Below are 72,089 nucleotides of genomic sequence, written 5' to 3' on the forward strand. Positions count from 1 at the left end.
CTGTTTGCATGGTAGCATCAGCATCTGCTATTTCAGTAGCTAATCTAATTGCCTCTCTTTCATCATCACTCTCTGCCATTTTACAGACAGGATGGTATTATGTTTGTTTGCAGATCAGGTTTCTTATGGAAACAGAGATTAGATGCACAATATTCTGGAACTGTTTTATCCTTCAATGTTGACTAGACCAAGAACCATACATAGGAGTTCCCTCCTGCGAGGTTTTGGAGGATATAATAACCTTTCACCCACTCCAGACGTCTTTGGAGTATTTGGGAAAAGGGGTCTGAGTGAGAAAGCACGACTGAGTTACTCTAAATGTCTTACGTTAGTTTTATCGCCCTTTCCAAACGCGTTGGGCGCCATGTAGTGTAGCTCCTATTTTCCCAATAGGCTCTGCGCATTGGAATAGTACCTACAGCAGTAAAGACCTAGACCAGACGTTAACTAGGTCTACTACTGTCGATACTAGACTTAATTTTTGGGTTTGCCAGCTAAGCTCAGAGTTCGCTAGAAACTTTCTCGAATGTTCAAGGAAGGATTAACTCCCCTGATTAGACAAGAAGGGATTTAGTTTCTGACAACCATAGAACATGACAACTTTGCTCTCCCCTAATCAAGAGTCAATCTCAAGAGTCGTGTGAGCACAAGGCAATTATTTTACTCAGTCAGTACGTGCATTCTTAGTCTCATCAGAATGTAGAGAAAAGGAAGAGACGGGCGTGTTCAATAAAAAGGTGTTATTTATTGATCAGTCTCTTTTCTCGTACAAGAGAAATGGATCGATATTATTGCAATACTTATAGTTAAGTAAAGTGCATACATTAAAAGCAATAGTATAAAATAATACTGTAAAAACATTGATATGGTTTCTGAGCCATATGATGTTTTAAAATGATTAAAATATATTTACATACACATATACATTTGACTAAACGTACTCAACTGGTGTTTCTAAATACGCCTACCCCGTGTACCTGACCTAAGTCTAATGCGTGGGCGGGAATAGAAAGTTACAGTTTAAGTTAAGTTTGTTTTTGCCAAGTGAATAACTAAAGAATTCTCTGTGAGGGGTTATTCAGTTCTGTACCTGGAATTTAGGATGGATGAGGAATGGTATCTCTTTCTCTGCTCTCGATATTCCAGGCTGCCTGCGAGGGCTGCCCAGAAGCGCCGGTGCTGGGTCTCTCGGCTTGAGATAGCAGCGCGTCTCTCAGCGCGTCAGGAAGGCGGGGCTGCTGCCAGCGGGGTCTGCTTCTGCTCTCGACTTCGGCAAGTATGGCTGCTCCGTCTTGTCACCACGCGTGTGTTTGCATAGGGCAAGGTCGGCAATATTTATACCTTAAAGGTGCCGAGATTGACGTAAGGATGGACATAGGTACGTCAATAAAGATGTCATACGACTTGCTCGTTAGCACATTCTTTACTAAAGTTCTCAGTGAAATCAAAACAATGGCCGCACGGATTTTCCAGGTTGTCATAGGTTTGATTTGTTATGAGAACGTCGTATGCCTTATCAGGGGCTGGAGGAATGTCGCTTGTCTAATTAGATCTCAAGCGTTATGACCTAATCAGATAACACGTTCCTGTGCCGTAGTGTGACTGCGTCAGATAACGGTATCTGCATCATGGGGGATTTCTTGCCTCATGGGCTGACTGTTAGTTAACTAGCTAGTAAGTTTAACCAGAATAGGGTCAGGAATAGGGGGATCGATTCAGAACCTATAGAAATACACGACAACGTGATTCCTCTGCCTTTATTCTTTACATCATGAATTTTTGATTTTCCAATATATGCTGAACTCACCCAGCTAGTGGTCAATATGGATAAGGGAGGGGGCTACCAGATCCAGTCACTTACCTTGATCAGTGAGGACGAGTCATTATTGGAAAACAGTTTTGAGACTGAACCCCTCCTGCTGTGAGTCTCTGTGCCCTCCACGTTAAGCTTTGACGGACCAACAATGTTACGTCGGGCCCCTCACACCTCCCTGATGAAGAAGACCCTAGACATACATTTCAAGCCCCCTCTGTCCATAAATAAGAAAATCACTGGAGTTTACAGAATGTGTGTGAAGGATTCAATCAACTTTTATTTTAGAATTAATGCATATTCCATTAAATCAATACAACAATATTATAGAACAGCGTTTCCCAAACTGGGTCACGACCCAATGGTGGGCCGTCAGCCAATTTATGGTGGGTCGCGAAAGAGTAATAAATAAGGGTGCCTTTACATTTTGTAATAATCTTGTCAGATTTGCCGTGCTTAAAACGCAGATGTCAAATATTAGGATGTACCTTTTGACAAATCCTGCTCATTCTGTTAAACTGGGGATTGGTGTCTACTTTTCTTGCTCTGACTCCAAAGCGAGAGGAGTTTTTAAGGTGAACTATGCGACAATCACACTGATGTACATGCAGTGTGAAAGGAAAGGCTGTAGGGTGTCATATTTTGTAACACACAACAACATATAAATACCTGCACCTTTAACTGCTGATATACTTCAGAATATATCCGCAGTTTGGAAAGCAAAATTAAATCCATTATTTTACAATTCTGAAGTGTGATGGGAACAAAGATTTTAAAAGGATCAAAACAAGATAGTTTTACAAAGGATATTCACTGAAACCCGACTTCCATACACTATCATGTGTGTTCCAGACACCTTTATCAGTAAAGCTGTCTGCAAATCTAGTGGTCAGAAAATGTGCTGCCTGTACACGACGGACGTTACTGTTTGATGCTTTATTATTATATCAGCGACTCACGCCACGCCATGCACAGTTCTGTTGTCAATGATTTCATTTGAAACGCTGCAGTCATGACATTAATGATGTTACAGAACATGTCACGAGTGATGTAGTATGTGGGGTAATTAGCTGTGCATGGGGAGGGTATGACTTATAGTTACTATAGGGAACGTTTTATTGTTATTAGAGATAACAATAACTGTGGAATTTCAGTGTTTTTTCAGTTTAAAACATTACATTGACACAGAACTTTTCACCTAACTATAACAACACTTTAACCTTAGTTTTTTTCTGTGAATTTCTACAGTTGTTTTTTAATGTAATACAAGACATAATTACAACTCATAACTATAGCACCACTTTATCCCTTACTTTTTCCAGAGAATTTAAAGGCTTTTTTATAGGCTTTTTTTAACATAAAGAGTTATATTTTATTTCCATATGGAAAGCCTACCCCGCCACACGTGTCCTTTGACTGTGCGCGGCATGAGGTTAGCCGCAGGGCCTCGCCTGCTGCCAGTCCCGGCCTCCAAACTAATGATTTTGTTAACGAGTCTCAACACCAAATATAACAATAACTATTGGCTTCATCAAGGGATGAACATATCAATATACAGAAAGAATATATATATATATATGTATATCATGTCTATAAAAATCACCAGTGCTTTTATGAAATGTATATTTCAGTAATACACACATTGCAATGTTTATTAATAGTGACAATTATAAAAATGTTTAATAAAGTTTTAGTATGAAAAAATCATGTTTGCAAGTCTTTTGTTTAACGTAATATTTATTATCAAAGCAGTTTGTGGTCTGTAAAATGTTAAAAGATACACTCAAAGACATATTTTTTTTAATAACACATACATGTCTCTGAGTCTTTTAACATTTTGTCAGCTCACAAAAGGGAATCAGAAAAAAAGCACAAGAGAGCCCTGGCCTCCCGCTGAAGACCATAGAGCTCCAACTAGGAGTGTTTTTGAAAAATATGGTAAATTCTCCATGGATTCAATGACCCCGGGGACTTTTTACTGTTTTAAAAACTGTTGTTTGAAGGCTGCTGCACTCATTGCAACTCCCCCCACAACATTACTAAAATGTGTGTTGCCTCCCCCCTTGCTTTCTAGGCGAATCATTAAGTTGTAAAAATATGCTTTAAAATCCCTTGCAGGGCATTACGGGGCACTCTTTCAAGGAGCAGTAAATAATACATGTGTGGCTCCTGCCTCTGATTTATTCTTTTTTTGTTCTTTTTATTTAGGGTGTTCTGTGCAGCTCCACTCTCCAAGCCTATACAGTCCACAGGGACCCCATACCCAGGGCCACACTCATTTATTTAGAGAAGGGGCAACGCATCTCTGCGGGACCCCAACGCCAGGCAGTTTTCTATTAGGGAGGGGGTTTGTGTACCCCCTCCCCGAACTTCTGAAGATTCACTAAAACTACTTCCACATTCATTGCAATGGTATCAGTGTATATTCGCTGATATGTTTGGAGGTTTGATAAGTGACTTGAGCTCTTTACACATTCATTGCACTTGAATGGCTTTTCTCCTGTGTGTGTTTGTTGTTGTCTTTGTAGGGCTGATAATTGAATAAATCTATTTAAGCATTCACTGCAACGGAATCCTGTGTGAGTTTGCTAGTGAATCCTTAATTCCCAAGAGACAGTTAAACTACTGTAATATCCAGTGCAATGATATGGTTGTTTGCCTGTGTGTCTTCGCTGATGAATCCTGAGCTTTGAGGAATCTCTAAAACTCTTCCCATATTCATTGCAAAGGTATGGTTTTCCCCAGTGTGTGTTTGTTTGTGTTTTTGTAGCAGTCACTACAATTGTATATTTTTTCCCTAGTGTGTGTTCGCAGATGTGTTTAGAGGTTTGATAACTGAACTTAGCTCTTCACACATTCAGTGCCCTTGAATGTTTGTCCCCCAGTGTGTGTTCACCGATGATTCCTTAATGCTGAAGATTGTTTAAAACTATTGCCACATTCACTGCAATGGTATGTTTATTTTTACCCTGTCTGTGATCCCTGATAACTTTTTAGCTATATTTTTGTGACTAAAGTTCTTCACACATCCACTGCAACTAAATGGCTTTTCCACAGTGTGCGTTCGCTGATGAATCTTTAATGCTGAAGAGTCACTAAAATCACTGACACATTCATTGCAATGGTATGGTTAGTCCCCATTATGTGTTTTCTGATGTCTTTTTGTAACTGTGATAACCAACTCAAGCATTTTGCACATTCTTTGCACTGGTATGGTTTTTACCCTGTGTGCAGTCGCTGATGTTTTAGGAGATATGAAGACAAACTAAAGCTCTTCACACATTCACCACACTTAAATGGCTTTTCCCCTGTGTGTGTTTGTTGATGTCTTTGTAAGTTTCCTAACTGACTAAAGCTCTTCGCACATTCTGTGCATTTGAATGGTTTTTCCCCTGTGTGTGTTCGCCGATGAATTCTGAGAGTTGAGGAATCACTAAAACACCTTCCACATTCATTGCAATCATATGGTTTTTCTCCAGTGTGTGTTTGTTGATGTCTTTGTAGGATTGATAATCGACTAAAGCTCTTCCCACATTCACTGCACTTGAATGGTTTTTCCCCTGTGTGTGTTCGCTGATGAATTCTAAGCTTTGAGAAATCACTAAAGCTCCTTCCACATTCATTGCAGTGGTATGGTTTTTCGCCAGAGTGGATTCGTTGGTGTTTTTGTAGTTCAGACAATTGACAAAAGCTCTTCACACATTCACTACACTTGTATGGTTTTTCCCCTGTGTGTGTTCGAAGATGTGTTTTAAGGTGTGTTAACCGACTAAAGCTCTTCACACATTCACTGCACTTGAAGGGTTTTTCCCCTGTGTGTGTTCGTAGGTGTGTTTTAAGGTGTGTTAACAGTCTAAAGCTCTTCACACATTCACTACACTTGTATGGTTTTTCCCCTGTGTGTGTTCGAAGGTGTGTTTTAAGGTGTGTTAACCGTCTAAAGCTCTTCACACATTCACTACACTTGAAGGGTTTTTCCCCTGTGTGTGTTCGCTGATGAATTTTTAGAGATACTTTCTGACTAAAGCTCTTCACACATTCACTGCACTTGAAGGGTTTTTCCCCTGTGTGTGTTCGAAGGTGTGTTTTAAGGTGTGTTAACAGTCTAAAGCTCTTCACACATTCACTACACTTGTATGGTTTTTCCCCTGTGTGTGTTCGCTGATGAATTTTTAGAGATACTTTCTGACTAAAGCTCTTCTCACATTCACTGCACTTAAATGGTTTTTCCCCTGTGTGTGTTCGCTGATGACTCCATAATGTTGTGTTTAAACTAAAACTAGTCCCACATTCATTGCAATCATATGGTTTTTCCCCTGTGTGTGTTCGATGATGTTTCTGTAGGTTCTGTAATCGACTAAAGCTCTTCGCGCATTCACTGCACCTAAATGGTTTTTCTCCTGTGTGTGTTCGTTGATGCTCTTTTAGGTGTGCTGACTGACTAAAGCTCTTCCCACATTCACTGCACTTGAATGTTTTTTCTCCTTCGTGTCTTCGTTGATGGCACTTTAATAGAGACGAGAAATTAGAGCTCTCACCAAATGTGCATGATTCTTCTTTCTTGGTTAGTGTCTGTGGGTCTGGTATATATTCGTCTGCATCCCAAGCCTGTGCTTCCTGATGGGCCAACATGGCTGAAAAAGCACTTCTGTTATTCTAACATATCCTGTATGTGCGAGGTTTTTTGCACGTTTGATTTCTGATTTAATAATAATGTGCAATAGCCATTAAATCCTTTCCACACTCATAATATGTATAACGATTCTTTGTAGGTGATTGTGCCTTTAGATTGGATTATGGTTATGCACGTTTGTGGGTAAAGATTCACCTTCCTTCTGGCCGGTGCAATCTGGGATGGTCCGTTGTACGGTAGATAGCAGAATCCGTCTTTTCTTTACCCTTCAGTTTTCAGGCTCCACTCCGTTGTGCTTTCATTGGTTGCTGCGGTTTGGCCAGAAAGAGTTTACAAGACACCGAGAGCACTGAATGATGGTCTGTTGTTACTTTAGAAAACAAAGCACTGCTGTAACCACATCATACCGATCCCATGATGAAAGCTGGTACTGACACCTGTTTACACAGGAGGTGGCTTGTCTATGTTTTTCTAGAGATCATTTCTTAGTCTTGTGGCGTGGAGGTGCACAGCTCAGGTTCTTACGTCAACGGAACTCCCCTTGACTGCTTCTGCCAGGATCTGTCAGTTTATGCTCAGGTTCCGCTGTTGCAGACTGCGCTGATGTTTTCCTGAACACCGGAGATCATTTTTGGTGACAGGTTTTTGCAGATTTTGAGTTTTAGTTTCATTATTCATAATAATTTCATGAATTCGAGCCATTTTTCTGCTGGATGAAAAGAGATATAAAATTACTAAATGGAAACAGTGGAATGGGAATTCACAATATTTAACTGGCTGTAGAAAAACATTTCTTCTTTACCATTTTTAAAATTTGGCAAAGAATATTTCATCATACATGGATATTTAACTAAACGTTCTGTTGATCATATAACATCTTGTTAACTTCTGAAAAGGAGGCGATTTACCAGTGTACACAGAGTAACTTAGAAAAGAAAGGGCGGTCGCAGAGCACCTACATGATAGAGGTGCAGTTTAAAGTAGATACACAATGACATGTTTTCATTTAAACAAGAACAGATTGTGGAAATAGAGAGGGGTCAGGCTGGGCTGCTGTTATTTCAGTAACTCTTCAGGAAGTATATAACAAAGGTAACTCTTCAGGAAGTATATAACAAGGGTAACTCTTCAGGAAGTATATAACAAAAGTAACTCTTCAGGAAGTGTATAACAAAGGTAACTCTTCAGGAAGTATATAACAAAGGTAACTCTTCAGGAAGTATATAACAAGGGTAACTCTTCAGGAAGTATATAACAAAGGTAACTCTTCAGGAAGTATATAACAAAGGTAACTCTTCAGGAAGTATATAACAAAGGTAACTCTTCAGGAAGTATATACCAAGGGTAACTCTTCAGGAAGTATATAACAAAGGTAACTCTTCAGGAAGTATATAACAAAGGTAACTCTTCAGGAAGTATATAACAAGGGTAACTCTTCAGGAAGTATATAACAAAGGTAACTCTTCAGGAAGTATATAACAAGGGTAACTCTTCAGGAAGTATATAACAAAGGTAACTCTTCGGGAAGTATATAACAAGGGTAACTCTTCAGGAAGTATATAACAAAGGTAAATCTTCAGGAAGTATATAACAAAGACAAGGCTAACTCTTCAGGAAGTATATAACAAAGGTAAATCTTCAGGAAGTATATAACAAGGGTAACTCTTCAGGAAGTATATAACAAAGGTAACTCTTCAGGAAGTATATAACAAAGGTAAATCTTCAGGAAGTATATAACAAGGGTAACTCTTCAGGAAGTATATAACAAAGGTAACTCTTCAGGAAGTATATAACAAAGGTAACTCTTCAGGAAGTATATAACAAAGGTAACTCTTCAGGAAGTTTATAACAAAGGTAACTCTTAAGTATTTAACAAAAGAAACTCCATTTATACACTTCTTCTCATTCCTTTCCTGTTCACACTGCGCAGCTCAAATGCCAACTCCTGTCTTTACCTCTCTGTTTTTTAAGTCACCTTTAAAACTGTCAACAGCTCCCTTGGTTCAAACATTTCTGGTTTCTTCTAACCTGGAAGATTGGAACATTATTGTGAGTTGAGGGGGGTTTCCTATCGCCATAACTTCTGTCAATCTCCTTAAATCTAGTGCAGCTTAAAGGGCCTGGGCCTGGCCCTGAAAGCAGGGATGTGGAATTCCTATAGCCCGACGCCCAGGAAATATTGTTTGGGGTCAGGGGCAACAAGTTTTCATGTGCATTTTGTCCATGGGACAAACAGGCCCAACCCCCTCAAGCACAGACCCTTTGGCTGCCAGTTTGCAGTACCACATTACGAATCAGGGAAGGACATTGTCTGCAGTTTAAGTAATATTTGTATACATGTGCTAATGCTGTTCGAACTTGTATTCATGGTTCATTAATGCAAAGACTTTTTTAGGGTGAGCGCTCTAAATAAATGTAGTAAGCTCAGACTGCACTACTGACAGTAGTTCTGGTATAAAAATGTATTCACATGTTTTCAAAGTTTAGCAATATGAGGCTACGTTTAATGCTCCCAGATTGATTTCTGATTAGATGCAAATATTTGCAGAAGCTTGAAAGCAAGATTATTTATTCTTTGCTTTCAAAATATAATATTCACAAAAAATCGAAATAGGAAAAATACATTTAGCTAAACTACTGTAAAATTTTAGGTACCATTTCTTTGCAGCATCATTTATTAAAAAGTGCTGATGTATGCTGGCATTTATTCATAATGGAAAATCAGTGCAACCCGTTTCAATAAGATTATGGGAATCAAAAATAAACAAGCACTGGCAAAGCCAATAAGTCTGAAATTGGCGGTCAGCGTTTTCGTTTTGTCAATGTGCGTCTTGTTTAGGCATGCTTTTTGTAAAACCTTATTGGTGTGGGAGCTGCTGGGCCGTCATCATTATAACAAACATTGGCAAATGCAAAACTTGTTTTTGGTCTCAAAAAGCACACATTGCCACTGTAGTAGCACTGAACAAAATTACTTTGTGAGCCAATATGCTCCTTCTGAAAGAGCAGAATGCTGTCATTCACAGTGAAGCCAGCCAAAAGACAAAGAGAGCGAGACAGAATTTTACTAAACACAAAAGGTCATGGTTAACGCCAGACCTAATAAGGGCCCCAATTATTAGTGAACGTCTCAAAAGTGCACCCATGGTATATGTCCTTGCATTAAGTGCATATGTACATCTTTCGTGAATTCACATGAATTTACAGAAGTAGGCCAAGAAATAGTACTCCTAGAAAATATTTCTGAACTACATTTTAGCATGAGCAAATATGCATGTGTAGATTTGCTCATGCAAAAATCTGTTGAATGTTTGCAAGTTCACTTTCCCTCCAACCACTTTTTTCACAGACCTAGAACAAGTATTATGTCTGCCGTTGTCAGGAGTACATTTTCAACATTTATCATTTTGGGAAAAGATTAGAGAAGAGTGGGGGAAAACCCTTAAAACATAAAAGGTAATAGGTTTGCATAGACTCAAAAGGGCATTCTAACCCTGGAAGGATTGCTTACCACTACCTTCAGACCCAGAAAGTAGATCTGCAAAAATGTGACAAAATAAGGGAATTGTTAGTATTCTAACCCTACTATGGTATGAGCCCTGGCATAATCATAAAGGCTATATCAGAGCTCTTATAGAATGCGATTGCTGCTATAATTTGTCGTTGCATTATATGGCAAAACAAGGGACAAGGGGATTTTGTTACAGAACAAGTAGATTTATGAAGCAACGTGCCCCATGGACAAGTAGATGTTTTATTAAATTCCACACCCCTGTGAAAGACAACTTTAAAAAGCAAGGGCTCAATTCACAAAGGTACACTGAGACATAAGTCTAACTACCAACTGACCTGTGGGGAAAGAGCTTACCGGGGATACAGATTAAAGACTTATGGCAAGTATCCTGTAACATTCTGTTCTCTACGGTGCATGCTGCAAATTTAAGGAGGGAGCTCATTTTTTGTCTTCACAGTCCCTATTCGATACCCCTAAAACTATCTAAATAGGGGTAGGGAGTAAGGCTGAGGTGTCCGAAATGCAGCCAAGAAAAAGTAGATAACATACACATGTCCCTGGAATGTCCTGAGATTCAATGTTTTTGGGCAGAATTGAGTAATTGTATGTCAATGATACTCGTTGATAGAATTGGGGGCCTCTAGTTGGCAGAGGTAGGAACCATTGACCAAGTAGGGGCAGTTGCTTCTAGTCAGGGAAAGGGGGATACACTCCTGGATAATCCCTGCTCACCCCTTTGGTAGCTTGGCATGAGCAGACAGGCTTATCTCAGAGGCAGTGTGTAAAGCATTTGTGAACACATACAGTAATACAGCGAGAACACTACAAATGGACACCACACCAGTTTAGAACAATAAGTAAACTTTACTAGACTTAACACAAGACCAAACAACAAAAATCCACAATAACGTAATCAAAAATAAGACTTTAAAATGGTATAAAATAGCTTAGTTCAAAGTAGTTGGTAAATGCAACACTTTACTCTCAAAGTACCTTAGATGCGTCACGCAATACAAACAAAAGGGTTACAGGGAAGGTGATGTGTTGGTTCCTTGCTTTGGGGAGGTGATGCACCGGTTCCTTACTGCAGTGCATGGGAGGTGATGTGTCGGTTCCTTACTGGAGAGGAGGTGATGCATTGGTTTCCTATTGTGTTCTGGTTACGATGCGACAAGATGGCGCCTCGATGCGATGCGACAATCCGGTGCAATTTGACAAAATGGCGTCTTTGGTGCGATGCGACAACATTGGATGCGCTGCATGCACGCCCGAAAACTGTGCGGCAAACTCAGTAACTTCTGGGACCTGTGACATGCTTCTCCGGTGATGCGACGGCGACCTCTGTGGCGGTGACACGCTTCTCCTGTGATGCGACACGCTTTGTCGGTGATGCGATGGCGAACAGCTGCGGACGCGGCATGCTTCTTCGGTGGTGCGAGGGCAACTGCTGTGGTGGTGACTCGCTTCTACATGTTGCGTCGCGCTTCCAGCTCCCAGCAACACGCAGTCTTCTCAGGAGACCCAAACAACAGTAGGCACCTCTCTGCAGGTAGAATCCCCAGCAAGGGAATTCAGGGGAGCTGGTGGTGAAGTCTTGTGTCCCTAAAGCACACTTCAATCCTTGGAGATTCTTCTTCAAGATGATGAAAAGTTCACAAAAGTCCTCTCCCCCTTTCCTTGGCAAATAAAGTATCAGGTCAATCTGCAGTCTGCAGTCCAGAGCTTGAGGCTTGAAGCAGCAGCCGCGAAAACCCTCACCAGAGGAAAGCCATTGAAAACCGGCAAGATAACACATCCACAGCTCACTTCCCGCCGCCCGGCCGGTAGCCGCTGAATGTTTTGCCGGCCCGAACCTCCCGGCGGCAGCAGCATAGATGAAGGAAGAGGTGTCGGTTGTGCCCTCGGGCTCGTTCCGAGTCAGGTGCAAAGCCACCACAGAGGAATGACCAGAAGCGGCTGGTGGCAGGCGGAAAAAGAAAAACTTAAAAAACTACAAAGGCCCGGAAAGAGGGCAGAAATTGCCAAGGCCCAAGGCGAAAAAAAAAGGTTTCCATTTGAGACCCATCTGGACCTAGCTGGAGAGAAGCTCTGTAAGCAGCAAGCCTCTGCCTCAGTGTGGACTGCAGTGAGCAGGAGTCGGAGCCGGAACAGGTAGAGAGAAGAGGGGTGGGGGATCCAAGGACTACCAGGCTTTTCCTATTTGTCAGTTTTGTATGTTTTGGGAGTCGACATTGTAAATATGTGTCATATATAAGATTGTGCGCCACGGAATTAAGTGGCAGTCTCCTGAGAACCTACCACTGGTGTACTTCTTGGACAACGTTGCTTAGCTGCAGCTAATAAACCTGATTTTCTACGCCTAACAGAGTGTCTTGTGTCTCTCTTTGACAAGGCAGGTGAACCCGGAGATTTTAGGCGTGCCCTGCGCCGCTCGGCCCATAAGGCCCAGTTCTCCAATTGGCGCCCAATGTGGGGCGGCTTCAGTGGTAGCGGTTCAGCCCGAGGATCGTGAGGAGCTTCGCAAGAAAATTCTGGAGGAATCGCGAACCACGTCAAGCGACCCCTGTATGTCGAAGTGGACCGAAGGTCTTTTGTAGCGCGGCTACTCCTTTCCGACGGCTGCTGACGACTGCTGCCCTGTCTGCCGCCCTACCATGGCCCTCTGGTGATGATTGGTATCGCGAGACATTAGACGGACACCTGTTAGCGTACGAAAACATTTAGTTAAGTATTCGTGGGTAGCGCCCACTCTTTTGTCTTGTTTTTGTTATTCGACTAATGCATTAGTCGAAGCCAAGGGGTAAGTACGTTTGTACTGTGATCATTGCTTTAACCCCCTTGAAGTTTGTGAATAGTCCAGTTCATTACGAAATGCCTGGGCTTAGTAAGTTTAGGAAGTTCTGTTGTTTTGACTGTACTAGGGATTCCCGGCTAGAGGATTCTTGTCCAATTCCTCCTGTTGGAACTCCCACTTATGAGCTGTATTTGAAACATGGTCTTGGCCCCATTATTTTGAATGAAACATGGATCCGATATACAAAGAAAGATGGTGTTCTGCAGTGGCCACAAAATGGTAGCTTTGAGCCTGATATATTAGATAACTTAAAAACAATTTTGTTTAAGAGAAAAGCCCGGCCGGCAATGTTTGACTCTTTCCGCCTATGGCGTAAGGAAGTCAAACAGAAAGAAATTAAACAGGCAAAAAGAGATAAGAAAACGCAAGATATGACGATTTTACAGGCTGCTCAACAGTTTAAGAATAATGAGACTGATTAGATGATTGAAGTCTCAGAAAGACAGCATCGTATGGCAATAGATAGATGTTATCCCGCATTGCCTACTTGCCCACATGCTAAAGATCTTGACGAAGATCCCTTAATGTCTCATTTGTTGAGATTACCTCCGCCTTATGTTTTGGGTGCTAATGCACCCCCATTACAACCTGTTGTTCAGCCACCAGTTGCTCAACCAGTTGTTCCGAATGTTCCACAATTGCCTCTTCCAGTATTTCCACCTCCACCTCCTTTGCCGCCGACTTCTGTGCCTCAGTCTCCTTTACCGTCAGTTCTCTTCTAACTACTCGCCCTTCTCCTGCTGTACTTAATACATTGTCTCCTGTTTTATTGTCAGATTCTCCTACAGCTCGCAAACGACTAGTCGATACTGTTTCTGGTCTTTTATCACCTTTCTTTGGGCCTCTTAATTTGACTCCTGTTTTGTCCCGAAGGCAATCCCGTAGTCAAATTCCAGATTCTGACGAGCGAGTTAGGTTAGACTCTCTTGCTAACAATTGGATCATGAGTGGTCCACATTATAGTGTGTGTGATATCTTGGATACTTTTCTTTAGTGGAATGCGCCTACGCAGAGATATGTTTTTAATGTCATGGGTAATACGCTTCTTAAAGGATGGGGTGATATGGATTTGGATCTACCTCCTCAGGGTTTGTTTGACATACAGGATAAATTTGATAAAGGACTTATTGTGGGTCCTGATGTTGAGGATGCTGTCCAGACACTTGTCAATTTTAGGTCTTTCTTTTTCTCTCAAGCTTCTCTTGAACGTGATCCTGCGGTTCGGCGTAAAATGAAACACTATCCTATGCGAGAAGTCCCTCCGATATGGAGAGATGAGGTTCCACAAGCAGGCGCTGTTCAGGCTATCCCAGCTCATTTTCAGCATATATGGGTACATGTCCCTTGGAAAAGATCGGAAGTTTTGGCGCTTACACAGTCTTTACCGGACCCTCGAAAGAATCCTGCTGGGTATTATAAAGAGCTGTCCCAGACTATTGATGCATGCATTATGAATCTAGCAGATATTGATTTGCTGATGGGAAATGTAGTCCCTCAAGCATTATGGGCTCGGATTCGTAGGGAAGATCACGATCAAGCTTTAGGTGGTAATTGGGCTGCTATTATTGCCGCAGATGCAGCACAAGTAGGTGGTGCTAAACCTGGTGCTTTGATTACAGAATTTCCCGGTAGAATCATCACTTTAATGAAAACGATGATGCCTGCCTTACGCATTAATTGGGATAAGTTAGCTGCGTGTAAACAGAAGAAAGATGAGAGTGTCTCCGATTTCTTTACCCGTTTTGAGGAGACGTTCATCGACTAAAGTGGTCAAGATATGAGTACTGAAGGTGGACAGCGATTATTTGTGGATAAATTTGTGTTTAATTTACTTCCAGAATTATCGCATAAATTGAAAGATTCTGAGAGTGCGTGGGCCGTTTCTTCGTCTGCCCAGATATTAGCCACTGCTCAGTACTACAAAAAAAGGGATAAGGCAGAAAAGGATAGAGTGGAGAAAAAGACTAAAGAGTTGAAAAGAAAGGTTCTTTTGCAACAAGCTTATCCCCCTCGTTCTGCTCAGCGTCAATTGCAACAGCCTCCACAGTTCCAAAGATTGTTACAGAAACCTACACCTTTTGTCCCGCGACCTTTGTTGGGTCCTAATCAATGTGCCTATTGCAAAGAGGAAGGTCATTTTAAGAGTATTTGTCCGGTTTTACTGCAGCGTAATGGCGGACTGCCAGGGCCACGAGGCCGTGGTGGTTTTCAGTCAGCACCTAGGGGTAGAGGGCGAGGTGCGTTGTCTCAGGAACAGCGTTCTTTTCCCCCTCAGAATACTATGAATTATTTTGATCAGCAGAATTCCCAGTTCGCACAATATTACAATGACGATTATTGTACTGAAAACGAAAATCAGGATTTTCATACTAGCTAGGACAGCCACGGACAAAGCAAGGGAGTGGTATCAGTTCCAGTTGACCAGAATGGGCCTTATGTTAACGTTGTTGCATTGGGTGTTTAAGAGCCATTTCTTTTGGATACTGGTGCAATGAGAAGTTCTATTATTCACTCCAAACTCCCTGGGGCACCTTTGTCTGGCTTAACTAATTTTCTGTAGGATTCTCTGGCGCCCCAGTTCGCAACCCGGTTTCTTGCCCTTTGCCTATCTCCATTGGGCCTCATGATTTGGAAGCCCCACTCATTTTAACGACTGGTTGTTTTGAGAATTTGTTGGGTTTGGATTTATTGAAACGTCTACATGCAACATTTTATTGTTCCCCCTCTGGTGTACATCTTACTTTGGGTGATGAATTGGTTTCTCCTATGTATTTGTCTAAGGATCAGCTGCCGCTTGAATTGCGTTCACTTCCTGCTACGCTTTGGGCCACGGGTCCGAATGATGTTGGTTTGCTCAAAATTCCACCTTACGTGATTACTGTCAAGCCTGATGTTAAATTGCCTCGCATTCCTCAGTAAAGGATTTCTAATGATGGCAAAAGAGCTTTGTTGGCTATTGTTCATGATTTAGTCCAGAAGGGTGTGGTTGAGGAAACGAGAGGAAATGTTTGCAATAGTCCTGTTTTGCCTGTTCTTAAACATACTGATCCTTCTAAGCCTCCTGTATACCGTTTTGTGATTGATCTTCGAGAGGTCAACAAAATTGTTGTCCCTCAGTTTCCTGTTGTCCCGGATATTACTGCCTTGCTCACAATGATCCCTGCCTCAGCTGTTTGGTTTTCAGTTATTGATCTCAAAAACGCTTTCTTTAGCATGACTATTGCTGGGGAGAGTAGAGATCTCTTTGGTTTCTCTCTCGGAGGCCGAAGTTTTCGATTTAAGCGTGCACCTCAAGGCTATTTTGAGAGTCCTCCATTTATAGTCAGGCCTCCTGGTGCTACTCTTTTTCAGTATATGGATGATCTGTTAGTGGCTGCCGATTCAGAGGATGTTTGTAAAAATGCGACTTTTGCGTCATTTGTCTGATTTACATCATAAGGTGTCACCTTCTAAGTTACAATATTGTCGCCAAGAGGTTACCTATTTAGGTCATCTCTTGTCGAAGGAGGGAGGGCGATTGACTCCAGAACGTATTCATACAATTGCACGAATGTCTGTACCATCCACACAAAGGGAGGTGCGTGCCTTTTTGGGCATTACCTCATTGTAGACAGTGGATTCCGAATTTTTCTTTATTGGCTAAACCTTTGTTGGCACTTACTCTAAAAGATACACCCCAACCTCTTCCTTGAACTGATGAATGTCAGAAGAGTTTTTCAGATTTACGTACTGCTTTGTGTTCTGCTCCTGTGTTGGGTACTCCAGATTATAGTAAGCCTTTCACACTCTACGTGCATGAAAGAGAAGGTTGCGCATTGTCAGTCATGACACAACAATTTGGAGACAAACAAAGGCCATGTGCCTATTTTTCGGCTACATTGGATCCTGTAGCCAAGGCATTGCCTAGTTGTCTCAGAGCAACAGCAGCAGCAGCGATCTCTATTCGTCAATCTGCTGGATTGGTATTGGATCACACTTTTGTTGTTATGGTACCACATGCAGTGGATACTCTCTTAAACAGAACGAAAACGCAACATCTCACGAGTGCTCGCTTGTCTGGGTATGAGTTGACGCTTCTGGCTAGTCGCATACATATCAAGCGATGTAATGTTTTAAATCCAGCAACATTATTACCTATTCCAGAAGAGAAAGATACAAAAGAACAGCATGATTGTTTTCTTCGTACAGTGGAGGAAACTAAAGGCAGAATAGATTTAAAAGATACACCATTCGTAGACCCGGATGGGATCCTATGGGTGGATGGGTCTTGTTTCAAGCTTCCTAATGGCGAGACGACTGCAGCCAATGCTGTTACTACTTTGTGTACAGTAGTAGAAACTGCACGCATTACACAGAATTCAGCACAAGCGGCTGAGTTGATTGCACTGACGAGAGCGTGTGTGTTGGCTAAAGGAAAGAGAGTGACTGTTTACACCGATAGCCAATACGCCTTTGGCGTGACTCATAGTTTCAGTCGTTTGTGGAAGGAAAGAGGATTCTTTACTTCCCTTGGGACTAAAATATAGCATGGTCAGTTGGTGACTGACCTTCTCGAAGCACTTGCCTTGCCTATTCAAATAGCGATTGTGAAGTGCAGTGCACACAAAAAGATTATTGATGATGTGGGTCGGGGGAATGCTTTTGCAGACGAGGTAGTGAAAGAAACAGCGAAAGATGTTAAGAGTCGTATGTATGTTGCAGGTCCTGCAAGATGGGTCAGAGAAGGAGGTATGTGTGAGGACACAGTAGAAAGTGTGAAAATGATCCAAGAAGAAGCAACAGAGAAGGAATTGAGTAAGTGGAGAGAGAGTACGGGAATGTTGGACGCGACAGGGTGTTGGACGGAGTTGTTGGAACACCAACGTTGGTTGTTACCAGATGCCTATGTACTGCCTGTAGTTACTATGGCGCATTGTCCAGCTCATATCAGTGCGAAAGGAATATGCAAGCTTCTGGCTCCAGTATGGCAGAATGAAGGTATCCCCAAATGTGCGGAAAATGTGGTAAAGCACTGTATTGTTTGTTTGATGCATAATCCAGGAAAGGGAACCCCAACTCCGGCAGGTCATTTTGCTCCTCCTACGTATCCTTTTGAGGTATTACAAATTGATTACATTCATATGGAACGTTCCAATAACCTCAAGTATGTTCTGGTGGTGGTCTGTGCCTTTTCCAGATGGATAGAGGCCTACCCCCTAAAGGATAATACTGCTTTGTCCACTGCCAAAGTCCTCTTGAAGGAATTCTTCCTGAGGTTTGGTTTGCCGCGCATTTTCTGGAGTGACAATGGAAGTGAATTTGTAGGTCAAATTATGCAGAAGGTTTGTGCGGGTCTTGATATTAGGCAGAAATTCCATGCGGCAAACCACCCTCAGTCAGCGGGTTTGGTAGAGTGCTATAATGGCACTCTCAAGCTCAAATTAGCAAAGATTCAGGCCAGCACGGGCCTTGCTTGGCCCGATGCCTTACCTTTGGCACTCCTCTCTACAAGAACTGTACATTCTCGTTTAGGACTTAGCCCTTATGAGGTCGTTTTTGGGCGTCCAGCCAATGTCTGGGGAGTCCCTCGACCTAAAAAGTATTCTGATATTCCATACCCATTGTTGATTGATTACTTGCATGACCTTACCACTAAATTACGTGTTATTCATCAACAGATCCAAAACGCTTTGCCGGAGGCTTCCTCAGATCCAGGTCATTCCATCCAACCTGGCGACTTTGTGTGTTTAAAAAACTTTCAGAGGAAAAAGAACCTGGAACCTCGTTGGGGGCCACCGCTACAAGTGCTTTTGGTGACGCGTACAGCAGTGAAGGTCGTCGGGAAGAAAAACTGGGTCCACGGTGTGCATTGTAAGAGGGTACTCTTGCTTTTACCTTACGACCAGTGGGTCCGAGAAGGCGTAGGCGACAGTTAGAGTGAGAAAGTACCCGGATTTATACCTTTTAGTAGTGCACACCTGGACTGGACAAGTTCTGAGAAAGAAGATGACAACGTGTTGCAAGAAGCTGTACCATCACATAAGCGATTGAATACAACAAATCCAGAAACTTTGTTTCGAGATCAAACAATACCTGCCAAGACACGGTACAACCTAAGACCTAGGTTGACTAAAGACAATTGAACTTTTTGTGTTTTCCTTTTTCTTTTGGTTACTCTTGTTGAAAGACTTTTCCTTTTCACTATCCATCAAGTTGCAGGGTCACGGTATGAGTCTTAGGCTGTGACCTGAGTAGTGACCTAGGTCAGCAGGACTTGCAGTGTCATAGGACGGCTAATAATCACAACTAAGTGATCCAGGAAGATTACCGTGAGCAACGCCTTAGAGAATGGATAATAAAGTGGAAGGGAATGATAAGAAAGTTGTAATGCAACTTAAGTATAAGAAATTATTGTTTAATCGATGTGACGTAGCATTGTGTATTTTAGTATGTTCATGTATTTTATTAGCTGGTGTTGGTTGGATTGCCCACACTATGCAGCAAGCACCTGCTCCAACTTCTGTTTCCTTGCCTTTTCCTGCTACTACCTCTCCGCATAAGTTCTATACACTCCCAGATCATGAGCAAATTAGGAGAACAGAATACTTCAACAATTCATTCATCCAGTTTTGACATCAGCATCAACTGGTAGTCAACACTACTGACTGTTGGGTTTGTGGGCTCCTGCCCCATAATGCTGAGAAAGGGATGCCATATTTAGTCCTTCCATTTTCCTATGAAGGTTCCGCTTGGGCTTATTTGGCTATGTTTTCTAATACATACCAGAATCAACTTCGATATCCTCCTGATGGTCCGTATAATGGTGGAGCAGATTTTAGTCATAGTTCTTTGATAAAGGGAATAGTGACTATGGCTAAAATTGCCGAAATTGGTAAGATTCCCGTTGATGAGAAGCGAGCATATGATGGTTGGAACGTGACTCGTTACGTTACTAGCCTTAGTGATAAGGCTAGACAAAGAAGATCTTTGCCAATTAGGACCATACCTCATAAAGGTAACTTATGTCTGCAAATAAATGGTCAGAATAATAAGAACAAACAGGAAAAGAGTGTTTGTTCCCATACATACATCTATTCACCCTTGATTTCTTCACCGTTAGTACCATCTCAAGGTACATATTTTGTTTGTCGTGACAGAGCCTATACATGGCTTCCCGCCTATTTTTCAGGAACATGTTACGTGGCTTTCCTCCTTCCCCCGACATATACTGCTCCTTCAGGTCATCACAGAAAAAGATATGGCAGAGGGGTTATTGATTCTGGAGACACAGCTGGACAAGAGGGAGGAGACTTTATGAAAGGGTTTCTTCCCTTTTGGGGCCCAATGGTCAATAGCAGAAACATTAGACAGCTAGTTTGTGTTGTTGAGGCTACGATAAATGTGACTTCCGTATCCTTAAGTAATTTGACAGCCGAACTTCAGGCGGATCGCCTTATGACTTTGCAAAACCGAAATGGTTTTAGACATTGTCCTTGCAGATAGAGGAGGAGTCTGTAAACTGATTGGGTCTAGTTGCTGCATTTACATTCCTGATAATGCCCCTACAGTATACCAAGCCATTTCTAAGTTACACGTGATTTCCGAGTCTATTCATCAGGACACAGGAGATTGGTCTGTGATGGGATGGTTTTGGGGACTACTGTCCACATGGGGATGGAAAGTGTTAACGTTCCTTGGAATGATTCTGGCCATCATTTTCTCTTGCTGTCTTTGTTTGCAGTATGGCCCCGCCATCTGTGGTCTTTGTGCCACCTTGTGTGTTCCAGAGCCTGTGTTACAGCAGACGGAGAACATCAAAATGATGTTGCAGCAACAGCTCAATGACCTCATGACCATTGACATTGACTCAGATTAACTTGAGTCCTTTGTGTTTTGCCTGAGTAATGGCAAAAGGAGGGTCTGAGGTTCAGTGCTTTCCGACTTCGCTTCGTATCTAGCCGCCATTTTGTGACAGCCGCCATTTTGTGTTGCCTTTACTCAGGCTGCCCGGCAAACAGAGTGTTTTTTGCCTTTCCAGCTGCTATGCGTCTCTTCTGTTAAAAAGTAACCCTTTGTCCTTGTTTACAAAACCGATGTCAGGGCCTGGCCGAGTTCGTTAATCCATGTCTAGACTGATTGATCCTTGTCTTAGTTGACTGTTAGGGTCCCACCATTCTTCCTTTACTTTATCTTATTTGACTGGCCTTCGCTATTCTCTCCTTGTATTCTCCTATTACACAACTATCCTTTGAGGCACGCAAATATGTCCTGTCACCTGCAAATTGGATTACATGCACTAGCATTGATTAACTTGAGGGGAGGGGATAACATGGGGTCTGAAAGAAGGGCGTATTCGAGATACCCGATAGCTTTTTTTCAAACTTTTCCTATTTTTCAGTTTTGTATGTTTTGGGAGTCGACATTGTAAATATGTGTCCTATATAAGATTGTGCGCCACGGAATTAAGTGGCAGTCTCCTGAGAACCTATCACTGGTGTACTTCTTGGACAACTGTGCTTAGCTGCAGCTAATAAACCTGATTTTCTACGCCTAACAGAGTGTCTCGTGTCTCTGTTTGACAAGGCAAGTGAACCCGGAGATTTTAGGCGTGCCCTGCGCCGCTCGGCCCATAAGGCCCGGTTCTCCACCCCCATTGAGCCCCCATTGTGCACCGAGCACCCTGAGCTCCCCTGAGCCTTTGGAGCTGTGCTAACAGTGCCAACAGGGCAATAGCTCCATTCAGCACCCATAGCTTCCCTGAGCCTTTGGAGCTGTGCTAACAGTGCCAACAGTGCAATAGCTCCATTCAGCACCGAGCATCCATAGCTTCCCTGAGCCTTTGGAGCTACACAACATTGCAATAGCTCCTGTTGTTTCAGTGTTAAACTGAGCTGTGCACATAGAGAGTGCTACGGTGCAGAGGGCTGAGGGGAAAGGGAGAAGAAGGGTGCAGAAGGGAGCAGAAAGAAGAAGGAAGAAGGAAGAAGGAAGAAGAGACCCGAGGGTCGGGTATCAGAGAGGCAACTGGAGAGTAACCTGGAAAAACAAGATCACAAGACCACGACTGACCACTTACCTGCGCCGGCCCCCGTAATCTTGTTTCCCTTTACTACCCCAGCAAGAGCCCTCGATCAAAAGAAAAATGAAGGTGTAGAAAAGAGTACCTTCAACACAACCTAGAGCCCTATCCAGGCATTACTCAGGCAACTAGGCAGGTTCTCAGTTTGAGTACTTTTACCACCAGCTACAAGAAAGCATAATCAGCCTAAGCACACCAGCGAGTAGCTTCTATTTTTATTCTTGTTTTCTTCTTCCTTCAATCTTGTTTTCTTCTTCCTTATGGCATATAAAAAATTGTGATCACCGACAATACATATGAAAAGACTGGGCACTCAAGAGACGTCGTGCAAAATGGCCCAGACCAGATTCCTTCCTGGGAACGCAGACTTCTCAAAATTCTTTATAAAATCAGCCAAACCCGAAACGTCAGATAAAGGGTATCCTCAAAAAGCACAAACCAACCAGAGTGAATCCCTGGATAAAGGAACAGATATTATAGAGAAAAGTAACTCCTCACTAAACTCTTCACTTAAAAACATCAAAGTCTGGGACAAAAAGCCGACCATCGACATCGCTACGTCAACACCTTTTATTCTAACACCCGTAAAAGATGAGAATCGAAAAGGACACACCAACCTCTCTCTCTGCCACACCGACCAAAAATCTTGTCAAATTGCTGAGACAGACTTTACCTCACCAGATATTAAAATTAACGAACCAATATTTCATAGGGCTGATAAAGTTATAACAACAGCAGAGTCCCCGGGACCATTAAACAGTACTCCACAGAGAATTTTCTCTTCGGATGAGAAATATTCCCATCGTTCGGATTTACCTTTCCTAAACAACATGCTTTCTTCCAATGGCCAAAATCCAGTGTCCCGACTCATTATTGACTCTTCAAAAGATCTTGGAGTCAGTGCTATATCTCTTAGGGAATATGATGGATAATTCCGACCAAATGTTGGATACCCAAATTGGAATGCTCCAACACCTTGTTAATAAGAAAAGGAAACATCAGCAAGTGGCCCAACAAGTCTCACCTTTAGAATCCTATGGTGAGGAGATAGGAACTGCGGACATTCATAAAGACAACCTTTTAAGAAAAACTCCTACCCAAATAAAGAAGGGAAAAGCGACCCAAACCAGCTGTATCTCTAAAAAAGGAAAGAAGGAAAAAATGGAAAACAGAACATTCTTTTCCCTCAGAAAGCTATTCGAAGAGCCAAAAAAAGGAAAACATGTGTAACAATTCAATTCCCATCTATCCAATTTTTTACCGATGCGGACCAAAGAACTCACCTCAACCTTCAAAAACTGAGACAAATAAAAAACTCACATCCAAGAGTGAATGCCCAATAACAGATCCTATGGACCCAGTTTCAACAAACAAAGAAAAAAGGTCAGGAAAAAACCCGCGACAAAGAAATAAAAGATCTAGAAGAAGATTTACAAGAAAGAAAGCTCAATAGCTAAAATGTTCATGGCCTATTACTCAGCAACGCAAAACCTCAGAAAAGGTACAATCTCAGAGAACAGACAACAGACTTCGTGAGACCGAAAACAGCATCCAAGATCTTAAGAAGAAAGTAATGCAAAAACAATTAAATCCTCTCACGGCAAAATTCACAATGCCTGGCTATAATAAAGTACATCCAGTGTCTCCTTGTGATCAAATCAAAGATCACTCCTCGGAGGCAACAAGTTCCCCAGCACTGCAGAGTCATTCACGCTTTCTGGGACTTTGCAACTTATTTCCCTCAGGAAATGATCCACTAAACCGATGGAAAATATTGAATCTAATCCGCAAGATTCCACAATTACAGTCCGTAACAAGTTCTGAAATAAAATTAGTAATGTTCCAGTCAAAGTCTAAAAACACTGTGGTTATCGTTGAATTTAGGTCATGTGTTATTCCATCAATAATCATAAACGGAAGTGAGATCCTTCAAAAAAACGGTTACGATGTCACAGCAGTAAGCAATAGGGGAATCCACCCAAATATGAAACTAGAGGAAAAGAACGCTATAAAATTTCACCTCTCAGACGATAAAGGCAGCAGCATTAAAAGACCCACAAGTATCCCTAATGAGAACTTGACTATTTCATTAGAAAACAGAGAGAGGACTATCAGCAATAAAAATAAAGTCAAGCAGGACAGCTCTTCCATGGAACACCATTGGTCCTGGATATCGGAGACCCTAAACTGTCACAAGCAGGGAAGGGAACGCAAACTCCCCTTTTAACAGCAGGTTGTCCATAGCATCGTGGAACATAGCAGGGAAAAACAAAGAGAAAATGGCATCAAATTTGGAAGATTCCCCGGCGTTGGTCATTCTTCAGGAAACTTGGGCAACAAAGCCATTTAATCAAAATAACTACTTTGACTATGAAAAAGCTGCAGAACAGGTGCCATGGGGTCACGCTGAAGGTGGTTTAGCAATTTTGGCTCACAAGGTCTTCTGTTTTTTGGGATCAAGAAGTAATCCTTTTGGAACACAGAAATATCCAATGCCTAAAGGTTAAATGCCGGCTTGCCGCCAAGGATTCACCAACGGACCTAATAATTTTTAACGCTTATATTCCACCAGGTCTCTCGTACGATGCTCTTCTGGTCAAAATATTTGAAGATTTAGAAAGGGTGGTGGAAGAGAGAGGTTTCCCTCCCGTACTTCTAATAGGAGACTTCAACGGAAAAGTATCCAATTACCTCATAAGTAAATGGGAATATAAAGAACAAGCAGAAGCTCTATCAATCCCTACTCCGTTATTCCTAGCAGGGATCAAAGCAGATAAACGGGGGAAAATTCTACTGTCTTCCCTCCCCATGAGAAATAGCTTTATCCTAAACGGACGAACAGAAGGAGACATCTCGGCCTCCTTCCCAAGAAAAGGCAACTCCTCCGCTTCTATAATAGACTACATGATTTGCAGTTTAGTTCTACTCGATAGGGTTAAAAACGTTTCATCATGGAAGCGACCACGCCATATTAAGACTTGAAACTGAAATAATATTGCAACACACATCTCCGGGACTTTTCATGCACGTACAAAGTTCAGTACTGGTTAATCAGGCCCAGAGGAGACTATCATGGGCATCCACGCTTTCAACAAAATAAGGCGCTCGATCTCGGACCTGGGGATCTGGGTTTGAGTCTTGGTAACGACGCCAAACATCCTGTGATTCTGGGCAAATCACTTAATCTCCCCGTGCCTAACAAAAATGAATACGTGTCCTCATGTAACGTAACTGGTGCTATGTAAAGCGCTCTGATACCTGATTCAGTTCGGGTCAAGTTTGCGCTATATCAAACTCTGCAAAAAAAAATATATATAATCGACAAGGCAAAGGTATTACAATTTGCACATTCCTAGGACCCAATAGCAAATTTCAAAATAGTGCTCTATAAAATAATACAAGTCCTACAGGCAAATTTAAAATCTCAGGACAACAGAGCTATATTCCAAATAAGAAAATTCCCAGATATGAGAGCCACGGCATTAAACAAATTAATTCGCTTACAATTTCAAAACCCCTCAAAGACATTGGAAATTAGTCATCTAAAAAAACAACGGAGGAGGGAAAAAGAAAAAATGCGATAATCAGAGCAGGATAAAAACTGGGTCGAAATTCAAACGGCAGTAAAACAAAACAATACGCGTGTGCATTGGAGCCTAATAGCCAAACAAACAGGTACGAAGAAATCCTTGCAAGAATCACCAGTCCCCCCGAGGGAATGGGAATAATTTTTACACAACTTATATAAACCAAATCGGAATCATGAAAATCTGAATTATTCTCTAGGTTCACAGACGAAAAATAGGCAAAATAATTTTCCCCTTGTGGCTCGCCAAATCGTATACCACATAAAAAAGCAAGAGCATCAGCTGCAATGGGCCCGGATCAAATTCCGATGAAGGCACTTCAAAGTAATCCAGAGGATTGTAGCAAATATTTAGCGCCATTATTCTCACATTGCTAAAATACCAGGAAAATTCCCAAATCATGGAAGGGGAGTATAGTCACCCCAATTTATAACAAGCATTTGCAATGCAATAGGTCTCGCAGCATTAAAGTTTGAGTTACTGGCATTGTAAATGACAATGCTTTGCATGAATTTTTTTTTTAATTTGCAATTGACATATAAACATTGTTTGTGAATGGTTAGCTGTTGCTTGTGCTAAGCTAAGTTGGCAGTAATATAGAGTGCTAGTTTTGCTTGTTATAAGCATGCTGATTTAAAGCGCTCTGATACCTGCTGGTAATGTTTGCGCTATATAAAAGTGAAAACTAATAAATAAATAAACAAGGTAATAGCCAGAAAATTACAAATAGTGAGTGTATTGGTACTGGGGTTGTGGGGTGTTGATCTCCTAGAAAAATTAAAATATGGCAAAAAGGTGCATTTTAAAGCAATTTTGTGAATTTGTAGGGAAATGATTCCCAGGCGGTCCTGTGGGGCAAACATGATAAAAAAATTATAAAAAACTCAGTACTGTTAGTGTGCCGAGGTTGACATATCCCAGGGTTGCTGAAGTTCCTTCTTATTTCTTTCAATTTTTTTTTTATTTGTATCCCAGAATATTCATAATAAAAATACTGTATTGCGGCCTAAATATCCTTTGCGAAAATATCTCTCAATTGGTTGTCGACTTTGTACTATTAACTCAAATAGAGTAATCTTTTTGTAAACAATATTTAGGACACAAAACTCTGATACCTAACTGTTTTCGGATTTCTTTCTCCTCCTTACTCTTACTTTGTTTTATGTTTACGTCACCCTCTGTGTGGTTACCTCCTTTTCTCTCCTTTCAGAATGGTTTATCCAAGACACTATCACTGTAAATTCCCCCTTCCGCACGCCCTTGACCCCCCCTTCGCTCTGTCTTTGTATTCCTGTAAACTGTGCCTGAAAGGGGTCCAGAGGCTCTATTTGCAGCTTGCAAAGTGCTTAGAGGCAGCCCCGAAGCACCTCACACTGTTACTGCGGCCGTGAGGGCTCACTATGTCCCTGTGCATCGCGGCATACAGATTGTGAGCATGGTGAACGCGTGAGCCAGACTCTGATCATGCAGCAGGCTGAGCTGGGAGCCACGCTCACATACGGAAAGAACGCCAAACAATGAGGAAAGATGCCTCCAAACATAACAATGATGCCAAGCAATGAAACCATGCACATGAAGCTCGCCGCGGATCCATAACCGGACCGAGCCGCCTCTACCTAGAGGGTGAATGCATCAACCTGCTACAACCCACCTCGCTGGACACAGTCCAGCATGACGTGCCTCTAAATAATGTGAAACACAACCAATCACAAGAACAGCAGGCCACTGCCATAGGTCAAGTGAGGACCCCGGGGAGACATCACCCGGATTCTATAAGCACTCTAGGTCCGTAGAGCTTATTGGTCGAAGTAGGGGGATCTGAGGGGCACGGCATACCCATACTTTTTTATTTTTAGAAAGACCGTTCCCCTAATTTTTGGGAACAGACAAACATCCGTGGGCAGTTGATTCCCACACTTGAAATGCTTCAGCTGAGGTGTAGCAGGGAGTCTCCTGTGTTGTGGAACCGAGGGAGGCCCAGACAGCTGCGCAAGCCTTCTTGCCACGCGCCTGCTTCCCTGAACGCGCAACCCAATCCGAAGGTGCGCGTCTGAATCTGCCTCTGCCATTGACAATGCTGCGCGCGTGGCCAGCTCTTGTCTCCACTTGTTGTCGGCTGAGCCGACAGCTATAGTCCTCGCTGCGAGAGCACGCTTTCGTGCGCTTTCGTGCGCTTTCGCTAAACCAAGACCTAAAAAAGGATCCAGGCTGTATCCAGGCAACTACATACAGATTGCTCTGTTGGACGCAATTGGAAAGATCTTTGCGGCAACTGCTCTGGATTACCTTAAAGATTGAGCCTTTTCTTCAGGGGCAATCCCTCTTTATCAGGCCAGGTTTAAACAGAAACACTCAGTAACGGACAGCATAGCGGTTTTGCAGACTATTATTGACAAATATGTAGTCCGGAAATCGCAAGTTGTCTATGCAGTCTTTGTTTTCAACAGCATTTGATAGAGTGGATAGACCAATATTCTGGAAGAAACTCAGAAACTTGGAAAATCCCGGAAAATCTTTTATATCTTATTATTTCATTGCACTCCGAAACGTGGTGTCAAATACAACTGGGACAAGAAAAGGGACCTACCCGCCCAATCGCTACACCAAATGGCCTCAGGCAAGGCTGCCTTTTGGCTCCCCTCCTCTTCTCATTATACCTTAGTGATCTCCCGTACAGCTTTCTTCAAGTCATAAACTTCCCCCCGAAGATAGCATCATGTAACATACACACCATGATGTAGGCCGATGACGTTGTTATTTTCGATCTTACCCCTTTCGGAATCCAAAGGAAACTAGATGTTTTAACAAGATATACAAAGAAAAATGTCTTGGTTCCAAATACAACCAAAACAAAAATACTCCCATTCAGAGGTAGAAAGCATTACAAAAACTACAACTGGACACTGGGAAGAGAATCATTAGAAGTGGTAAAAGAATACTTCTATCTGGGGCAGAACATTAATCAATCACTAGGAGACTCGACCCATCTGCAGCACTTAAACCGTAAAGCAGATATTCATGTGGGAGTGCTCCGATTCTACTCTTCTTCCGGGCAATGAAATTTCCATTCTTTACAGCAGATTTACAGCTCAAAGATTCCTCCAATTTTATCGTACGCGCTGGAATATGTCCCAATTACCCAGTGGCAACAAATACAAACAAAAGAAGGGAATATTCTCCGTAAACTGGCTAAAGTCCAAAAAGCCGTCCCTGCACACGCCCTGCGTTTAGAATTCTCCTTAGTTCGTTTTTTTGCTAAAGCAATTACGAATCTACTAAGATGGGCGTACAATCTTCGACACGCAGACCAAGGCACCTTAAGATTTGAGTCCGAAGTTACAAAATATACTCTAAACCAGAACCTGCTTATTGCTTTTAAATTATCTAATTGCACACTCACACTTTTGAAATCATGGTCTCCTTCCCAACTGAAACTCTTCCTGAAACATCTGACGCCGAGGATAAGTTATGATCCGGACATGTTGCACTGCCCAAAGTACACCACTACGTTCATTACGCAGAAACCATTACATACAAACCGGCTCAACGACATATCCGTTTTTCCTTAAAGGATGGAATTCGGTGGTGTATAATTCTATTGAGGCTTGGGCTACTCCCTTTTAATTCACTTGACTTCTAAATGGACTCATAAAGAACATTGTACCAGCAACTGTGACCTTTGCAATGGTGTTGTGCAAGATTTGAACCATGTACTGTCGGTATGCCCAACCCCGATACTGGTTGAGGCAAGAAGGCGCTGTATAAAACCAATACAAATTAGATTCAACAGCTCATCTGTGCAGAATCTGATCATGCTTTTTAACCTTCCCCCCGATGAATTTGTGTGCCATAACCTATTTAAATTTTTAAAATAGTTTTGAAATATGGATTGATTGTTTTAAGTGAATAGTAACAGTAATTGTAATGTATGAAATGTGTTGGTCTCAATTGAGAACTAAATCAAATAAATTAAACTGAACTAAACTAAAAGTAACCACTGCAGGCCAACCCCAAACAGCAAACAGCCCCGGGGCGGTCTCCTCCTTCAGCTTCCTTTGTTCTTCTCCTTGGCAAAGTTGTGTCTTCATTCCCAGAAGTGATCTAAAGTTCTGGGGTCTGGACCCCAATATTTATACTGCAAAATCCATTGTCCTCTGAAGGCAGAGGGTGCCTGTGCCCAGCCAAAAACAGTTCTGTCCTCCTGGGTGCAGCTTCCTGGCAGGAGGTGGAGACAGCAGTGTTTGAGAGCAGATCTGGCCCAGGTCAGTGAAAAGAAATCTCCTCCCCCAACTCTCTATTCTATGAGGGTTCAGGTCAGTGAATGGAAATCTCCCCCCCACTCTCTATTCAATGCAGGTCCTATTCAGCCCACGCCTGGCCCATCAGACTGCTGGAGCCAAGGCCCTCTCCAGCCCCCTGTCAATCACAAACCAGACATGGAATACACAAACCTAGCAGGGGCAAGGTGGCTGGTTAGGCAAGAAAATCCCTACTTTCTAAAAGTGGTATTTTCAAACACAGAATGTTAAAATCACCCACACTAAAAGATGTATTTTATTATTCAGACACACTAAACTCAAATTTCTACCTTGTTCCCTGGGTCAGTAAGGATTATAAGATGGTAAAGTCAAACTGCCCATTCAGGCCTATGGGAACAGGTAGCCTTGCAATAGTGAAAAAACTAAATTGGCTGTAATTCACTACTAGGACTTGACACACACATCAGGGCATGTCCTACCTTTTACATACAATGCACCCTGCCATGAGGCCTACCTTAGGAGGGACTAATATGTAGAAAAGGGAAGGTTTATGAACTGACAAGTGGGTGCACTTGCCAAGTGGACATGGGAGCCCCAGGCTGCACACAGGCTCTGCAATGGCAGGCCTGAGAAAAACTTTGCAAGCTGCTTCTGTCGGTGGCGCAACCAGTGCTGCAAGCCCACCAGCAGCATTTGATTTACAGGCTCTGGGCACACATGGTGCACTGTACTAGGGTCTGACAAGTAAACCAAATAACCCAATCATGGAGTCACTAATCCAATACAACACTTTACACTTTGGAACTGATTAGCAAAGTGCCCAAATCATCTAACACCAGCAAAATCACAGGAGGCAACAGTGAAAACATGGAAGAGAGACCCACGCCAATGGTGCCAGGTCTAACACTCGGCAAGGCACTTCAGGTAAGCACAGTCTCTGTTTGTTTTTTTGGGTTGGCGCACAATATGAGTTCCTGTCAATTGATGTTAGAAAGCAGGGTTTTTCTTTGATACTCCTTGCTTGGAGAGAGCTCTGTAAAAACTGGATAAGTATCCTACCTCTGACTAGGGCGGATTGAGTTAAATCTGTAAAATACTCTATTAGGCTGGACAGCACATCGGCAAACAAAAGGTATACATTCTGGACCCCTTGTGTAAATAGGCTAGAAATGTTTGAATGTGCGACCTAGGTCGGGACCGTCCCCAGTTGTATAATGTCCTATGATTATGCTCCAGTGAGGTTTGCAGGCGGCCTTTTGGTCAGAGCAAACCACGGAAGGAGAGGTTCTGTCTGAAGTACACTATCCTTGGCACAAAGCAAACATCTCTGGCAGATGCTGATCAAGGGGGAGGGGGTCCCCCCCAAACCCTCTGATCACAGTTGGGCTCACTCAATTGCTACGCTCGGTGACCACAGGACACTCAGTACAAACTTTTATAAATATTTTACAAATATTGCCCCAGTCTAACCTTCAGGGCCCGCCTTCAGATACACCCACGTTTTATGTCCCACAGGTGAGGCTGCATAGGCCCCCCATAGTTTGACTCCTGTAGATGAGACAGATTATCTCTATATCCCTCCTCTTAGAGCCTTCTTTCACTGGGGTTTAATGTTTGTTTCTGCTGGGCTCTAGACATTCTTTGAAGCTCTGCCCCTACTGGGACATCCAGGGAAACCTCAATGTCGAGGAGTTGAGTTCAGTTCATAATTCTTTATTTGGTTTCACAAGTAGCCATAAAAGTACAGGCATGCATGAAATAGATACATTTATTGAAAACAGATTGGTACTTTAGATTCATTCAGAGATAGTAAAATCAGTGCAATAATCTCCATCTCATAATTGCACTTTGAAATATGCAAAAAAGTGAATTTTTCAAAGAAATCGCAAATTACCACCAACTTGAAGTTGATGGTAATTTGCGATTCCTTAAGGCCAAATTGCACTTTTTTGGTGCCTCTTACAATGCATTTAAGGAATTCCTTCAATGCAATCGCGAAATAAGGAATCGCTTTTGCCTTAACACATACCATTTCTGCGAATTTCGGCGTTTGCGAATGCAATTTTGCTCGATACATATGGCCCATTGTGCCTTAAAGATCTTCAATAAAGAGACTAAACCTCCACCTTCCTATGGCGAGGTAGACTAGTAGTGAATCAATAGCTCTGGAAAGGTTGCCCCCACTATGTTAGCAAAACAAACAGAAGAAAACCTGGTCAAAGTCACTGTGAGTGTGCTATGTTGAGTCTGAAACCATGAGTCCATTAATGACACTGTAGTGATAACACTGGGCTAGAAAAAATTCCCATCAGCCCACCCATCTGGTGGAATATCGTCACGTGGGAGATGTATCATAAATCCAATTCTTAAGGCACCTAGAATTGATGCAAAGATGGATTTTGTAGATTTATAGACCACAGTGGTTCACTAGTGATGCCAATGGAGTGCAGTGCGCGTGAAAAGTGAAAGTGAAGGATAAAATTGACTCAAAGAACCAAAAATCGGTTTATTCAGTATGGTACTATGGTCAAAACTAAAAACAATGCCTCAATAGTTTTGAATAATAACTATGCCAAGACATGGTGTGTTTTGGTCGACATGTTTCAGCTAGATGGACAACTGGTCCTAGCTTTCTTCAGGACCCGGTGAATACTGCGACTGCAAATTAACATAAATGAAAATATAATTATAGTACTGAATTTGTACACCAATAATGGATCAATCCTACCAGTTACTCTGAGCCCAGATGTGTACTGGTGATAATCCAATCATACCGTCTATCCTAGAACAAGATAAAAAAGTGTACAACTCAATAGCGTGAAAAATGGTCTCAAGGATGCAAAAAACAAACAACAAACACACTCACACTACGGTAGAGAAAGTCTCACCGTCACTCAGTAGTTTGTAGGATACTACTGGATTAGTGTATAGGAATCACAGTTGATCAACAAATAACTGAACTTACCCAGCGTTATGTGGGAAGATGCCTCACCTCACCCGGTCACCCACTCGGGAATAGGGAGGCCCCGCTCTGTCAGAAAGGAAAAATCAAAGGACCTCAGAGAAATATCAGGGGTACTTCAGTGCATTGGTCACTAGTTTGCAGTATTCCACTGACAAAAACCTAGTTGTAAAAACGGAGATTCAACCCCCACTATGTGCCAAGAGCCACTGTCAGAAAAAATCATGCAAGGTACGAAAAAGTGCTTGTGCATTGAGGAGATGATGAATGGCCCGCTTTCAAGGTTGCCAGTTTATACTTTTTTGGGCCACAAGATATTATAAAAGATTTGTTAAAATATGTACGCCAATCTAATAGTGCCATAAAAAGCTGGTTACTAACGTCCGGAGCGCATTTGGAGTGTGGGCCATCAACATGGCATCGTCAGCATATAATGATGGCTGTAAGGGAGAGCTGGAGTAGTGGTGAATAAAAATGGGCGAAGATCATTTATATAAAAAATAAATAAAAGTGGGGCTAAAACGCATCCTTGGCTCGTGACTCTTGGGATGTCTACGTCTTCAGATAGGTCCCCCAGGTATTAATTTGAATTCTTGCTTTCAGGCCCCTGTGCAAGTATGCCAGAAAGTGCACTAGTTATTAATCCAGTCCAAGGGATATGAGAATAGCCCACAGCTTTGAGCGAATTACACTCTCGGACGCAGTGGAAAGGTCCAAAAAGGCCGGATATATTGGAGACTTGTGCCTGCAGTGTATTTTCTATTATCAAGTTAGGGTTAACGCACTGCTCTACTTTGCTAACTTTGGCTCTGAACCGTACTGATCGGGGTAAAGTATACATTCTCTTTAGCCGACTCCTTTATACGATTCTATAGGACCCGACCTGGAAATGTTAGGGTAGGGCAGGGAGCAGTTCCCCTTTTTAAAAATGGGCATGATTATGGAATTTGACCAGGTATGAGGTGCGGGAGTAAAGGCAAGACTATTAAAAACATTAAAAATAAAGGTACTCAGAAACTGGCGTTATATTTTAAAAGATCTGTAGGGACCCCGTCGGAGCCAGGGGCCTTGCCCCCAACAATCCAAGGGTTATTTGTGTTAAAGCAAAGTTAGGCTCAGGCACATCCAATCGGTCCAGGCCATATACACCAGTGAAGTGAAGTGTGCCTCCCAATCCGGGCTACTGATGTTGCAGCTAATCTGTGTCTCTTTTAGGTTCCATTGTTTCATTTCTTTATCAGCAATCCAGAGGAGTTTGCTGTTCTTAATATTAGCCGCTGTAACTGACGAGTCCCATTGTCTGTTGGATAGTTCCACTTTCCTGGCTGATATTACCTGCTTATCCTGCTTGCGTGACTCGGCCACAGTCTGGGAGTTCCTCGCAGTGCGTATAGTGCCCGTCGCAGCTGACGACTCGCTGCGGAACACTCGCGGTTAACCATCTGGGCTTGACAGGTAGTGGGTTAGTTGGAACCATGAGCTCTTTTTTAATTGTAACATAAATATGGACAAAGGCGATGACGGCAGGATTAACATTATCAGCCTCAGTTATTTCCATAATAATTGCTCTGGAGCTACAACTCTTCATTTCAGTCTTAATCCATCACTTGAGGGGTGTAGGAACGTAGGATCTGCTTGCTATGGTTACTCCCACTTTCTGCCTGGTGCTAAGCTGTTTTTGACTAGTCTGAGCGGGATCCTGCTAATCGGGACAGGTACCCCAGAGGTCTCCCATGGGCTGAAGCGTGTATTATGCCGACCATGGGAGACCATTCAAACTGTAACTACAAGCCTGCCATTGCAGCCTGGGTAAGCTGGTGCTAATGCCACTTATGAAAGATATAGGTTTCCTATATCTAAGGTCACTGAACGTAAAACCTATAAGTCACCCCTGTAGCAGGCCTTTGCAATCCTGAAGGCAGGTTTCTCTGTTCTAAGTGAGAGGGTCCCCCTGCATGAGCAGGACACCCCTGCAGCCTACGGAGTGCATTCTCCCGGGTTGTCAGTGAAGCAGCCATATACCATATAGAGGGGCACCGCATGATTACACAATGACCATCTCGAAACTGGCTGCAACGAATCCTATCATGTTTGTTATTAAACATGTTGGAATCATACCTCCCACACCGTAAACGGTTAGGAGGTATGATTCCAGGCATTGAAAGAGCCCTCCGTTAGGCTCTCAGTGCTCCCGGTGCAAACCCTCTAGACCCGGACAGCACAGCATGGCTGCTGCCGACCAGAGAGACGATTCTGCCCTCCTGCTCCTGAGTCAAGCTCGAGCAGGGGAAGGCAGGGCAATAGCTATCCTGTCTCAGGGAGGTGTGTCCACCTCCCAGACAGGGTTTAGTGTATGGGGCCGGGTGGGCGTACTTTCCAGCGCCACTCAGTCTGCATGAGGGCACATTTGGTGCCTCCTTGCATAGTCCAGTTCAAACCAGCTCTGGGGGCCGTTGGCTCCCGCTCTGGGGCATAACTGGACAAAGGACAGGAGATCCCTCCCAGGGATCTCCTGGGAGGGATCCCTGAATCATCCCAACCCTTTCCTGAGAGTAGTTAAGGGCTTACCTGTGGGTGGGTCCCTAGATTCGTCATGGGACACAATTCAATTCAGACACAACTTCAACTTCTACCGTCTTGGCACTCTGGACTTCGCTAAACTTTGTTTGGGCTCAACTTCATCCTCCTTTCAGTCTGCTGCTTCGTCTGTGCCTGTGCCCCTTCTAAGAACTTTCCAAGGCCTGTGGGCGTCCAAGACACCTGAAGGAATCTCCCTCGAAGTGAAGGAGTCACTTCCCTGCATCTGCAGGCACAGCAACTAAGCTGACTAGTCTGATGATCCTGAGCTTATACGGACTCCGAAAGGTTCAACAACACAGGCGGTGGTTCTCCACAGCTCTTGAGGCCAGTCCTGCTCTGTCACTAAGTTTGAGTATCCCTCGTGGGAGCCACAGGAACAGAACCCCTGCGCACCACATCGACTTGCCGTTGCACAGGCTTATTGGCTTCCCTCCACCAAGATCTTCGGGCTCCAAGTAGCCTCAACCTAAAGCATCTCCAGTGACCAGAATCTTGGTCCACACCGCATCGTTTGCATCGTGGTCTGAATCTTTTGGTGAGCTGCACGAGGTCCTCTTGCGACTCCAGTGCCTCTGGCCTGTGGGTCCTGTTGAGGGTCACCTTTGTTTCTTTTGATTGCTCGGGGCCTGCCCTGACTCCCCTGCTTGTGGGGGGTCCCCTGGACCTTGCTGGTCCACACACTGAACCTTCATCGACATTCACATTGTTTGCAGTAGCCAAGGCCTCTTGATGCTTCCGACGGACACCGACCACTCAATTCTTAACATCCGGCATGGGACAGCTTGTGCACTGCTCCTGGTCTTCCTCAGCGTCGCCTGGTCCTCACAGCTGCAGAGTCAGGGTCCCTGTCAGCTATCTTGCATCACCCAACATCGGTGGGCATTCGTCTTCCAGGTCTCCGGTCACTCCTGAGTGACATAGACTCTGTTTCCTCTGCTTGCATGTACCTCTCTTCTAGAATCCACTTTCGGAATCCACCGGACAATTTCTCCTTCTCCAGCAGCAGCACTTTCCTGAAGTTCTCCTTTGGGTTCAACAGCGGTTTCTACTTCACACCTATGCACCCAGTTTCCCTGGTGCAGGTAACGTGGGTACTAGGGTATCCATGGGTGGGCGGCTCTGCAACCTTCTGTCATCTACAGGGTTTCTTCAGGGTCCACTTGTAAGGGTCCATAATCTTTAAAATTGCAATCATGACATATACATTGATTTGTATGGAGAACGCGGTTGTGTTCCCACACTGCACAACATCTCTGTGGGGCTCCTAGTCACTCACCTTGGGTGGATCCTTGGGTCACCGGCACTTCTACGTCCTCTGGACATTGTCTTGAAATGAGTTGTGGTTCTTATACCACTTTTTTAGTAGGCGGTTTGGTCTCCCCCTGGGCTCTACTGTGTATTCTGTGCTATTTACGTGATTTCTATGGAAAGTATTGTGTGCATTGTGCATATCTCTGGGTAAGTGATATCTAAACACGTTAGTGAGCATTATATAATAAATACATATTTCTATAGATACCTTGTGTGGTTCTTCTTCATTTAATCTATACTATAAGATTGCATTCTGGTAAAACAACAAACAAGCTGCTTTACACTCCTTCTGGACTACACCTGAAGGCTGCTCTCCACAGCTACCACTTAGCGAGCTTTCTAAGGTTGTCTGAGACCTCTTAAATCACCACAAGGGTTGTCTGGACTGGTGCAAAGTGCCCACTTACATTAGTGGACAACATATACCAGGCCAGGCTCTCACAAGGGGGCATGATGGCGGGCCCAATCTCCTTATTATACACAGGTTTTGGGGCCATGACAAATGGAGGATATAAAAATATAATCGATTGTGGTGGTATGACCTCGAGCTCTAAAAGTAGGGGGTGGTTCAGTGCCACTGTGAATAATATCCATAACATTTACCAAATCTTCAGATCCCATAACCCACGCCTCCTGCATCAAACAGGGACCCTGGCACAAGGTAGGGGTGGAGTGATTGAACAGAGACTTGCGGTAAAATCTTCGCCTATCCAAACAAGAAATGGCAAAGTATACGGCATAATGCAATTTTTTTTTATTACCCCATTATTTTGCACTTTTAGCACGTAACACTGTGTGTTTATTGGGTACACTGGTGCAGCAGGTGCAGTGGCACCGAGGCCCCGTGAACCCTGATAATAGCTGTGTTTTATTGCCCAACAACAGTCAAATGGGGCAGTTACCTTGCTGTTGCTAGGGTCCATGACTGGACATGGGGCTACTCTGGATCCCCAACCCGCTGTGTGGCTCTGACACAATCATACCCACCTATGCCTATTGCCTGTCCCTCCACCCAGGCTGGGGTGCAGCCGGGACCCCTCCCCTGGGCCCCAGGAAGGCAGATACTGCCCTCAACCCGTCTTCTCTAACTTGATTATTCTTCGGAGGCATCAGTGATTGATAATGACGCCCCCCCTCTCCTGTCACACACAGGCGAGGCAAACGCGGGACCGCCATGACAAATTTATAGTCAACCCGTGGTGAAAACATATGTCAACATATATTGCTTAAACACCTTATCTATGAGTAGTTATGTTAGAAAATACATCGTAGCCCACAAATAACTCTGAACAAACCAAAATAAAGCAATCTGATGCTGCCTCCTTTTTACCACTCAATATTAGTACCGTCGAACCCCACGCTCGGCGTGCCCTGGCAGGCAGGGAGGCTTGCAGCTCAGGCATGCCAGAGACCATTCCTGGGAGCCCGGGCCAGCGGCCGCCACTTCGGAAGTGCCTGGGAGGAGCCAGTCAACACAATTGTTGCGCAGTTCCTCTCAGTTTGGTAGTAGTAAAGTTGAGAAACATTCCAATTTTAAGACTTTTGGTATTCACAGAAGGTATTTAGGAGTCCTAACTTCTGTGAATACCGAAATGAGTAAGTGCCTTCTGTGAATACCAAAATGGTAGTAAGTTTAGGATTTTATCTTAAGTTAGTTCTGTGAATCAGGCCCTAAGACAGTTCTACCTCACCCAGCACACACTACAAGACTCCAAGAGTCAACGCTACAAGTGCTGCTCCAAGGTTTAATTCAACGACTGTCTCTGAACATCCCCTGGCGAATGCCAACTAGAGAATAAACATCCTGCCTGCACCAGCAGAGTGCAGAAAGCTTTTCAAGCTCCTGGAGATACATGGACTTTCTCTATCTGTCGTAACTGAAGATGTTAATCCTCGGCAACATCAATCGCCTTTGGACAAGGTCCTCCATTTTCCTATCAGAATGTAACTCATCCTGCGCAGACACAAACCCTCAAGTCTGTATTGCATGAAGCCGGGTGGTTCTCACCCAAAAGAGGGCCCTCCACAAATTGCTGACATTTCCTTACACCCCCTGGACAGCCGTGGCAACACACAGACTAACTGCACCCCCTCAGGGATCACCAGTCCATCTGCCAAGATGAAGACTCAGATCTTTCAACCTTCTCTGTTACCGTCTTTGGAACGGCCCGTCTCTGAGATTCGTGGAAGCTCCACACTCAGTGAGATCAGAGTTCCCTTGTAAAACCATCTCATGAGAGTGGAAGAAGAGAACATTAAGTGACACGCACCGCATAGAAGTGTAAATAAATCTACCATTATCATTCCATGTACCATTGTCCTACTGTTGTTGTTTCCAATTGGATGTTTTGGCGTATATCACAGCAGCTTCTTCGTCTAAAATCTTACTCAACAGTTTGTTTTGCATCATACCTACTTACCTATGTACTGTTTCTGACCCTATGACATCTCTGGCAGACATGTTGTGCTGTCTGTTGCTTCATAAATAGGAAAAAGATTGCTCCTGCAGGAAGAGTGCAGTGTCATTGCAGTCAGATGCACTTGTTTCGGATAAAAGGTACCATGTTTGTTAGAAAAGCTCCAACTATTAGAATATTAACATACCAAGAGCAGCGCACACAATGCAATAACACAGACCAGGTACTAGAAAAACGTGACGCAAACAATGCAATAACACTGGCGAGGCACGAGGAGAATCTGATGCAAACAATGCAATATCACAGGTCAGGCATTGGGAGAATCTGACGCAAACAATGCAATAACACAGGCCGGGCACTAGGAGAATCTCACATAAACAATGCAATAACACAGGCCAGGCACGAGGAGAATCTAATGCAAACAATGCAATAACACAGGCCAGGCACGAGGAGAATCCCCAGGGCGCCGTGTAGCGGATTGAACGCTCACGTGACCCCCTCTCTCGCGTTCACTCGACGGCTGGCCACGCCCACCTTCAGGCCACGCCCCCCTCCCGCCCTATTTAAGCGCTGAGGTGCTAGCGCTCGGATAATTGGAGTCTCCTGAGGCAAAACAGCCGGGAGTGTGTTTTTTTAAGATTGTGTCACTATTTACTTGTGTTTTAAAACTTACCCTCACTACTGCTGCTATCTGTATCCCCAGGGCGCCGTGTAGCGGATTGAACGCTCACGTGACCCCCTCTCTCGCGTTCACTCGACGGCTGGCCACGCCCACCTTCAGGCCACGCCCCCCTCCCGCCCTATTTAAGCGCTGAGGTGCTAGCGCTCGGATAATTGGAGTCTCCTGAGGCAAAACAGCCGGGAGTGTGTTTTTTTAAGATTGTGTCACTATTTACTTGTGTTTTAAAACTTACCCTCACTACTGCTGCTATCTGTATCCCCAGGGCGCCGTGTAGTGGATTGAACGCTCACGTGACCCCCTCTCTCGCGTTCACTCGACGGCTGGCCACGCCCACCTTCAGGCCACGCCCCCCTCCCGCCCTAAAGTTCGCCTACAAAAATGTGCAACCCCAGAACGCGCAGCGGACGTGCGCAGCGGGCGCGCCTAAGGCAAGCCCGTCTGCGCCCGTCCGCGGCCGGATGGGGCTAGGGGCACGACCTCATGCCAAATTTACATCATACTCCCTTGAGGACCTTACTAGCCTCCAAGGCCACTGGCCTCTTTCAGAAACCGTTCGCAGGCGCATCGCCTCATTAAGGCTTGCCCCCTCTCCTACCTCTACACTGATGCCCTCCCCGTTGACCTCTCCCCTACCTGACCCCCCTTCCCCGGCTCCGTCGCTATCTGTTTTCCTACTCAATACCAGGTCAGCGGTCAAGCACCATCACGAGCTGTTTGTCTTGCTTGACACCGAGAAGCCTGACTTACTGCTCTTGACCGAAACCTGGTTCTGTGATTCTTCCCTCCCTGTCCTCTTGGCTACCCTCCCCCCTTCCTACGTCGCCTTGCGCGCAGATCGCTCGGCGGGCAGGGTTGGTGGTGGTGTGGCACTAATCGCCCGATCCGAATTGAAACCCTTCCCTTTCCCCCTATCCCCCCCACTGAATTTCTTGTAGCCCGCTCCCTCTCCTTCTCTCCCCCTATCACCTTACTCCTAATGTATCGTCCACCCCAGTCTTCGTCTCTGTTCTTACCGGCATTTCAAGACCTACTGGCGAATTTGGTGATCAACTACGCCTCAGTTTTGGTGTTAGGGGATTTTAATTACTGGCCCTCGGATCCCTCGGAGTGCACTGCTTCGAAACAGTTCACTGAATCTCTTTCTTCTCTGAACTTGGTCCCGCACATTACCATCCCCACTCATTCGCACGGTCACATACTGGACCAGGTTTGGTCCCTTAATCTTCCAGTCTCCTCGGTGACAATATCTCCCTGTCCCTGGTCTGACCATGCCCATATTGCTTTTTCCATCTCGTCCAAACCTGTATCCAAAGCCCCACACGCCAAAAACACCTGGGCGCGGAATTGGAACAGAGTCGATCTCCCCTCTTTGTTTTCTCTACTTCGAAACTCCACTCCCATCCTCTCTGATCTCTCATCCGACTCCCAAGCCAATGCCATTAATACCTGGCTGACTGGAGGTTGTGACTCAGTGGCTCCCCTGCGTCGCATCTCCATCCGTCGACCTAAGGATTCCAACAGGTGGTTTAACGACCACCTAAAAAAGTTAAAACTAGCCACCCGACAGGCAGAGAGGCAGTGGAGAAGAAGTTATCACCCCTCATTAAAAGCTCTCTACCTCACTGCTCTGGCCGAATATAAAACCGCAATTCTCTCCGCAAAAATTTCTTACTTCTCCACCAAAATAATGTCAGCCGAGAACAAACCTAAGGAAATATTCGGCATAGTCAATGACCTGGCTTATTCCGACAGAGCTTCACCCCAGAACCCCCCATCTCAGTCACTATGTGATCAACTCAATGCTTACTTCTTAGAGAAGATCGATACCATCAAAGCCAACATCCCCCCTCCTTCGCCCGCATTTGTGGATCCCTCCCCTCCTATTGTCCAATGTCTTCTCACCTCTATTCCCCCCCTCACTGAGGCAGGATTCCGGGAGATGCTCCCTAAAGTAAAGTCGGGCTCTCCCGCAGACATCTGTCCGGCACGAATCCTGCAACAAATTTATTCTTCTTGCCCTGAGCCCCCTATTACTTTTCTCAACCACTCCCTTGCGCAGGGAGTAGTGACCCCTGCGCTCAAATCAGCCACCATAGTGCCCATCTTAAAAAAGCCTGGCGCCGACCCGTCCATCTCAGCCAATTATCGCCCCATTTCCCTGCTGCCCTATTTGGGCAAGGTGCTGGAACGCCATGTCACCGCAGCTTTCAGCACCCACGTAGAGGCTAATGGGGGATTGGCCCCCCGCCAGGCTGGCTTTCGCCCCAGGCACTCGACAGAATCAGTTGTGGTTGCGGTCCTGGACAACCTCAGGAAGGGTATGGATAATAACAAACATCAGGTGCTGGTACTCCTCGATCTCTCTGCCGCCTTTGACACGGTTGACCACACCATCCTATTGTCCCGTGTCAAGGCGGCTGGAATTGAGGGTTCAGCCCTGATCTGGCTGTCCTCCTTCCTGAGGGACCGCACCCAGGCGGTTCGGCTAGGAGACCTCACGACCACTTCACTCCCTATCACCTGTGGTGTTCCCCAGGGTTCCTCTCTTTCCCCTCTACTCTTCAATCTGTACATCTCTCCTCTTATTTTTGCTCTTCAGCAGCTGGAGGTCACCGTGTACAATTACGCCGATGACCTCCAGCTCATCTTTGATCTGTCCTCTTCTTCCCTCTCTGTTTCTAACTTCCAGTCTTCTATGACATTTATCAGGGATTGGATGAACCACAACCATCTCAAATTGAACCCGGATAAAACCGAGCTGGTTCTCACCGGTGGTTCTTCCAGTCCCTGGAATTCTCTCTTTTGGCCCCCCACTCTTGGTCCCCCCCCCCCCACTCCCTCAACTTCGGTCAAAACACTGGGTGTTAAAGTGAACAACCAGCTCACCCTTCATTCACAAATCAGCTCTGTAGTTTCCTCCTGCTTCCTCACTCTCCGCACCATCTGCACTGTCTCCCGTTTTTTTTCCCCTCAGGCACTCAAGCAGATCATGGCCGCACTGGTGATATCGCGGCTGGATTATGCCAATGCCCTTTACAACGGCATTCCGGCATACAGCATGCGGAGGCTTCAGATGGTCCAGAACCAGGCGGCCCGGCTGGTTTTTGGTCTCCCGCGATATCATCACTCTACACCGCTCCTTAGGGAGCTTCATTGGCTTCCCGTCAAGGAACGCTCCCTCTTTAAGACCGGCTGCATGGTCTTCCAGGCCCGCCAAGGCACTGCCCCTGCCTTTATTTCCTTGCTAATAAAAGAATATGTTCCCACCAGAGAGCTCCGCTCTTCCTCCAAATCTCTCCTCCAAATCCCACGTTTCAAACGGAAAAAATGGGGCGGAACCAATTTTTCTACCTTAGCCCCTACATTTTGGAACTCCCTTCCTGATCACCTTCGCTTTGCCACCCACTATCTCTCTTTTCGGAAAGATCTTAAAACGTTTCTTTTCAAACAGGCCTTCCCCGTGTAATCTTCCTTTTTTTCTCGACTGGTTGACTTTGCCTCTGTTGCCGACTCCCATACTAGCGCCAAGAAACCGTACGGTGCACGCTGCGCTTTATAAATGTTTTAAATTAGAAATTAAATTAGAGAATCTGATGCAAACAATGCAATAACACAGTCCAGGCACTAGGAAAATGTAATGCAAACAATGCAATAACACAGGCCAGGCACGAGGAGATTCTGATGCAAACAATGCAGTAACACAGGCCAGGCACGAGGAGAATCTGAGGCAAACAGAGCAATAACACAGACCAGGCTTTGGGAGAATCTGAAGCAAACAATGCAGTAACACAGGCAAGGCACGAGGAGAATCTGAGGCAAACAAAGCAATAACACAGGCCAGGCACAAGGTGAATCTGAAGCAAACAATGCAATAACACAAGCGAGGCACGAGGAGAATCTGAAGCAAACAATGCAATAACACAGGCCAGGGACTCGGAGAATCTGACGCAAACAACGCAATAACACGGGCCAGGTACGAGGAGAATCTGAGGCAAACAATGCAATAACACAGGCCAGGGACTCGGAGAATCTGACGCAAACAATGCAATAACACAGGCCAGGCACAAGGAGAATCTGATGTAAACAGTGCAATAACACAGGCCAGGGACTCGGAGAATCTGACGCAAACAACGCAATAACACAGGCCAGGCACAAGGAGAATCTGATGCAAACAATTCAATAACACAGGCCAGGGACTCGGAGAATCTGACGCAAACAATGCAATAACACGGGCCAGGCACAAGGAGAATCTGATGCAAACAATGCAATAACACAGGCCAGGGACTCGGAGAATCTGACGCAAACAACGCAATAACACGGGCCAGGTATGAGGAGAATCCGATGCAAACAATGCAATAAAACTGGCCAGGGACTCGGAGAATCTGACGCAAACAATGCAATAACACAGGCCAGGCACAAGGAGAATCTTAAGCAAACAACGCAATAACTCGGGCCAGGTACGAGGAGAATCTGAGGCAAACAATGCAATAACACAGGCCAGGGACTCGGAGAATCTGACGCAAACAATGCAATAACACAGGCCAGGCACAAGGAGAATCTGATGCAAACAATGCAATAACACAGGCCAGGCACTCGGAGAATCTGACGCAAACAATGCAATAACACAGGCCAGGGACTCAGAGAATCTGACGCAAACAATGCAATAACACAGGCCAGGCACTCGGAGAATCTGATGCAAACAATGCAATAACACAGGCCAGGGACTCGGAGAATCTGACGCAAACAATGCAATAACACAGGCCAGGGACTCGGAGAATCTGACGCAAACAATGCAATAACACAGGCCAGGCACAAGGAGAATCTGATGCAAACAATGCAATAACACAGGCCAGGGACTCGGTGAATCTGACGCAAACAATGCAATAACACAGGCCAGGCACAAGGAGAATCTTAAGCAAACAACGAAATAACACGGGGCAGGTACGAGGAGAATCTGAGGCAAACAATGCAATAACACAGGCCAGGGACATGGAGAATCTGATGCAAACAATGCAATAACACAGGCCAGGCACTAGGAGAATCTAATGCAAACAATGCAATAACACAGGCCAGGCACTAGGAGAATCTGATGCAAACAATGCAATAACACAGGCCAGGGACTCGGAGAATCTGACGCAAGCAATGCAATAACACAGGCCAGGCACTAGGAGAATCTAATGCAAACAATGCAATAACACAGGCCAGGCACTAGGAGAATCTGATGCAAACAATGCAATAACACAAGCCAGGCACGAGGAGAATCTGAGGCAAACAATGCAATAACACAGGCCGGGGACGAGGAGAATCTGAGGCAAACAATGTAATAACACAGGCCAGGGACTCGGAGAATCTGACGCAAACAATGCAATAACACAGGCCAGGCACAAGGAGAATCTGATGCAAACAATGCAATAACACAGGCCAGGGACTCGGAGAATCTGACGCAAACAATGCAATAACACAGGCCAGGCACAAGGAGAATCTTAAGCAAACAACGCAATAACACGGGCCAGGTACGAGGAGAATCTGAGGCAAACAATGCAATAACACAGGCCAGGGACACGGAGAATCTGACGCAAACAATGCAATAACACAGGCCAGGCACAAGGAGAATCTGATGCAAACAATAAAATAACACAGGCCACGCACGAGGGTTAATACAAACAATGTAATAACACGGGCCCGGCACGAGGAGACTCTGATGCAAACACTGTAATAACACAGGCCAAGGACTCGGAGAATCTGACGCAAACAATGCAATAACACAGGCCAGGCACAAGGAGAATCTGATGTAAACAATGCAATAACACAGGCCAGGGACTCGGAGAATCTGACGCAAACAATGCAATAACACAGGCCAGGCACAAGGAGAATCTGATGCAAACAATAAAATAACACAGGCCAGGCACGAGGGTTAATACAAACAATGTAATAACACAGGCCGGGGACGAGGAGAATCTGAGGCAAACAATGTAATAACACAGGCCAGGAACTCGGAGAATCTGACGCAAACAATGCAATAACACAGGCCAGGCACAAGGAGAATCTGATGCAAACAATGCAATAACACAGGCCAGGCACAAGGAGAATCTTAAGCAAACAACGCAATAACACGGGCCAGGTACGAGGAGAATCTGAGGCAAACAATGCAATAACACAGGCCAGGGACTCGGAGAATCTGACGCAAACAATGCAATAACACAGGCCAGGGACTCGGAGAATCTGACGCAAACAATGCAATAACACAGGCCAGGCACAAGGAGAATCTGATGCAAACAATAAAATAACACAGGCCAGGCACGAGGGTTAATACAAACAATGTAATAACACGGGCCAGGCACCAAGAGAATCTGATAAAAACAATGCAATAACACAGGCCAGTGACTCGGAGAATCTGACGCAAACAATGTAATAACACAGGCCAGGCACTAGGGTTAATACAAACAATGCAATTACACAGGCCAGGCACGAGAAGAATCTGATGCAAACAATGTAATTTCAGGTGCAGAGGCTGTCTCTGTATATTATAGGTACAGATTCACACATTGTTTAAGCCAACAAGCTTTCTACTCCACTAGACTGTGGGTCTTACTGACTCTATTGTGACAGGCATTAGTTGCGATGTGGCACTAGTTCACTGGGCAGATATATCATAAACAGATATAAAAGGGTGCCACTGCTCAGTGGTCAGATGGGTTCTTCAGATACTAATCACTGGAATTCCTGATCTGAGCAACTCTTTGAAGTTGAGCCACACCCTCTTCCGATGTCACCCTAGTGCAACATGCAGGATTCTACAGTAAGCTCAACCAGACCTTTGTTACATTTACCTTTCAACCTGTCTCCGATCAGCAAGGGAGCTTTTTTTGCAATTTTGAGCAGTCGCCAACAAGAAAATAGAATATTTTTGGTTCACCTCTGCAGGGCTTTCTGCTCTAAAGTGGAGGCAAATTGGATGAAGCAAGCTACAGGAGGCTGGATGTGTATTCCACTCAGAAGTCTAAAATATTGGTCCGTAATTATCCGTTCCCAACCTATTCTCCCTACCCACTAGGACTACTATCTGCCTATTTAAGCTTTATCTTTCAAATAAAATTACCCTCACCTCCAAATACTCATTATTGGGGGCCCCTTCTTCGCTAGGGCATACTATCAGTATGGAGATAAGTCCCGACCCCTCAGGATAAAATGCCTTCATTATTAACTACCCTCCTAACTTCTCCAAAATTCAGCCCAAAAACACAAACATCGCATACTCAAAGGCAGACCTGATACATTAATCTCAGATGTCTACCTCTGCAGAAACAAGGGTAATATAGTTAATGACCTCATCTTCTATGCCAGAAAACGAGCATGCTGGTGGAATGTGATCTATTCCATGCTTCGAATATCAGGCTCTAGGAAAACTCCTCATGGTTTCTATTTAAAGACGTCACCTTAAAAGCTAAAACCACTATCACCCTCTACAATAATGGAATCATCCATTTCCAAGCTTTTAATGCCAATCCAGCCATGATGGCCAACATCTTCCCTACACTCAAGAAAGTGGTCTTGGCTAAATCCACTGACCCCCACCCACACTCTACCACTACTCTGGACTTAACCAGTCCTCCCCTCCACAGCTGGGAGGATCAACTCTCTCCCTAAGTCTCTCCCCCCCTTAGATGATCCCAGAGCCTCTCAGTCCCCTGTCAGACTGACCCAATACACTAGACCTCCGACTCAGATGGTGGGCGGGCCTACTCGTTCGCTCCTCTCGCCTTTCTCCAGCCCAATACAGGCTGATTCTCGAGCGGTGAGGTTCCCTCTCAGCCTACCGCCATTGCTCTCAATGAACGGTCCCCCTTCACCCATCCCTCTTTCTACGCCACCTCCACAGTCTTGGCAATTGCCATCCACGGACCACGATCAGCCAAACTCACTGAACCCTTACTTGACTGGCCCTGACTCGCCGGGCAATGGCCCTCCCACTCTCCTACTTTTACCAACCTCACTATCAATGCATCCTTGAACACCGCAAGTCTTCAATGACCAACTCCCCCCTAGGGTGCCTCAAAACACCGCCTTAGACCTCTCAGGCACACATCGAGACCCCTCCTCTCCGCCAGATCTCCCCACACAACCTCTTACCCTCACCCAGCCCTCAGACCTGGTGGCACGCCTGGACAATATATCCCTCCAGATGCACCTTACCACAGTTTTAACTTCCTGATTTGAAAGCGCTTTCAATTGAACATCTCCCCTTGATCAGCTCCCGCCTCTTTCTTTCAAATTTTCCCTGAGCCCCTGCTATTGATAGAACTCGTGGAGGTCAGCCCCTCCCTTTCTATCTCTTAAACCATATCCCTACCTAACGTACCCTCCCGCCCCAGAAGATCGAAGGCCTATCTCGCATCTAACAATATTGATGACTTACTCAATTCTCACTTGCGTATCTTAGACAGCAATAGGATTACTACAGGGCAAATTAAAGCTACTCACACGAACCCCCTCACATCCTTAGAGGCATAAATAACAACAACCTTATTAGAGTAAATATCACACAGACTCCTCTCCCCATACACCAATACAACTTAAATGCGTACTACTCGCCTCTGACATATTCGACCTCATCCAACACAATGAGATAGACATCATCATCCTAACGGAAACTTGGCTCAATCCCGCTCCCGCCCCCATCCTAGACCTCTTAGTGCATACTACCCATGACATATTCCGTCTAGACGGAGCTATGAAGCCAGGCGGTGGTCTAGTGTGTCTACATCGGAGCACACTCGCGGTCTCCCACTTGGAGTCCTCTACGCCATCGTCATGTGAATACCTTTGTCTCAACATCTCTAGTCACAACTTTCCGGTTTGCAAACTACACAGATTGTATCACCCCTCTGGGGACAACCTCCCCTTCATCGAACAATTAATATAAATCATCTCTGGCAATGTTGATTCCGTTATGTCCCAAATCTTCCTCGGTGACTTCAACCTCCACTTGTCCAACCTCACTGAGCAAGCTGTAACATGCCTCAAATCCTTCTCCAGTGATCACGAGATGATTCAAGACTGTGACTGGCCAACCCATAAAAAAGGAGAATTTCTGGACCTCATCATCAACAAAGGACACACCATCACAATGGATACCATCACCCCGTGTGATTGGTCCGACCATCACAGCATCTTCTTTTATATCAACATGGAGGTGTCCCGAGGAAGGCTCAACCAACGAAATCGAAGATTTGGAAACGGGACCTCAGAGACATCAAAACGGTTGATCTAGCAACCCTCTGTATATCTGTCCTACCTTCTCAAGTTGACATGTCTGAGGTACATCCACTCACTGACTTCTACAACTCTACTATCTCTAGCATCATGGATTCCATTGCTCCACTCCAACAAAAATATCCAAACCGCGGTTCAACGGCAACTTAAACTCGGAATGCTGCAACCTTGGGGCAAGCGAATGATCCTGGAGATACAAACCATCCTCAGACCAGCAAATTACCCGTAGATCGGTTAGGAGCCCCTATAACAAACGAATCAAGATCGCTAAGGCCGACTACTTCAGATCCCAACTTAATCAAGCCGCTAATCGCCCCAAGAAACTTTTTGAGTTGGTTAAAAAACAATCGGTGGAAGCACCAAACCGCTCGGACTCTGGAGTCAGCCCACCTTCATGCGATGACCTGGCTGCTTTCTTTATGGAGAAATCTAGACTCATCAATATTGATCTGCACTTGAGGAAGGCTCTATTGCTAGCCGCTGCATCGGCACCCCGCTGGCCCTATTAGAGAAGATCTAACTGATTAGCCTGAGCACCAAGAACAATGCCTCATGGGGTGCCTTCACTCCCATCAGTGAACACGACATTAACAAGATTCTTCAGAGTATCAGATTATATAACCGTTTTAGCGACCTGTTATCACCTTCCATCTTCAAAGAAATCAAGGATGTCGTCACTCCCATCTGGACGAAGATTGTCAAAGCGTCCCTCTCACAAGGCACGATCCTGCTCAGGTAACACCTATTATAAAAAAGTCTACCGCAGATAGGTCTGACCTTAGCAACTTCCGTCCTATTTCTAACATCCCCACTCTATCCAAACTCCTAGAATTATGCGTTCAATCTCAACTCTGTGCTCACATCGAGTATTTCCATATCCGGGACCAACATCAATTTTTGGAGTGGGCACAGCACCGAATCAGCTCTCATTCAAGTTTGGATGACATTTTAAAAACGTTTGACCAAAATGAAGCTTGCCTCCTTATCCTTCTTGAACTTTCCACTGCGTTTGACACTGTTAATCACGACAACCTTCTATCCATTCTGGAGCACAGGATGGGCCTTTCTGGATCAGTGCTGCAATTATTCTCGTCCTTCCTCCACCACAGATCCCAAAGAGTTAAGGCGAACCACTCTCTCTCCCAGCCATCACTGTTGTAAATTGGCAGCAATGGATTAGCGTTAGCAGAAGCCATCTTGTATTTAGAAGTTATCTTATCCGCTTTATAGAAGCCATTTTCTGTTTCTGGCAGCTATCTTGTCTGCCATGTGCTGCCATGTGCTCACCATGTGCTTTGTCCTACCTTTCTGTTAGCTGTGCCTGAAGTCTGCCCAGTAACAGGATATATTTAGCCTCCTCCACTTTAACGCATGCTCAGAAATGCCCGGTAGGGTCTGCAGCTGTTACTGATTAGTTTCATATAGGAATGTGTTTACTACGTTCTGAAAACTGTTAGCTCCTCCCACTTGGTTGAACAAAGAGAACTTTTATGTCCATATTAGGTAGTTTTGTTTGCTCACATGAGCCAGGACTGCCCCTTGCATTTATGTTTTCTATGTAACTCTGAAACGTATATAAAGCCTCAGCTTTCTGAATTCCTCAGACTCCCTCATTCAGTTGCTAGGGCTTCTGTGTGACGTAGCCTCAACTCATGTGAGTTTAATAAAATGTCTTTTGATATTCCAGATTTCTGTGTCAACATCTTTGTTGCCCTGAGAAGCAGTTTTGTTTCCACATCACCAGTATCCATGGGGGTCCCCCAAGGGTCCACTTTATCTCCCATACTCTTCAACTTGTTCTTGGAACCTTTAGCTAATGCACTAAAATCCATGGACATTCTGATCCATATGTATGCAGATGACACCCAATTCTATCTGAAAATCTCCTCCGCAGATAACCTCATATCACTCCACTCTAATCTAACAACTATTCAAAACTGGTTAGCTGAGAACCACCTCCTGCTCAACACCTCCAAAACAGATTTTCTTCTAATTTTTTCCCCGAATCACATCCCCAAGTTAGACCTTTGGATGAAGCACCTCACTGCCTTCAACTGCTCCCCCCTCATTGTTGACTCAGCCAAATCTCTCGGACTCACCCCTAGACAAGCAACTGAACATGAAGAATCATATCAGCAATGATGGCGTGGAACGACACCTGACCAGGGGGGAGTGTATAGTGACAATACTGGCCACAACAGAGGATGAAGCGGAACGACACCTGATCAGGGCGGAGTGTATAGTGACAATACTGACTACAACAGATGATGACGCGGAACGACACCTGACCAGGGCGGAGTGTATAGTGACAATACTGGCCACAACAGATGACGCGGAACGACACCTGACCAGGGCGGAGTGTATAGTGACAATACTGGCCACAGCAGAGGATGACGCGGAATGACATCTGACTAGGGCGGAGTGTATAGTGACAATACTGGCAGCAACAGATTATAACGCGGAACGACACTGAACCAGGGCGGAGCGTATAGTAATAATACTGGCCACAACAGATGATGACGCAATGGCCTGCATCTTTAAGTGGAGTTGATGTAACATTTGGGGAAACATCCTTTACCATGCGGATTTTACTCCGCCTGGCTTTTAGAACGCGTCCGTTACAACGCAAGTCGTAACCACGACTTGCGCTGGAGGGTGCTACAGGATTAAGAATAGTATATTTACTATTCCAACACCTTCCCTAGTGTCCACGGGGGCTGGTGTTAGAATAGTAAATTATACTATTCTAAATCCACGCCCCCCAACGCAAGTCGTTGTAACGACTTGCGTTGTAAGGGACGCGTTGTAAAGGAACGCGTTGTGACGGTACGCCTCGAACCATCATACATCCAACATTTGAGTATGTTCTGACTCTCGCCATTCAAGAATTTCTCCACTATACACAAAATATACCACAAAGTCCTAATATCCTACCCACTGAGGACTATAAGAGAGTCTTCTATACGGATGGCTCTGCACGTCCTGTGGTTGTTATGACAAAGAAATACTCCGTGACATGTGCTTGCATACAGGGAAATTGTGAAAACGCCAAATTCAAACCACTATAGACTCACATTAAAATCTTTGGTGACCGCACTGCACAGCTCGCAGATATTCACGCCTTGTTGCTCGCACTACAGAAGGCTGATCCATCCATTCCCACACTGATAGTGTCAGGTTCATCCTTCCGTGCAAGGGTACAATGTCGATTTAGCACAAAGGCATTTGAAAGGTACCAGAGATTCAAAAAGGAAACCCATTAAAAATAAGCAAGCGCAAGGTAAGCGGTTTTCTTTTTTTTAAATTTAATTTTCCCTCGTCGTCGGCTGTTGACTCCCTCGTCGCCCCACCACCTTCACTTCACGGGCAGCTCCAGTGCATAGATTCCTCACAGTGAAGTAAGATGAGTTGCAGCGCACAGACTCATAGTGCCCCAAGATGCAGTGCAGTGGCCCCCCGGATAGAAGAACCCAGCTCAGCCCCCAGGGGGCCCCGGATAGAAGAGCCCAGCTCAGCCCCAGGGGCTCCCGGATAGAAGCACCCAGCTCAGCCCCAGGGGCCCTGGATAGAAGAACCCAGCTCAGCCCCAGAGTCCCCCGGATAGAAGAGCCCAGCTCAGCCCCAGGGGCCCCCGGATAGAAGAGCCCAGCTCAGCCCTAGGGGCCCAGGATAGAAGAGCCCAGCTCAGCCCCAGGGACCCCAGATAGAAGAGCCCAGCTCAGCCCCAGGGGCCCCGGATAGAAGAGCCCAGCTCAGCCCCAGGGGCCCCAGATAGAAGAGCCCAGCTCAGCCCCAGGGCCCCCGCATAAAAGAGCCAGCTCAGTGCAAGGGCCCCGGATAGAAGAGCCCAGCTCAGCCCCAGGGGCCCCCGGATAGAAGAGCCCAGCTCAGCCCCAGGGGACCCGGATAGAAGAGCCCGGTTCCCCAGGGGCCCTGGATAGAAGAGCCCAGCTCAGCCCCAGGGGCCCCGGATAGAAGAGCCCAGCTCAGCTCCAGAGGCCCCCGGATAGAAGAGCCCAGCTCAGCCCCAGTGGCCCCGGATAGAAGAGCCCAGTTCAGCCCCAGGGGCCCTGGATAGAAGAGCCCAGCTCAGCCCCAGGGCCCCCCGGACAGAAGATCCCAGCTCAGCCCCAGGGCCCCCGGATAGAAGAGCCCAGCTCAGCCCCAGGGGCCCCCCGGATAGAAGAGCTCAGCTCAGCTCCAGGGGCCCTGGATAGAAGAGCCCAGTTCAGCCCCAGGGCCATCGGATAGAAGAGCCCAGCTCAGCCCCAGGGGCCCCCGGATAGAAGAGCCCAGCTCAGCCCCAGGGGCCCAGGATAGAAGGGCCCAGCTCAGCCCCAGGGGCCCCGGATATTAGGGCCCAGCTCAGCCCGGATCCTGCAGAGATTCACTCCAGGATTATTCAGTCTATTTCTACAAACACAGCAGAAGGTGCTGACAATCTCCTACCTGAGCAGAGACCTGTAGACGTCTCTAGGCTCTCTCCCCCTCCGGGGGGGGCTGTGGGGGGCAGATCTGGGGTCTGAGGGGCAGGGCTGGGGCAGATCTGGGGTCCGAAGGGGGGGCAGATCTGGGGTCTGAGGGGGGGGCAGGGGCAGATCTGGGTTCCGAGGGACAGGGCCAAATCTGTGGTCTGTGAGGGTCTGAAGATGAAGGTCGCTGCACAGATGAACAATGGTTTCTTCCTCCTCTGCAGCAGACTGCATACACGATGAGAGACAGGAAGTGATGTCACCACTGCTGCTGGTGCTGTCTCTGCCACCGCTGACCCAGAAGAGGAAACCCTTCTCTCTTTCATCACTTGTGCAGCTCAGTGGATTCATCAGCAGACGAGGAGCGCCATTTGGTGGCAGCTGACGGAACCACCGCCTCCAGGCTCCAGCAGAGAAACAAGCATTGGCGCCTGTAAAGACACAGACATGGGTGTTATGGGAAACAAGCATTGGCGCCTGTAAAGACCCAGACATGGGTGTTATGGGAAACAAGCATTGGCGCCTGTAAACACACAGACGTGGGTGTTATGGGAAACAAGCATTGCCGCCTGTAAAGACACAGACATGGTTGTTATTGGAAACAAGCACTGGCGCCTGTAAAGACACAGACATGGGTGTTATGGGAAACAAGCATTGGCTCCTGTAAAGACACAGACATGGGTGTTATGGGAAACAAGCATTGGCGCCTGTAAACACACAGACATGGGTGTTATGGGAAACAAGCATTGGCTCCTGCAAAGACACAGGCGTGGGTGTTATGGGAAACAAGCATTGGCTCCTGTAAAGACACAGACGTGGGTGTTATGGGAAACAAGCATTGGTACCTGTAAAGACACAGACATGGGTGTTATGGGAAACAAGCATTGGCTCCTGTAAAGACACAGACGTGGGTGTTATGGGAAACAAGCATTGGCTCCTGTAAAGACACAGACATGGGTGTTATGGGAAACAAGCACTGGCGCCTGTAAAGACACAGACATGGGTGTTATGGGAAACAAGCATTGGCTCCTGAAAAGACACAGACGTGGGTGTTATGGGAAAGAAGCATTGGCTCCTGTAAACACACAGACGTGGGTGTTATGGGAAACAAGCATTGGCTCCTGTAAAGACACAGACATGGGTGTTATGGGAAACAAGCATTGGCGCCTGTAAACACACAGACATGGGTGTTATGGGAAACAAGCATTGGCTCCTGCAAATACACAGGCGTGGGTGTTATGGGAAACAAGCATTGGCTCCTGTAAAGACACAGACGTGGGTGTTATGGGAAACAAGCATTGGTGCCTGTAAAGACACAGACATGGGTGTTATGGGAAACAAGCATTGGCTCCTGTAAAGACACAGACGTGGGTGTTATGGGAAACAAGCATTGGCTCCTGTAAAGACACAGACATGGGTGTTATGGGAAACAAGCACTGGCGCCTGTAAAGACACAGACATGGGTGTTATGGGAAACAAGCATTGGCTCCTGAAAAGACACAGACGTGGGTGTTATGGGAAAGAAGCATTGGCTCCTGTAAACACACAGACGTGGGTGTTATGGGAAACAAGCATTGGCTCCTGTAAAGACACAGACATGGGTGTTATGGGAAACAAGCATTGGCGCCTGTAAAGATACAGACGTGGGTGTTATGGGAAACAAGCATTGGCACCTGTAAAGACACAGACATGGGTGTTATGGGAAACAAACATTGGCTCCTGTAAAGACACAGACAATCGGTGTTATGGGAAACAAGCATTGGCTCCTGTAAAGACACAGACTTGGGTGTTATGGGAAACAAACATTGGCTCCTGTAAAGACACAGACGTGGGTGTTATGGGAAACAAGCATTGGCGCCTGTAAAGATACAGACGTGGGTGTTATGGAAACAAGCATTGGCTCCTGTAAAGACACAGATATGGGTGTTATGGGAAACAAGCATTGGTGCCTGTAAAGATACAGACAATCGGTGTTATGGGAAGCAAGCATTGGCACCTGTAAAGACACAGACATGGGTGTTATGGGAAACAAACATTGGCTCCTGTAAAGACACAGACAATCGGTTTTATGGGAAGCAAGCATTGGCTCCTGTAAAGACACAGACATGGGTGTTATGGGAAACAAGCATTGGCTCCTGTAAAGACACAGACATGGGTGTTATGGGAAACAAGCATTGGTGCCTGTAAAGATACAGACGTGGGTGTTATGGGAAACAAGCATTGGCACCTGTAAAGACACAGACATGGGTGTTATGGGAAACAAACATTGGCTCCTGTAAAGACACGAACTTGGGTGTTATGGGAAACAAGCATTGGCTCCTGTAAAGACACAAACATGGGTGTTATGTGAAACAAGTATTGGCGCCTGTAAAGACACAGACATGGGTGTTATGGGAAACAAGCACTGGCGCCTGTAAAGACACAGACATGGGTGTTATGGGAAACAAGCATTGGCTCCTGTAAAGAGACAGACATGGGAAACAAGCATTGGCTCCTGCAAAGACACAGACATGAGTGTTATGGGAAACAAACACTGGCTCCTGTAAAGACACAGACATGGGTGTTATGGGAAACAAGCATTGGCTCCTGTAAAGACCCAGACAGGGGTGTTATGGGAAACAAGCACTGACGCCTGTAAAGACACAGACATGGGTATCATGGGAAACAAGCATTGGCTCCTGTAAAGACCCAGACATGGGTGTTATGAGAAACAAGCACTGACTGTGTAAAGACACACACATGGGTGTTATGGAAAACAAGCATTGGCTCCTGTAAAGACACAGACATGGGTGTTATAGGAAACAAGCAATGTCGTGTAAAGACACAGACATTGGTGTTATGGGAAACAAGCATTGGCTCCTGTAAAGACACAGACATGGGTGTTATGGGAAACAAGCATTGGCTCCAGTAAAGATACAGACGTGGGTGTTATGGCAAACAAGCATTGGCTCCTGTAAAGACACAGACATGGGTGTTATTGGAAACAAGCAATGGCACCTGTAAACACACAGACATGGGTGTTATGGGAAAAAAGCATTGGCACCTGTAAAGACACAGACAATCGGTGTTATGGGAAGCAAGCATTGGCTCCTGTAAAGACACAGACATGGGTGTTATGGGAAACAAGCATTGGCACCTGTAAAGACACAGACATGGGTGTTATGGGAAACAAACATTGGCTCCTGTAAAGACACAGACAATCGGTGTTATGGGAAGCAAGCATTGGCTCCTGTAAAGACACAGACATGGGTGTTATGGGAAACAAGCATTGGTGCCTGTAAAGATACAGACGTGGGTGTTATGGGAAACAAGCATTGGCACCTGTAAAGACACAGACATGGGTGTTATGGGAAACAAACATTGGCTCCTGTAAAGACACAGACAATCGGTGTTATGGGAAACAAGCATTGGCTCCTGTAAAGACACAGACATGGGTGTTATGGGAAACAAGCATTGGTGCCTGTAAAGATACAGACGTGGGTGTTATGGGAAACAAGCATTGGCACCTGTAAAGACACAGACATGGGTGTTATGGGAAACAAACATTGGCTCCTGTAAAGACACAGACAATCGGTGTTATGGGAAACAAGCATTGGCTCCTGTAAAGACACAGACTTGGGTGTTATGGGAAACAAACATTGGCTCCTGTAAAGACACAGACGTGGGTGTTATGGGAAACAAGCATTGGCGCCTGTAAAGATACAGACGTGGGTGTTATGGAAACAAGCATTGGCTCCTGTAAAGACACAGACATGGGTGTTATGGGAAACAAGCATTGGTGCCTGTAAAGATACAGACAATCGGTGTTATGGGAAGCAAGCATTGGCACCTGTAAAGACACAGACATGGGTGTTATGGGAAACAAACATTGGCTCCTGTAAAGACACAGACAATCGGTTTTATGGGAAGCAAGCATTGGCTCCTGTAAAGACACAGACATGGGTGTTATGGGAAACAACCATTGGCTCCTGTAAAGACACAGACATGGGTGTTATGGGAAACAAGCATTGGTGCCTGTAAAGATACAGACGTGGGTGTTATGGGAAACAAGCATTGGCACCTGTAAAGACACAGACATGGGTGTTATGGGAAACAAGCATTGGCTCCTGTAAAGACACAGACTTGGGTGTTATGGGAAACAAGCATTGGCTCCTGTAAAGACACAAACATGGGTGTTATGTGAAACAAGTATTGGCGCCTGTAAAGACACAGACATGGGTGTTATGGGAAACAAGCACTGGCGCCTGTAAAGACACAGACATGGGTGTTATGGGAAACAAGCATTGGCTCCTGTAAAGAGACAGACATGGGAAACAAGCATTGGCTCCTGCAAAGACACAGACATGAGTGTTATGGGAAACAAACACTGGCTCCTGTAAAGACACAGACATGGGTGTTATGGGAAACAAGCATTGGCTCCTGTAAAGACCCAGACAGGGGTGTTATGGGAAACAAGCACTGACGCCTGTAAAGACACAGACATGGGTATCATGGGAAACAAGCATTGGCTCCTGTAAAGACCCAGACATGGGTGTTATGAGAAACAAGCACTGACTGTGTAAAGACACACACATGGGTGTTATGGAAAACAAGCATTGGCTCCTGTAAAGACACAGACATGGGTGTTATGGGAAACAAGCAATGTTGTGTAAAGACACAGACATTGGTGTTATGGGAAACAAGCATTGGCTCCTGTAAAGACACAGACATGGGTGTTATGGGAAACAAGCATTGGCTCGAGTAAAGATACAGACGTGGGTGTTATGGCAAACAAGCATTGGCTCCTGTAAAGACACAGACATGGGTGTTATGGGAAACCAGCAATGGCACCTGTAAACACACAGACATGGGTGTTATGGGAAACAAGCATTGGTGCCTGTAAACACACCGACATGGGTGTTATGGGAAACAAGCATTGGCACCTGTAAAGACACAGACATGGGTGTTATGGGAAAAAAGCATTGGCACCTGTAAAGACACAGACAATCGGTGTTATGGGAAGCAAGCATTGGCTCCTGTAAAGACACAGACATGGGTGTTATGGGAAACAAGCATTGGCACCTGTAAAGACACAGACATGGGTGTTATGGGAAACAAACATTGGCTCCTGTAAAGACACAGACAATCGGTGTTATGGGAAGCAAGCATTGGCTCCTGTAAAGACACAGACATGGGTGTTATGGGAAACAAGCATTGGCTCCTGTAAAGACACAGACATGGGTGTTATGGGAAACAAGCATTGGTGCCTGTAAAGATACAGACGTGGGTGTTATGGGAAACAAGCATTGGCACCTGTAAAGACACAGACATGGGTGTTATGGGAAACAAACATTGGCTCCTGTAAAGACACAGACTTGGGTGTTATGGGAAACAAGCATTGGCTCCTGTAAAGACACAAACATGGATGGTATGTGAAACAAGTATTGGCGCCTGTAAAGACACAGACATGGGTGTTATGGGAAACAAGCACTGGCGCCTGTAAAGACACAGACATGGGTGTTATGGGAAACAAGCATTGGCTCCTGTAAAGAGACAGACATGGGAAACAAGCATTGGCTCCTGCAAAGACACAGACATGAGTGTTATGGGAAACAAACACTGGCTCCTGTAAAGACACAGACATGGGTGTTATGGGAAACAAGCATTGGCTCCTGTAAAGACCCAGATATGGGTGTTATGGGAAACAAGCATTGACTCCTGTAAAGACCCAGACAGGGGTGTTATGGGAAACAAGCACTGACGCCTGTAAAGACACAGACATGGGTATCATGGGAAACAAGCATTGGCTCCTGTAAAGACCCAGACATGGGTGTTATGGGAAACAAGCACTGACTGTGTAAAGACACACACATGGGTGTTATGGGAAACAAGCATTGGCTCCTGTAAAGACACAGACATGGGTGTTATGGGAAACAAGCAATGTCGTGTAAAGACACAGACATTGGTGTTATGGGAAACAAGCATTGGCTCCTGTAAAGACACAGACATGGGTGTTATGGGAAACAAGCATTGGCTCCAGTAAAGATACAGACGTGGGTGTTATGGCAAACAAGCATTGGCTCCTGTAAAGACACAGACATGGGTGTTATGGGAAACAAGCATTGGCACCTGTAAAGACACAGACATGGGTGTTATGGGAAAAAAGCATTGGCACCTGTAAAGACACAGACATGGGTGTTATGGGAAACAAGCATTGGCGCCTGTAAACACACAGATGTGGGTGTTATGATAAACAAGCATTGGCTCCTGTAAACACACAGACATGGGTGTTATGGGAAGCAAGCATTGGCGCCTGTAAACACACAGACATTGGTGTTATGGGAAACAAGCATTGGCGCCTGCAAACACACACACATGGGTGTTATGGGAAACAAGCATTGGCTCCTGTAAAGACACAGACATGGGTGTTATGGGAAACAAGCATTGGCTCCTGTAAAGACACAGACAGGGGTGTTATGGGAAACAAGCATTGGTGCCTGTAAAGACACAGACGTGGGTGTTATGGGAAACAAGCATTGGTGCTTGTAAAGACACAGACATGGGTGTTATGGGAAACAAGCATTGGCTTCTGTAAAGACACAGACATGGGTGTTATGGGAAACAAGCATTGGCTCCTGTAAAGACACAGACAGGGGTGTTATGGGAAACAAGCATTGGCTCCTGTAAAGACACAGACGTGGGTGTTATGGGAAACAAGCATTGGCTCCTGTAAAGACACAGACATGGGTGTTATGGGAAACAAGCATTGGCTCCTGTAAAGACACAGACATGGGTGTTATGGGAAACAAGCACTGACGCCTGTAAAGACACAGACATGGGTGTTATGGGAAACAAGCATTGGCGCCTGTAAAGACACAGACATGGGTGTTATGGGAAACAAGCACTGACGCCTGTAAAGTCACAGACATGGGTGTTATGGGAAACAAGCATTGGCTCCTGTAATCACACAGACATGGGTTTTATGAGAAACAAGCATTGGCTCCTGTAAAGACACAGACATGGGTGTTATGAGAAACAAGCATTGGCGCCTGTAAACACACAGACATTGGTGTTATGGGAACAAGCATTGGCTCCTGTAAAGACACAGACATGGGTGTTATGGGAAACAAGCATTGGCGCCTGTAAAGACACAGACATGGGTGTTATGGGAAACAAGCATTGGCTCCTGTAACTACACAGACAAGGGTGTTATTGGAAACAAACGCTGGCGCCTGTAAAGACACAGACATGGGTGTTATGTGAAACAAGCATTGGCGCCTGTAAAGACACAGACATGGGTGTTATGGGAAACAAGCATTGGCGCCTGCAAACACACAGACATGGGTGTTATGGGAAACAAGCATTGGCGCCTGAAAAGACACAGACGTGGGTGTTATGGGAAACAAGCATTGGCGCCTGCAAACACACAGACGTGGGTGTTATGGGAAACAAGCATTGGCTCCTGTAAAGACACAGACATGGGTGTTATGGGAAACAAGCATTGGCGCCTGTAAAGACACAGACATGGGTGTTATGGGAAACAAGCACTGGCTCCTGTAAAGACACAGACATGGGTGTTATGGGAAACAAGCATTGGCCTGTAAAAACACAGACGTGGGTGTTATGGGAAACAAGTATTGGCACCTGTAATGACACAGACATGGGTGTTATGGGAAACAAGCATTGGCGCCTGTAAACACACAGACATGGGTGTTATGGGAAACAAGCATTGGTGCCTGTAAACACACAGACATGGGTGTTATGGGAAACAAGCATTGGCACCTGTAAAGACACAGACATGGGTGTTATGGGAAACAAGCATTGGCTCCTGTAAAGACACAGACATGGATGTTATGGGAAACAAGCACTGGCTCCTGTAAAGACACATACATGGGTGTTATGGCAAACAAGCATTGGCGCCTGTAAAGACACAGACGTGGGTGTTATGGGAAACAAGCACTGGCTCCTGTAAAGACACAGACATGGGTGTTATGGGAAACAAGCACTGGCTCCTGTAAAGACACAGACATGGGTGTTATGGGAAACAAGCATTGGCGCCTGTAAAGACACAGACGTAGGTGTTATGGGAAACAAGCATTGGCACCTGTAATGACACAGACATGGGTGTTATGGGAAATGAAATGAAATGAAATGAAAAATTACACTTCTATAGCGCATAACTACCCGGAGGCCTCGCAGCGCTTTAGACTAATTACTGTGTCGGGCCAACGGGTACTTAATACGCTTTTGCAAACAAGTGAGTCTTCAAGGCCTTCCTGAAGGACAGTAGGTTGCTGTTTTCTCTCAGGGTAAGAGGCAGAGAGTTCCAAAGCCTTGCCGCTGTGTGGGTAAAGGAACGCCCGCCCCATCTGGCTTTATTAATTTTGGACGAGGTTGCCAGATGCAGTGTACCAGAGCGGAGAGCTCTGGAGGGGGTGTAAGGTAACACTAGAGAATGCAGAATAGCAGGGCCTGTTCGATGGAAAGATTTGTGCAAGATGCACATGGCCTTAAACTGCGTTCGAGCAGCCACAGGGAGCCAGTGGAGTTCTTTTAGAGCCTTCCTGGCTGATTGCCAGCGAGGGATGTTGAACAATAGTCGGGCGGCACAGTTTTGGGTGACTTGGAGCCTGTTGACCACTGCCGCGGGGGCTCCCAGATATAACACATTTCCATAGTCCAGGCGAGAAAGTATAAGGGCCCGCACCATGACCCTCCTCGCCTGGATTGGGAGCAGAGGGAGCACTTTGCGGAGCATTTTCATCAACCCGACGCATGTGGAGGCAGTTTTACTGGCTTGAGCTGAAAAGTCCAGTGCTTTGTCAAGCCAGATTCCCAAGCTCTTTATCAGGGGTTTAGGGGGAGGGGGGGCACAGAGACATGAGGGCCAGATGGAAACTAAGTTGGTCAAAGAAGGGTTGCCCAATAACATGATCTCGGTCTTCTCCCCATTGAGTTTGAGGTGGGAGGATTGCATCCACTTAGCAACAGCCTCTAGACAGGGGCCCAAGGTGTTAGATGAACCCTCCGATTGGTCCAGGGAGACCACCAGTTGGGTATCATCTGCGTAGGTGACAATCCGCACGCCAAACGGATGGACTATCTCCTCCAGAGGCTGCATGTAAATATTAAAAAGGGTGGGGCTCAGGGAGGAGCCCTGAGAAACTCCACAACTAAGCGGACGCTTAGATGATACCACCTCACCCTCAAACACCCGAAAGAATCGCTCGTCCAGGAAGGAGGTCAGCCAAGCAAGGGCCGCGCCCGACACACCCATGCTCTTCAAACGATGTAATAATGTGGCATGGTTAACTGTGTCGAACGCGGCACTTAGATCGAGTAGTATAATGGCTGTTTTTCCTCCCTGGTCCATTATGGCTCTAGCTGCCTCCGTTACTGACAGAAGGGCAGTTTCAGTACCATGCTGAGGGCGGAACCCCGTCTGGGAGACACGTAGTAGATTATTGGACTCCAAATAATCCACTAAGACCTTATTGACATGTCTCTCCACCAGTTTACTCATCCACAGGAGCAGCGAGATGGGACGAAAATTGGACAGGTTATTCTGATCCAAGTTCGGTTTCTTCAACAGGGCCCTGACCATCGCGCACTTCCATGGGGCTGGAACGGAGTTAGAGGTGATGGAGGTGTTAAGGACATCTAAGATGTACGGACGGATAGTATCAATCACCTTAACTAAGGCCTGCGGAGGAGCCGGGTCATTGGGAGATCCAGAAGTGACTTTATGGACCATTTTATCCAGTGTACCGAAATCCAAGAGAGGAAAGGTAACCAGTGAACAGGACAAGGGCAGATCAGGATCCGACGTGGGAGTAAGACCCGTGTCCTTCCCACCTGTTGAGAATAGGGAGTATATGGTCTGAATCTTTTGAAAGAAAAAAGTGGCGAGATTATCACACCGGGCCTGTGCACCATCTAGTGCCAGGAGCTCAGGGGGAGGAGAAATAAGAGATTTTGCGATTTTAAAATTTTTTCTAGGAGCGTTCGCTGCCCGAGTGATTTTGGTTCCATAGAACTCAACTTGGGCAAGTTTTATTTCATTTTTATAGTGCCTAATTGCAGTTCTGTACTCTGATTCCTTCATCTGAGAGCGATCTTTCCTCCAAGCTCTCTCCGCTTTACGGCATCCTTGTTTCAAAGTTCTAAGAGCAGGAGAATACCAAGGAGCAACTTTGGATCTTTTTATTGCTTGCAGAGAGCCTTTCGGAAGAACTTGGTCGAGAGTATCAGAAATCCAATTATCAAAGTTAAGGGCTGCCCCATTGGAGTTGCTCGTTTTCTGGGGTGGATGTTCAGAAAGGACTTGTTCCCATTTAAAAGGCGATAAAGAGCTCCATTTCCTACCCCAATATTTGTCCTGGGTTTGTAGTGCAGGGGGAGTACTTATGGGCCAGGTAAGGGGGATTAAAAAATGATCGGTCCAGGGTAGTGGAATCGGTACTTCAGCCGAAAGGGTGTCTAAATTACTATAAACATGATCTAGAAGGTGTCCTTTATTATGTGTTGCATGGAACCCCTTTTGGGACAGGCCAATCGCCTGCAGATTTGAGCGGAGGCTATTGGCGGCGCCATCCAACGGATCGTCTAGGTGCAAATTTAGGTCACCCAGCAAGGTAAGATTTGCTCCGGTGAGCACCACGTTAGCAGCTATATCCGTCATGTCAGTGATGAAATCACCAAGGGGACCAGGTGGTCGATAAACTAAAATACCAGAGAAAGTGAAGGTATGGGAAAGTTCAAGGGCAAAGCATAGGCTCTCACAGGCTAATGTGGTAGAGGAGGTGACACGACATGTATAGATATCTCTATATATGATGGCCAGTCCTCCACCTCTACCAGACTGGCGATCCAGTCGTTTGATGGTATAACCCTGCGGAATGGCCCATACTGATGCTGGGTCATTTTGTAACTGGAGCCATGTCTCGGTTAGAAAGAGGGCCTCGGGGTTAAGCTCCTCAATCAATAACGCCAGTTCCGTATGGTGTTTGGGCAGGGACCGGCAGTTGAGGAGAAACATAATCTTGTTGTGTGTGGAACAGTGTATGGCAGGAGTCAAAGGGGATGAACACCAGTGACATGTTTTACAGGCGGCGTTTATAGTAGTAGGAAGGACCGAATGTAAACAAAGTGGGTCAACTATGGGCCGTAATGAGTGCAAAAAGGAAGCGCTTGTAGTGTAGTTCCTATTATCCCAATAGGCTCTGCGCATTGGAATAATACCTTCAATAGTATAGGCCTAGACCAGACGTTAACTAGGTCTACTACTGTCGATATTAGACTTAAAGTTTTGGGTTTGCCAGCTAGCTCAGAGTTCACTAGAAACTTTCTCGAATAGGCAAGGAGGAGTTGAACCTCCCTGGATAGACAAGAAGGGATTTAGTTTCTGACAACCATAGAACATGACAACTTTGCTCTCCCCTAATCAAGAGTATATCTCTAGAGTCGTGTGAACAAAAGGCAATTTATTTTACTCAGTCAGTACGTGCATTCTTAGTCTCATCAGATTGTAGAGAAAAGGAAGAGACGGGCGTGTTCAATAAAAGATGGTATTTATTGATCAGTCTCTTTTCCCATACAAGAGAAATGGATCGATATTATTGCAATACTTATGGTTAAGTAAAGTGCATACATTAAAAGCAGAAGTATAAAATAATACTGTAAAAACATTGATATGGTTTCTAAGCCATATGAAGGTTTAAAATGAATAAAATATATATATACACATATACATTTGACTAATCGTACTCAACTGGTGTTTCTAGCTACGCCTACCCCGTGTACCTGACCTAAGCCTAATACGTGGGCGGGAATAGAAAGTTACAGTTTAAGTTAAGTTTGTTTTGCCAAGTGACTGACTCAAGAATTCTCTGCGAGGGGTTATTCAGTTCTGTACCTGGAATCTAGGATGGATGAGGGATGGTATCTCTCGTCTCTGGTCTCGATATTCCAGGCTGCCTGCGAGGGCTGCTTGGAAGCGCCGGAGCTGGATTTCTCGGCAGGAGAAAGGCAGCGTCTGCTTTTCAGCGCGTCAGGAAGGCGGGGCTGCGCCAGCGGGGTCTGCTCTGCTCTGGGCTTCGGCAAGTCTGGCTGCTCCGATCTCGTCACCACCGCGTGTGTTTGCATAGGGCAATATCGGTAATATTTATACCTTTAAGGTGCCGAGATTGACGTAAGGATGGACATAGATACGTCAATAAGGATGTCATACGACTTGGTCGTTAGCACATTCTTTTGCTGAAGTTCTCGGTGAAATCAAAACAATGGCCGCAGGGTTTTTCCCAGGTTGTCATAGGTTTGATTTGTTTTGAGAACTCCGTATGCCTTATCAGGGGCTGGAGGAATATCGCTTGTCTAATTAGATGGCAAGCGTTATGACCTAATCAGATAACACGTTCCTGTGCCGTAGTGTGGCTTAATCAGATAACGGTTTCTGCATCATGGGGGTTTTCTGCCTCATGGGATGGCTGCTAGTTAACTTGTTAACCAGAATAGGGTCAGGAATAGGGGGATCGATACAGAACCTATAGGAATACATCACACCCACTCCACGCTAACTATGGACATATTTACTAATCTATGCATAGTAAAACATACTATAGAGTATTGTGTATACCTTACCACCCCAAAATACATAAATGCATTTTGAAATGTTCAAATATACGGAGAAAATGCAGTCATATGTATTGTATGCACTCAAGCTGTAGAATAATGCTAAAGTAATCACGCATATCTATACATTATTGCTATTTGGTATATGACAATTTACACATGAAATGGCTCTTAATACAGAAGAAAGGTTCGAGACCATTTCATCACAGAATATAATAATAATGAACATACCAGCGGGCAGCTAATGTCTATTAAGTATCTAAAAATAGAAATTTTAGTTCTCTAAGAATAGTTCTTACTTTAAGCAGAAGATAAGTGTCCCGAAAAATATGCAAAAATATTTTTGGGCCGCTGAAAAAATTGCTGTCAGTGAACTGGAGGGAAAATTGTTCATGTGACTTTATTATTAAAGTTGAAGGCCAAATTCAGGGAACGCCGTGTGCGAGCTCGCTCAAAAGTCTCTATTTCTGCTCTGGTGAGAACATCATATCATTTAGGCTTTCGAAAAAGCTGTCAACAGCTTCCTGGGAGAGTTCCACTAACTCGGAAAAAGGTGTAACCATGCATTCGTGCGCATGATTGTCTCCATTGACGTTCTGATTTGGATTGCTGACAGAAGGTCGTACCTGATCGATGCTGCTTTCATCTTGAACTTCACTACCCCTTAATCGTAGTGGTGAAGCTTCCACGAATGCCGTCATCAGGATTGGTAGCCGTTGAGGGCAGCACAAAGCATGAGCCTTTGTTGGACTCAACAATGTTTCTGCATCCATTGGCGCATCCGATTGTAGCGTCAGACAGGTGTCCAACACGCATTCTTCTCCGCATAGCAGGCACCTTAATACAGGTAAAACACATCGTTGCCACATTGGTCGAAATGATAGAAACCAAGTCATGTTCAGGTCTCTAAGCCGGGATAGTCCCAGGATTTTTGTTATCCGGTCCCGGTATCCAATGGCTAGGATTGTTTCTTCCCTTGTCGCAGGTGTTCTGTCTGTGACATGGTTTGCCATAACGAAATATAAGGACTAGGAATAGGATTCCTGAAATCAGTCCTAAAATGAGGGGAAGTCCGCCAAAAATCGAATGGACGAAATCTGGAAAAATACCCAGTATGGCTTTGAATGGTGTTAATGCCATCGAAAATACTGTCTTAAATACCTTTGAGACTCCACTGGTATCAGAAATATTTAAGATTTCATTCAGGATTTCTGCGAAATGTATGGGGGAATTAGTTGATAACAATGAATGTATCTCTGCAGTCGTCCTTGCGACTTGGAGATCATACGTTTCTTTTGATGACGTGAGCCTGGTCGGCGTCTGAAGAAGCACTGTTTTCATTCTGCTTAAAGTATCTATTCGAATAGAAGTAATTTTCAAGTTGGGCCATGCCCTTGCCTCCCTGTCTGGAAAGGAGCTGGGGAACAATAAGCGTCCACAGCAATTGACCTTCGCAGTCGTAGTTACGAGATAAGGAGTCCCGGGCATAAGACTACAGCATCTGCGGTCTACAATTAGAATGTAACTCCCATTATAGAGTCTTTGAAAGAATGGTTCTATCTCTGTTGCAGGTGTGCCTAGCTGGTGACATGAAAGGTTATTTGAGTTCCCTTCACAGGCTCCATGCAAACTAATTCCATTACACAGAAGTGTACCGCTTAGTGACATCGCACAATTATTGCCACTAAGAAACACTTTCTGTCCTTTATTACTGACACATGCATGTGAATAGGGCAAGTTCCATGTTGTTTTAATGTACCCTTTTCCCAATTTTTCGTACATGCCAGCCTGTATATATTTTTGGCAGTATTGAAACCTGAAGGTTGAAATTGGAATATTAATTATCCCATGTATTATCCATTCACTGACAGGTCGTTCTGACATTGTCACTGGTAATCTCTCAAGTTTCTCAATGCTCAGGATTGTATAATCAGCACCCTTCTGTGCCATACTGATTTGTTTATCAGTAAGGTTAAAGATATTGAATAGTGACGTTGTGTTGATTAAACGCCAAGGCACATAGCCTGAACGCAGATTTTGTAGCGTCCAGCCAAGCTGTACAATAGAACGCAATTGAGACTGACCGTGTTGTAACAACAGTAAGTCTTGCGATATTATGTCGATTGCTGAAGACACAATGCTGTCCAAAGAAAAAATTCTGGAGGACAGAGTCATTAACCCATTGTCCACTACAGAAAGTGATTTTTCCAAATTAATACGGTCAATTTCCCGTATTCTCTCTGCTGTCTCAATTTGAGTAACCTTCCAGGCCTCGTTGTATGCTGCATATACAGAGGCTGCTATGAAACGCTTTTGACGCTGTTTGCGTGGTCCCATAATGAAATCACGCAAGTCAGCACCATCAGTAAGTAAAGTTAGGTGTTGCTTAATTTCTGCCAGTGTGGAAGTTTGTAGCCATTGAAGGCATAATTTGCCCACACTGTAGGTGGTTATTATCCCTGGGTGTTGTCTTTGAGGATATCTAGGGTCTGGCCTGGTCATTTTGAACCCCTGTGATTTGTTCAGGAATCTGTCTTGACAGTTATTAGTATCTGTGGGCCAGATCAACCACTTTTTCCAATCTGGATGTGTTCTGTTTTGGTTTAATACATAATTTACGTCTATCTCTTCATCTGTAGAGCTATTGCTGTTCTTTGTTGGTTTTGGAATAGACGGTTTATTTAAGTCTTTGATTTTGGCTAGGCCAAGACAGGTGGTTTGTTGAACAGTGTCATTTAAAAATATAATTTGTTCTGGGATCATGCAGGCTCTAAACAAAGATTCTATACCCTGTACTTGCCATTCTTTTGTACCCCAAACACTGTTCAATTCAACATTTTTGTCCCAATAATCAAAACCAAAAGTATTCATTTGTTCAAAAAATGAGTCTGAATATATCAATTTCGTGTTTGTTATCACGGTCTTTGTCCCTGTCTTATTTGACAATTTGAAATAAAATGTTTCAGCATTACTTATGTTAAAACCTGAAAAATATGAATATTTGTCGTAAACGGTTCTTGAGCTTCCTTTTGGAGGGGTTGCACAATGTTCCCATTGATTATAATTTAAAACATTTCTAGGTTGTGCCGATCTATGTAGAAAAATGGTTACCATAGTGGTTGTAGCAATACATACTATCATAATTTGTAGAACCCTGCAAATAATCATGTTTGGTAAATTTAGCAGACATCACTAGGTCAGACATCATATTATTTATACTTTCAAAGTCCCAATCATCAGCAAATGAGCTTGGTTTTACAAAGTCACTCAATGAGATCTTAATTTGGTGTGGATATTTCAGGATTTCAACCGGACCATAGATTTCGTAGTCAGTGTTGTCCCATGCTACCCCACCCGGTATAGGATTGGCTGTGAAGTTGACTGAAGAAAGTTGTCTTTTCTCGACGTGTGAAGATGTGTGTGGTTTGAGGATCAAGTTGATTTTCTGACTTGCTGTGTCCATTTTAGCATATTTTCCCTCAATGAAGCGTCCCAAAGTTAGTACCATGATGAGCCAAAGTATGAGGATAAATGCACCAAAACCCACCCAAAATTCGATCCATGGAGAAATTAGATATGTTTCTTTCAGTTGTTTCAAAAGTTCTTTAGCTTTAACTTTAAAGGTTTTTGTTGATGGCTGTGTCTTTGATTCACTGAAGTCTTCAGAAGAATCATCGAAGTTTATGAAGTAGCCGGATGCAGTTCTGTCAATTGTTCCAATTGCTTCAGGATTACTGTTTCTTGCATATTCGTTTGTTACTTCATTGTAGGTTGGTGTGTCTCTGCTAAATGTTTTTATTTGGGTTTTCTGAGGTCTAAGTTCCATTGCATTGTTGCATAGTCCTTGTTGTTCTTCTGTAGGCGTTTCGAATGTGATTAGCCTCTTAGTTAGGACCTCTGTACTGGTAGCAAACCTTGGTGTTCTGCTACTTATTGGGAGTCCACTTGGCCTACTGTTTGTTATCGGCCACATGATTGTGGTTTTACCAGGTCGATGGATACAACTCGGTTCTCCTTTTTACCAGCAAGCGGCGGTAGTACAACTGATCTTGTCCCGTTGACAGACAAGACAGGAACTGCTTTTCTGTAAGAAGGCCCAAATTCCTTCTTTACCGCGATCTTTTCTCTGACTAGATCCCCGACTTTTGGAATCCAGACAGGTCTTGCTGGGACAGGTGGTGGTTCTTCAGTGGTTGTTGGCTGCTGTTTCAACTTTATGTTGCTCAGGTCTTTTCTTGTTTCATTTAAGTCCTGCAAAATAGCCAAACGGTCTTTGATATCAAAGCTTTTTTCCTTCACCACTGAAGTCTCACTGTCAAGGTCAGAGATTAACATCCTAGTTCCAAATAATAGTTCGTACGGACTGAATCCCTTCAGAGAATTTCTTGGCAAGTTATTTAGACTACGTTGGACACTTATTAGATGTTTGACCCACCCAGCTCCTGAACCTAATATCCTTTCCGTTATAGATTGCTTTATGCCTTGGTTTTTTCTTTACACCATCCCGCATCCCTCAGGAAGGAAGTGAGAAGATTCCCGCTGTGCTATGCTCATTTGGCCATGTTTCCCATCAGGCTGGAGGGCTAGAGTGAAAACAATGGTCAAACGTAGCATGCTCTTAGCGTATATGCCATTTAGACTCGCAAATCTTGTATAACAGTCCAGACGTCAGCCGAGTGCTGGTGATCAACATTATAAGTGGAAACTAGCCTGTATATGTTAATCGCAAGCCTTGCTTTTTACTGTTGATTTTTTCTGGAGTGAAACGGCATGGTATTACACCGTTTATCTCACCACTGCGATTCCTGTTGCAGTTTGGGCAGTTTTTTACAAACATGGTATGATGCGGGCTCATGCCTGGCCACCAGTACCTTGATTGTAATTCTTCCAGAGAATCTTTTAGTTTGAGGTGTCTGAGACCCTCGCCCATATGTGCGTCTGCGATTAACAAGTTTCTCCTGTCCATGTTTGGAATCACTCTATCCCCCACTCCAGGGATTCGAGCAAAAGGGACGGAGTTTGCATCGATTATGTATGTATAATTGAGTGGATAGTTGATCGGTAGCGCTGAGCAGTTGCCTTTTGATGACGTTTTCACCGCCAGCACTGTTTCACCGTCAATATGCTTCACTGTACGCTTTTTTCGAAATACGGAAGCCGATTTAGTTGCTACCGCTGTGGCTGTCTCAGCCAATGAATTCCCTGCAACGTGAACGCCATCACGCTGATGACTCAGTGAGTGTGTCACGTGAGTCTTTGGTAGTTCTTTTTGTAAAAGAGCTATTTGTTCCCAAAGCAGTTTCTGCTTTATTGTTGCATATGTGTCATCTTTGTAACCGTTTTGAATCCATGTCTGCAAATCGTTGTTATATGATTTGACGCAGTAATATGAATCGGACACTATAAGTGTCGGGAATTCGCGATCTGCATTATCTAGCGCCATTTTCAATGCCATTATTTCAGTCTGTTGTTCTGAATTAGTTTCTACTGAGTGTGTTTTTGTTAATAGAGGTCTTAGTTTACCTCCGCGCCACACTTCTTTTGTAATCTCACATGTGGGGTTGTATGCTTGTTCTCCCCAAACGGAGGGTTGAGCATGTCCGTCTGTATAGATTACACAAGCGTAGTGTCGTAAGGGCAGAATGTCGATTGGCAGAGGGAATGTTCTTTCATATTCTAGATTTTTTAATTCCTCTAGTTCTGGATCAAAGTAGTAGTATACTTTGTCCATTGTAATGGAATTCACCCATTGTATCCATTCTGGATTCAATGTTGTTGTTGGTAAATTACATGGTGTTGTTAATGCCTCAAAGGCTGATTCTGCTGTTCTGACTGTGATGTGTCTACCGTCCGCTTGATCTTTTTCTCTAGCTATTGCGGTTTGAACTGCATGAACAATGTTTTCTTTAATACTGAACTTCTTTTCAGTTTCTGTGTACAAGTGTGATTTGAATGCAATTTGTACCTTTTCTCCCTCATTAGAGGTCAGGTATGTGAATCCGCATCTCCCTGGGATGACTCGAATCACAAGATTGCGTGTGTTATCACGTGTTTCTAATTTTGTT

General features: G+C 44.9%; 1 protein-coding gene across 1 annotated transcript; it reads right to left on the reverse strand.

Moving 5' to 3' along the window:
• Positions 1-2,076: 2,076 nt before the first annotated feature.
• LOC144806304 (uncharacterized) lies at positions 2,077-53,631 on the reverse strand. The gene is made up of 2 exons (XM_078672698.1): positions 53,393-53,631; positions 2,077-7,155 (listed from the first exon to the last, which is right to left on the reverse strand). The coding sequence occupies exon 2, from the start codon at positions 6,443-6,445 to the stop codon at positions 5,033-5,035; it is 1,413 nt and encodes a 470-aa protein (XP_078528824.1). The 5' UTR covers positions 6,446-7,155; positions 53,393-53,631; the 3' UTR covers positions 2,077-5,032.
• Positions 53,632-72,089: the final 18,458 nt, after the last annotated feature.

This window comes from Lissotriton helveticus, chromosome 1_2, assembly GCF_964261635.1.
Source record: "Lissotriton helveticus chromosome 1_2, aLisHel1.1, whole genome shotgun sequence".
NCBI lineage: Eukaryota > Metazoa > Chordata > Amphibia > Caudata > Salamandridae > Lissotriton > Lissotriton helveticus.

Bases quoted from the DNA above. Each gene is read 5' to 3' on its own strand.
- LOC144806304 (XM_078672698.1), bottom strand. From the start codon at position 6,445: ATGTTGGCCCATCAGGAAGCACAGGCTTGGGATGCAGACGAATATATA.